Raw genomic sequence first — 71830 nt, 5'->3', positions numbered from 1 at the left:
CTCTTCTCGCTTTAGGGTCTTGAGGTCCTGATTGGTGAAAATACATTTCCATAACGTTGACGAGAAGACTCTGAAGCTTCGTATAACAAACTGGCATTTTAAGAAACAACAACACCACCAGGAACATGTTTATAAAGAGTTGTGGTGGTAGGGGACAGTTTCTTTGGTTTTGAAACATGTGGATGGGGGGTATACACCAAAGTCAGATTATGACAGACTAATGAAAAATCATATTTCCCTTTTATGTCAATACTTGTATTTCATATTAGTGTAGTTAATAAATTATGACCCTAAATTACATGTAATCTATAAATATTGGTGCTGGTGCACAAAACATGCTCTGAGCAGGTTCCCCTTTTTTGCTTTGATTTTCCCTCATTTGGGCTAATCCGCACCACCCCCACACCATCACAGTACCAAACATGGGGATTTAGACACTGCACAATCAAGAACCCTATCTGCCCTTCTCAAAAATCTACCTCTCATATGGGGCCATCCACCTTCCCTCACAGCTACAGACCTTTTGCTAGACCCTGCATGTTTTCACCGGAATTTCTTCAGCAACTGACCACGTGTCTTAGTTTCGTATTTGCACCCATCTATAGGCTAGGAATCATGGTGACACCTACATGTTGTATATCAACATTTTTACTAAGCACTCAGCTACATTTGACATGCATCCTAAAATTATTGTATACATGTTTACACATGTAATATCACTTCAAATACGGGGTAATTCCATTTTTTGAAAAAGAAACTGTCCCCTGCTACCTGTAAACCGCACACACAGAGAATTAAATGCATTGACTCTGCTTCGCCAATTACAACACGTTGAAATATAAATTTTATATGATGTTGTTAAAACAATGGTCACTATGATAATTTTGATCCCACACTAAACTAAAACCCTGTCCTTGGATCATGAAATTTACAATTTTGGTAAAGGACGCCTGTTCTTATTAAATATCTATAATCAGAATTTAGTATCAATAGCATTACCACCGCTGCGGTGGTCCAGAGGTAAAGTGTTCGCTCTGTATGCGGGCGGTCGGGGTTCGAATCCCGGCCGCGACAGACCTAGTTCGTTAAACAGGTAGTAACAGTTCCATCACCAAACTCTCGGCATAAGGTGTGAATGTCACGGGTCCTCGGAGATGGCCTTTAAAACGGATGTCCCGTGTCACAGTAAGTGTGGCACTCTAAAGAACCCTCACTGCTCAATGGACGTAAGCGCCGAGCATAGGCCTAAATTTGAAGCCCTTCACCGGTCTTGGTGACGTCTCCATATGAATTAAAAATTATTGAGAAGAACGTTAAACAAGATACAATCAATCAATAGCATTTAAGGCTATGTTATTCAAATATTTGACAAATGAACACTTTATACCCTGTTTAGCTCCCACCCATCTTCCCAGGGCAAGGGTTTCTGATCCGCTCTGCTCCGGTCTCTGGATCATTAAATGCTCTACATGACTATGCACTTTTTTTCTCTTACAGATGTGATGCAGGCCAATCCGAAAACATGAGTTATCTTTCCTTGATCCGGGACGTATTGCGCTTGCGTAACAGTAGTTTAAGACTTCCGGGTAGTATATTCGAGAAGCGTCATTATCAACAGTGCAGAAGGCTGTATAATTTTACAGTAATCACGCCAACAAATATTTTAACATTAATAAAAAAAAATCCCAATGCATATGCTTACTTCATACATGTGAAAATAACCAACTTTGCATGTAGAAATAATAGAAAATTAATGTTGTAAGTAGATGAGGACCCCCCCCCCCCCCCGCGATAGAATGTTATATCGTTAAAGTGAAGGGCCTGTCCCAAGACGCAGTTAGATTATTTTAACTAACCCCCCCCCCCCCCGCATTTTCCAGGATTGTACGTGTTTTAAGACTGAAATTAGTATATATCATACATTGCATACATTTCCTCAGAATCTTTAGCCCGTGTTTTAATACAGTCAGATTTATAATAAAATATCAGAAGTTACTTGTTCAATATCAAGAACATTTTTGGAGGGAAATGTGAAAACAGTTGTAATTGTAGTTTTCGGTATAAAGTGTTCAATTGTTAATACGCAACTAACTTACTGTTGTGTTCCAGTTAAATAGTGTATGGAATATTTTTAGAATACAACTGAAATGAAACAAATCAATAGTTTGATACATATATGTAAGTCACTTATAATAGAAAGGAACAAACAAACTGGACAAAAAAGAAAATTACACATAACCACATACACTAACAAATGCCACATGTCAAAGCACACCAATAATGCAGGATTATGAAACGCTTTACATCCATTTCATTACCTTACCAGAAATCATTTAAATACACACATAAACATGCATCTGTATGACTTGTACTACAAAATCCAGTGCATAATTATCTGTAAATAGCAATCAAACCATGAAAGTGGAATTATTTTTGTAATCAATAATGAAGTTATTTTCAATTCAAAATCAAGTTGAAGAGAATCTGAATCCAAGTCCGATAAATACATACCTATATAACTGAAAACAAAATTTAGGAAGTTATTTAGAAAAGATGTCCATCATACATATGCAATATTACTTTGAAACTGAATACTGCGTCATCAACAGATAGCTCATTTTTGGGAGTTGAACTATGTTCAATCTCCTTGGGTCATCACGCACTTTTCTGCGCAGTAATTTGTATTGATTTGTATAGTGGTCGTCAGCGGGGGTTCTGTGTCAGCTGATTTACTCCTAGGTAAATCAACATAAACTTTTATAAACATCCGCCATTAAATAATCCATGTAACTTTTCTGAATTGATCTAATTTTGATAATTGACATGTAAGTAAATGCAATGATATTGTATTCAAATCAATTTGAATACAGGATTTCGATCAAATTGATACTGATATACATAGAAAAATAAAAGATAAGGTTGAAAATTGTCGTTTGTAGCGCAGCGTCACCTATAAACATTGATAGGGAAACGAACGACAACTGCACACAAGACCTATTGACACCGTGGCGCGAAATATCGAATATGGTGCGAAACCCCAGAAAATTTACAAGAAATAACTCTACAACATTGCGTGTGTGTATATATTTGGTTTTTTTTTAATGTGATATAAAAAATGCTTGATGTTACATGTATATTGAATTAAAACACGTCATTCCCAGTCAACAACTTTCGATTGGGATCGGAATACGAAATAAAATTGCTTATATCCGGTTGCAAAGTGAAACTGCTTCATGCTTCAAGTTATTGAATTACGTAGTAATTGCACGTTACACATTAGAGAACTGTGTCTTTTAATAAAGAAAGTCACAAAATAGATACAAAATGAGTGTACCTTATTCATTACTGTTACCGAGCTTTCGTCGACGAAAATCTCGAAATGGCGTGTTTCGTGGCGCTGATGACGGTAAGGTCCACATTTTCTACGTGAGTAGTGTGATATTTGTTTATGAATTTTTTGTTCATACATGGTATGTCTCGGCTAGGAATAATGGAAACTTTCTCACCTATGTATGTAAAGACATATTAATCTCTATTTTTAAAAATGTAGAACACTTTTATCAAATGACAATGTTTGAAAACGCTTAGAGCCCCGATGTCAGAATTTCCTTTTCCAATCAATCCAAGACATCAATATGTCAAATTCATTATCCTTTTTTAATAGTATGTAGCATATTTTGTACCAGTTATCCATTTTGAATCCCCTATTACAATGAGATTTTGCTGCACTCTGTAATGTTTGAGTGGATGTCATGAGAGTGTGTCAAACAGAAATTTTAAGAGCATGGGATAAGGTGCTGCCATGTTTGACTTCACTATCAAAGTTTAACCCAGTTGCCACAATGTTGAATTTATGCTGCAAAAAGGATTGGAAATTGCTCTGGTCAAAAAAAATTGTTTATTTGTCTACAGATGAAAGAGACATGAGGATTCTCCCTCACAAACTGAAGAAAAAAAATAGTTATGGATTTTGTACATGTATAGTTTATTAATCACTATAGATTTCCAACATCACGAGTCTGATTCCGCTATATTCTTCCCATTCTGTCAGGTTCATTCACCCCCTGTTTGAGCTACAGTATAATATCCCAAATACCTTGGCAATAAATAACATTATTTGACTAGTGTTTCATTTTTAGCGGAGTTGCGATTAAGTCGAACTCGGCTTATGATCTGATGAAGTGCCTTTGGGCGGGCAGGCGGGCACGCATCAACATTTCATTTCCGCACCATAGCTCTTGAACGAATCATACGATCTCAATCAAACTTAGATGGATTGTCACCCTCAGTAAGACCAGGAAGCCTATCGATTCTGGGGTCACTAGGTCAAAGGTCAAGGTCACAGTGGCTATAAATAGACTGAAATTTGGAGAAAATTTTGTTTTCTGCACTATGATTTTTTAACAAATTATAGGATCTCAATTAAACTTAGATGGATTATCGCCCTTGATGAGACAAAGAAGCCTATTGATTTTGGTCAAGGGTTAAAGGTCAAGGTCACAAAGGATTTAAGTCGGCTGAAATTTATGTACGCAAAATTTTACCCCCTGCTTGATAATTCTTGCAAACTTTTCTGCCGGTTCCCTCTATGCCCATTCCTTGTGCAACTCGGCTTGTGCATTTCCGATGCCGGACAATTTTTAATTTTTTTGCATTTCATTTATTTTGAGTTATTATACAATTATTTACCATTCCATTGATCCTCTACAGGACTGTAGTATACTCAAGTGACAGTTTAGCATATTGGACTACCTTTTCAAGTAATGAATCCTTAGAATTAGCTACAACTAGGATTAAACTTGAATGTATATATACAGGGGGAAAACTTCTTCATAACTGCAAGGCATTGAAAACCATATTGATTTGAATGTTTGGGCCATAATATGTGGTCACATTTTTCATGAGAATATAAAGGGATGAAATTCTAGAAAACAACAACACGACTTCAGTTACTCGAGGAGGGTTGTGGCCCATGGGCCTTCCATTATCCATGTTTGCTGTTGTAACGCTTTGAAAAACAACAACAATTGATTTGTATTTAAAATCATGATAATATTCAGTCATTTATCCCCCTACCCTTCCAGTGCTATCTGTTCTAACTGAATTTCCACAATGTTCAACTCCCACGAGTACTTTAAGTACTTTGATTAACATGAAAGTTGGTGCAAGAGGATATACTAATTCAAATATGATGATGAATTAGACTAACATATAAGCATGGATTTACATTTAGCAATTGTAGTGATTGTTTGTTTTATTTTTAAATACGTAAATCTAAAAAAACAAAAACAAAAACCCAAGAGTTTGTACACAGGTACATTAAACGCTGTACTCATCAACATGTGTGTATTACACTTCTTGTGTAAAAGCTCATATTCATATTGCAAAGGAGACTCATCCGTTTGTCTGAATGAGACATAATACACATTGCTATTGTTTTAATTTTATAAAACAGTTCTTTATATGAAAATGCTAATAACCTTAGCAAAAAACCATAAGATTCGAAGCTTGTGTAGGAGTTCTAATTTGAAAAACAAAACGTAACAGAAGTGACTCGCAATAAATATGCAAAATTTACAACATGTAAATGTAGCTAAATGAGAATCCCAAACTAGGCACTGAAAAGTTACAAAAGTAATTTTCAAACGGTAATGTTCAAACCGCTGTTAGAAATAATGAAGAGGCATCTCACCAAAAAACTAAATGCATCTTTTTTATATGAAAAGATCGTTCAGCGAAAACAAAATGTGGGGACAGGGAACAACGACAGTACATCCATGCCTCTCCCCCTTCTTCATCATTTGTACGTTCGGAAATACATGTAGCATATGCATGTCATTGTCAATTGTTTGTTTGAAGTACAAAGAAATTGAAAACACGATTACTTTTCGTTGTATGTAGCGTGCTGTGGACTGCAAACCATTTCACATTCATGCTTGACACAATGGCAATGTTTATCTAACACTTGTTCTAAACATATGTATTTCAGTATACAGCCCTCGTAAAATTCCACGCGGTGTTTTGAATACTTGAAACCGGGGTATTGTCTTCCATAATATAATATAATATATTATTATATAGCTAATAAATAGTCTAATATACAATCTGCATAAAATCTAGAGAATGTTAGCGTTCAATATCCTGAGAATTTATTGAACGCTAACTTTGCATTGCGTAAATTGTATACTCCCGAAACATTCCGAGTATGAGCGTTCAATATTGACGTTACCGTAACGACGTAAACAAGCCGAAATGGCAGACGACGGTCCTCCGAATCTGACAGAGCCGGTATTTGATATTTACTTAAGCAAAATGTTTTACTGTACATAAATTATGATGTCCCCATTTACAAAAAATCAGTTTGCTTCATGCATTAATGACGGGTTAAATATTGAACAGTTAAGAAATGCATGCTGTTATTGCACACTGCCAATATTGATGAATTCTCGTCTATTTTGGAGTAGTTTGAGTGAAAGGGGATATAACTTAACAATTAAATACTTTAGCTATATAATAAAAGGCTTATTGAACTTATATAGGTGAATATTGGCATTCGTTGGCTGTCAAAATGCACTCGCAAGCTCGAGCATTTTCACAGCCAACTCGTGCCAATATTCACCAATATAAGTTCAATAACCCTATAATGTTGTACCTTTTATCTTTTCCTTGCCCCAAGACTATTATTTTTAGTCTCATTTTAAACTAAATCACGAAAACAAATTTGATTGTGTTGACGATGATTCTGAAGAATATCTTAGTCGTTTAGAAATAATAAAGTAAGCTTAGCCTAAGTTACACCGTTGCATCCTCTAAATTTCTTAATGACCGACTTACATATATGATCGGGGAAGGTGTAAACAGTTACGCAATATCATCCTTCTGAGACACCGATCTCTGTCCTTCGCTGTCAAAGCATAATCGTGCACAAATTCTTTCTCGTTCACAATGGACTCGGATCAGTTATTTTTTTTACTGTGTTGCACATATTTTTGCTGCGTCGGACAAAAATTTTACTGAGTCGGAACAGCAGCCAAAACACACGTGGAAACCCTTCCTGATTCGTGTATAGGTTAATGACGTGGCTTCTAATTATAGATTGCACCATGCAAATTGATTTTCCTGGCCTCTATGCGCCATGCGAAGGTAACAATGCAAAGGCACCCTAGCTAAAACGGTTTCATATACATATTCTTATTCAATTTTAGATTTTGAATCACTTTAATTATTACAGACGCAGAATGACCTGCATCTGTCTCACTTTCTCAAAGAATGAGGACAAAAATATCACTCTTTTTATACATAATTTATTCACTGTTCAACGAACTGTATTTCCGGGGGGGGGGGGGATGCAAGTGCAGATATGAATGTTATCCCCGTGCTAGATCGGTTGCAAAATTACGACTACTTTAAACACGACTTGACTACAGCAATGCATAAATTCGCCTATAGGTGGCGATAAACCGGAAACATGATGACGAAAGCAAAATCCAACTGGCGGCAATAAGCGCTTAAGCTACGCTTAGCGCTTAAAAAGAACTTCAATGTGTTCTTGTAACAGATTCAAACGCTCTACCGATCAAGCTAAAGGTGTCCATCCTTTACTCGATCTGTAGAGAGCAGTGCTGCACTGTCGTGTCACAGGTCCCAGGTTCGATCCTCAGCTGAGATATACGATACGTGACTGTTACATTCTCATGTTACTCCCCCCTGGAAACTCAACACGAGGACGTGCGCTGTATCCTTCTTTTCACATTTAGTTACACAAATATACATAGACATGTACATTTTAATATTAGAGTGCGGCAACATATCATCCCGCAGAATTCCAGTATAAACACGATCTCAACTTAAAACGAAGCTAAACCACGTGGTATGAATGGTCGGTCTCATTGACTTCACTTCCATCTCAACAGGTTGACTATATGTGTGTTTGAAATTTCGTACCACGAACCATCGCCTCCCAGTAGAGACTTGCCGATGGTTTAGTATACCTGGCATATAACGAAAGATTATGTGTTTTATGTAATGAAACAAAAATTGCAGATGAATATCATTTTGTATTAGAGTGCAGTGTTTTATCCAGTATAAGACAAGAATACCTACACAGATAATATAATGTACGAGACCAAATGTAATGGAATTTTATGAAATCATGTCAACGAATGTTAAAAACATGTGTATGTTTATTTTAAAGATATGCGAATTAGTCTGTTCTCCTTAATACATAACTTAATATTTGTGTACATATTTATGTATATATTTCACTTTGTTTATTAGCATACCTATATACATTCCTCTGACGTTGCTTGTATTGATACACAAGATTTCTGTATTGTACTTCATGTACCATTTCCATTGTGGTTTGAGCGAATAAAACGAATGAACTCGCTGGGCAATATGCCAGTCCGTCGGCTTTGAAGTACAAATCAATGAAAAGACGAGCATACCGAACAGTGATCAATTTCAAAACTCCTACAAAGAATAGAAAAATAAGAGTAAGTCTGAACATACTAGAGGTGGGATCAGGTGCCTAGGAGGAGTAAGCATCCCCATCGACCGGTCACACCCGCCGTGAGCCCTTTATCTCGATCGGGTAAACGGAATAATCTGTAGTCAAAATCAGCGTGTAAAGAGCGGTGTCGGTTGGTATGAAACATGTCAGACAGCATTTATCCAATGACAGGTTGTGTTGGTAAATTAGATTGTTATAACGACCATAGGATTCGCGAAATGCTGACTTTAAATGAGGAAAGGAACCTTCAGACCTCAACACCTAGATACACAAACCTCCAGACCTCGACACCTAGATACACAAACCTCCAGACCTCGACACCGATTATCACGATCTAGATACACGTGACGATGTGGGTCGTGTATCGGTATAAAAGGGGGCGTGTATCCGGAATTACACTGTATAGATGTACATGTAGGTTACGTTCAATATTTACAGCAATCCCGTCGTTTCTCGTCATTTTGGTTGAGAGTCCATGACTAGTTGTCAGAGTATGCGATCTGTTTCCACAGATTCTGTGTTTTGTGCTTATTGTTTTTTATTTGAACATTCTGATTTTTAAAAAAAAATCTTTCGCATCGGGTACACGGGGTAATTATTAAGTACATGTATCATATAATGCACTTGATGCTCAAATGAGCTTAAATCACCTTATTTACCAGAAATTTGCAACGCCCACTCCACCTCCTCCAATGGTAGGGGCCCAGGCGACCCCCTTCATCCCTTTTAAGCGCTTCACGCCTCAGTGTAACCTACTATTTTCTTAAATTGTCTAGACACATTAAAGCAGTGTTACATGTAGCTACACCCCCTGGTTCTATTGACATTTCTACACAAGATAAGATAAGATAAGCTTTATTTCAAGTCGGCATGTCATAACAACAAGGAAACATAAGCTCATGGGAACTTTTAAACCGACATATGACATATTTACAAACTAACAAGTAATGAGAAAGGACAATTAGATTACAACAGGAAGACGGTGTCAATCATAAGTCTACCATGCTTAAAGGTTTCATTTCCATATGAGGGTAGTCATTAAATAAAGTACTATTACTTAATAAGAAATGTAAGTTAGAACAATTTTACACGTCGATGGAAAAGATTGACTTGGATAAACTAAACTATAGCATGGTAGAAACACACCCACATATGGACTAATTAATTAAACTCAAAATTAACATGGAGACAAAGCAACAAAACATGCAGAGCAAACAAAATGCAGAATAAAACAGTCATGCACATGTTGCAACACTTAAACATCAATAGCAGACATCATACACAAGAACAATTAAGGCGTAAACAAATAAAGCAAAAGATGTAATAAGTACAAGTCAGGAATTGCTGCAGCAGTATGGATAGGACTTTGTATCTACAGGAACGTCATTTGCAGCCCTCATCGTTCCAGTGCGATTGTAAGAATTTTAAATTTTGATTAAAATGAATGATTAAAATTACTTGTGTCTCTAATATTTTGTGGGAAGCTATTCCACAGTACTGCTGCAGTATACCTGTAAGATTTCTTACCGTTCTGTGATGTTCTGACTGATGCTGGAGCTGTAAGATTTCTTACCGTACTGTGATGTTCTGACTGATGCTGGAGCTGTAAGATTTCTTACCGTACTGTGATGTTCTGACTGATGCTGGAGCTGTACGATTTCTTACCGTTCTGTGATGTTCTGACTGATGCTGCAGTATACCTGTAACATTTCTTACCGTTCTGCGGTGTTCTGACTGATGCTGGAGCTGTACGATTTCTTACCGTTCTGTGATGTTCTGACTGATGCTGTAGCATATCTGTGATGTTCTGACTGATGGAATCTGTAAAATATATTAGTGTATAACGAAAGTTTTATCTATTCTATGATCTTTATTAAATTATGTAAACATGGTGTTGCAATGCCATTAACTCCGGCAATTCTAAAAGTTTCTAATGCTATATTAATATAATAGTGCAGGTTTTTCTTATGTATAGTGATGATATTTTGGCTTTTTCTTAAAATTCTTCATATTACAAACATAATCTGAATACAGAAATCTCAATCTGAATACAGAAATGCCAATGCTCTTTGTAATTTTTCTATCTTTTAGATTGTGTTTGACTCTGTACAAAAATGCCATGACACTGGACAAAAGCTGAAATTTGACAATATAAACGAATCGATAGCCGGTGCTGCCGTTCTACATATATCTGAAATGTGTATTTATAAAGGAAGTCAATATCAATACCATAATTTCACTGTATCTTCACAGGATATATTGACGCGGATGGGGGAAAAAACTGGTTGCTTGTCATGAGTTTTCCTGCCAATTTAGCCGCTTGCATACGGTTAAAATGAAACCAGTCTATAATCAAGTTTTGCTATCTTTAACCACAGGCACCACCACCACCAAATGAAAAATAAATAAATATAGAGCCAAAAATTTATCATCTAATATATGTAATTTCCTCGTTGATCACCTTCATAAGTCGTTCTGCGTAGTCAATTTCCACTTTCTGCAAGCTTTTGAGATGACCACTTATAAGATTAATCATCTACCCAAGTCAGGGTTTCCGATCCGCTCCGGAGAAACCTTTGACTTGGGAAGATGAAGATTAATATTTATACATACACTGTATATTACATTATATGTGGTATATCACAAGCAGTCATCTCAAAAGCTTGCAGAAAGTAGAAATTGACTATGTAGAACGACTTATGAAGGTGATCAGCGGAGAAATAAAATATCTTAGATTTTTTTTATTTGGGGGGGGGGGGGGGTATGTACAAAAGCCTACCCACACTTCAGGTGCCTGTGTATTTAACAATTATAAGGCATAGTATCCAAAATCTGAGAGACCATACATACTTGTGATAAATATAATTTACACAGAGATCCAGTTATATATTATACATTTATATAATGTTGGTGTAGCATGCGCATGTTGTGTAGTAAGCTTTTAAAAATTCCCTTTAATTTTTCTTTTTGTTAACCGATGTTAATATATGCCATGTCTGAAGTCCATGTTTTTTGGGTGGAAATCATTAATTCATGTGTCTTAGAGCCTTCATATTCTATTAATACCGCTCTTTATTACTGAGTTATCATTAACAATCCGGCGTAGAAGCTATATCCTCCTTTTCATTTTATTGACAAAAATAACGGAAGTTGGACGATTCCATTCCTTCGGTTGGTAAGCTTCAGTTCGCAACCATCTAAAATACAAATAAAATACAAATCCCCCTAAAAGAACGAGAAAGTAAGAAATTACGAATTCCTTTATCTTGTTTTGAAAATTAAATGCATATGAAAATAGTTTGAACGGTACTTATGACGAACACATGACCTGGATTCCCTACAGTTCAGGTTCATCGGTCTCTATCCACCATATTGTAAACAGGTGCCCGGTGTGCTTGACAACGCCTGTTATGCCCATGTAACCAAACTCCTGGGGTTAAAGAAAAGGCGTGAAAACACAGAGATAACGAATCGGTCAAGATGAAGAGGTGTATATGTGAAATCTGTACGTGCGGGTAAGTAAAACTGCAAATGTATTTTTTTATTAAATGCAAAACTAACTACTTTTTCACATCATGTATGGTCTTGTTTAACAGGCGTACGTACTGACTTTAATTGATTAAATAATCAACACACTACTAATTATTTATTAATGTGAGACAAATGGTAATAATTACGATTGTTGTTTGACATTTGTACTTTGGGCCCACTGTGTATTTTGTTTTAGTGATGGACAGAGGTGTGTAAATTGCATGTTAGGTTACGCTGTGTATCTGCCCCGTATACAACACTCTATGCGTAACGCTATATATGCATGTAATGGCTAGTTAATGACCATATTACAAATTTTACAGCTTATTTTTACAACAGATACTGTTAAATATTCCACGGTCATTTTCTTAATTAAAACTTCTGTTAAGTATCCTAATTCAATCTTCCATCCATTTATTGAAATGAAAAAGTATATATATCATTCCTCAAAACAAGAATTGTAATCAAAGTGCTACAGATTATTTTTATTCTTTTTCTGGGATGGGGTGTAGGGTATTTTTCTTTCTTACCCCCTCTACTCTATGTAAAATATCTCGTACGACCAGAGAGTACATGTACTGACACATATATGTATCAGTAAAGCTGACCACAGGGGCTCGTCACGAATTGACCCTCTCTATTCTATATTTACACATATAGAATAGACGATGTCAAATTTTATTAAGACAAAACTTTCGTGACGAGCCCCTGTGAGCTGACTTCAAATCACACGATGCTGAACTAATTCAGACGAAATATTGGATCTTGGAGTAAATAGTTATATGGGTATTACTTTTGGTATGCAGTGGCATGAAGTTTTTACAGGCCATAAAAATACCCATGAAACGGTTAAAACAGTTTATATCACACATACTGCACACCAGTTTGAAAGTATTTCATTGATTGATATAGATTTATAAAGATCTTTCAGTTATTTTAATGCTAACTTAGATATTTTTTAAAGATATAAATTGAATTAATGATAAACTATAATAAAGTAAAAAGAGCTGTGATGTGTTGTAATGGGGGACAACTCTGTCAGTCTTCAGCAGTCAGCCTCAGAGTTCAGATTCATGTACCACATAAAACAAGCATCTTTGATTCCACTGTTAAAGAGTTTATCCTTGGAATCTTTATGAGATATGAAGAATATCTATACTGTGTCAATTCAGGTCTGAAGATCCTTTTAAATTTGCTTTCTACAAATGCATTGCATTTATATATAGTTTCTAAAGGCCTTCTTTCAAGATACATGTAGCTAGCAGTGGGGAGAAGGGGGTAGAGAGAAAGATGGAGAGAGTTAAAGGGAGGAGGGAAAGAAAAAAGGAGGCAGGAGAAGGAAAGAGAATAAAAGAGGGAGTTAGAGGGAAGGGAAGAGAGAATGAAGGAAAAAGGAGAGAGGAAAATAGGGAGGAGGAAGGGGAAGATAGAGGAAAGAGAGAAGTGAAGAGGGGTGGGAAAAGGAGAGAGGGAAATAAGGAGGATGAAGGGAAGAGGGAGGGAAGGGAAAAAGAAGGAAAGGAGGGAGGAGAAAAGGAGATTGGGTAGGAAAGAGAGAACAAAAGAATGAATGAGAGAGAGAGAGAGAAACCTATTTACAATAAATATATAGATCTATATATATACATTGTTTTCATCAAGGTAATCTCCCTTTAAGCTTGCTCAGTTACTGCCCATAGAAATAATATATTCTCATAGTGCATATATAATCAATTGCATGTCATGATATAATGCATGTTCAAGATATATGTATATACTCTTATGTTAGTGTACTGATGGTATAATGTGTGTTGTATTGCTATGTGTATATTGATGTGAACCTCTAATCGTACATGTATATGCTATATTTACAGTAACACATGCCTTTAAACCATATGGTTTTATGTTAATAAACTGAACTGAACCAAGTATATCTGATTGCCAAAAAAATTGCCACAAAGAATCTTTTTTCTGAGTTTTAAAAAAAACTGTTGTTAAGCAATTTTTGGTGGCTGCATGAAGAAAAATTCACAGAGTATTTAGCATATTATTTTGTTATTGATAACCTTGTGACAATCTGATCATTGCCCCTATAGAAACTCTTTGGTTTAAGTTTAAACTGAAATCTTAGTATAATATAATTCCTTAGCCACTGAATTCTTTATTAACTTAGTAAAACTTGAGTTCTGTTTGAATTTTTCAGTTTTTATGTTAACATGGGTTAATTCTATCAGGTAGACCTCAACTTCAAGCATCTCTTTGTTGAAGTCTGTATAAGCATTATTTATTACAACAAAGCATGCTACTTTTTCATGCCAATAAATACTGTCCTTAGCATAATGCAATTCAATCGGTAGAAAGGGATTATTTGTCAAAAGAGTGTAATCAAAGGTCTATATCTTCCTTGAGAAGTTTAAATGATCCCTGGTCTGCATTTTATTCGATTGAAAATTGTTCATTTCATTTTTGTTTACTTTATGTTGGCAATGGTGGTTCCTATGTCTGCTTTTGATTTGTCGTATTTATCCATATTAAATATTCTAATGTCACTGAGAAACTGCTGCTTACAGGATATATCTTACTGATCGGCCGTATCCACCCCGGTCACACTGCGTGATTACAAGGAGCATCATTAGTTCCTCAATTAAAAAAATTAAAAAAGCTCATGTTGTGTATTACAATATTTAAATAAAACATTAAAATGGAGAGGATTTAAATTTTCTGATTTAAAAGTGTCATGTACAAGCTTGAAAATGATTACAGCAATGTATTTATAGGGAGTCAAGTTTTTAAAACTGTACGAGCAGTTTATATAATTTTATATCATTTAAACTGGTCAGAGATTAGCTTGATTCCTTTTAGTGAATGATATTTTTAAAACTCTAATTTATTATTTACTTCATTTATGTTTCCGATATTTTTGCATTTTACCTTTGATATCTTTATAAATTAATAATAACTACTTCCTCAATGTGCTGCAGTTGTGAACACCTTAGGGCCTGAACTGCAAAGCTTGAAGCCAGCATACTTTTCAGGAAGCGCTACCTTGATGAAATATACGTTGGCATAAAGCATTGCTGTTCATACCCTCATGTATTTTCAAAAATCAAATTCATTTCTTAAATATCAACCTCGAAAAAATATGGATCTGTTCTTTACAACCCTTCACAATTTTGAGAGTATCTTTAAAACTAGTAATTACTTCAAACTAACTTTTATTTGTTTGCAACAAATTTTATGAGGTTTTAAATGAGAATCTCGTCATCACGAATATTTCTTGCTGCAAAACAATCAATGTCTCCCTTATTTGTTTAAGATTATATCGGTCATGAAATTTTCTTGCCACAAATCAGATTATCACTGGTAAATCGCAAAATCTCATCATTAATTAAAATTGGTTAACAGTATAACTTGCATATGCCCAAGTAAATTACTAGTTTCTACATGCAGATAAAGGTAGATTCATTTGAATTTAAGGTACACAACACTGAATTTTTCGTTTTTAATTAAGAAGCTTGCTCCCACTAAATTGAACAAAGCCCTCTTGGGTACATCTGGTTTCTCTGTTTTTGGTTTCAAAACTAATAACAGCAACAGTAGACCTGATAATAGCTTATCAAAAAGGACATTGATAAAAAAAACCAAGTTCCAAGATATTCATGTGGTACGTACAATATTAAATACAAGCCATATTCAGATAATTCACTTGGGCTCCATTCAACCTTAATTTGTATGTACAGACTGCATTAATTATATGCACAGATTAATTAATGTGATAAAATATCACCAGTTATTCTTTGGACATTATATAACTGTATGCAATTGTCAATGAATCTTCAGTGACCCTAGGATTATTGTAATAAAATCTTGTGTGTATTCTCTCAACACAGTGACTGGTTTTAAATTCCTCATTAAATCAGTGCCAAAAAATTAGGGTCAGATGAAGATTAAATTATCTGGATCATACAGGAGAATTAACATATTCAATTAAATGTTAGGGTATAGCTCATAACCTAATTTTCAGGAAAGTTTATTGATGGGTGCATGATTGTAAACTCACACTCTTCAATATCTATACTAGATTGTTTTCTTTTTTACTTTGAAACAGTTGACCATAAAACTGTGAAATTTGATCTATAGGTCTCAGAATTTACTGGAATAAAGTGAAACTGAGATCAAAGTTAAACTTGTGTCAGCAGTTTTATGACACCCCCCCCCCCCACCTCCCAGAGCCAGGTGTTGTAATCCACACACCCATGAACTTCATGAATGTCAACTTTCTTAAGTTTTTTTCTTACTCTGGGCTCTTCCTCAGACATCAATGTTCAATCATGATTCATTCAAAATTTAGATATTTACTTTGAATTTGATACCACAGTTCCCAACACTGTATAGATACATATCACTTATCCATTTAGATGTTACATGTAAATTGAAAATCTTATTGTAAACAACAGTCAAGTGTTTTAAAATTGTTACCGTAGTTCAAATATTCAAACAATTAAGTTCCTTGTTAGGCTAATTAAAATTGATTGATAGATTATCATCCCCGCCCGCCCCTCAAAAAAGGGCCCACCCTGATGTTTTTTCTCTCGCAAAAATTACGATTTCAAACAAACTTGCTTCCCAGTGACATGAGTGAATGATTAAAGTCACAGAATGTTAATTTTATATCTTCTACCAAGGATTCTTTTAATGTTACCTTTGTGTGATGCCTTTTGTCATTAATTTTTTTCTCGGGAAATAAACATTAAAAAATAAAATCCTCCCACCCACCCCATTTTTTGATAGTCTATTAATTAAGTTGAATTGGCCTTAACTTTAAAAATGTAAAGACTAAAAAGTTGATATTGGATTGTGATCTCTCAATTTATTGATTATACCACCATCACCTTTTGAATGTTCTTGTTTTGACTTTGACCTCTGGAACTGAAATGATATGCATAAATTGTTATTCTATTAATAGGCGTCACAGGTGCCCCCATCGTCCCACAAATGTCATTAACAAGGGATCCCATCCATGTGTCCTCACAGAATACAACAACGAGTACAAACAACATCCACTTCAGATGAGGGAGGCTTTCAAGCCCTCGGCCGAGGCCCTCCGAGGAGGACAATTTGAGGACAAAACCACTCAGAGGTAATGTCAATCAATTTCTAGCATCCAATCCTAGGCTTAATATCAGATGACTGACAGGGGTTCACAAACCAGGTCAATTTGAAGGTGGTGCTTATTTCCTCCGGGGCCTTTAAGATGCTTCCATACAAGTTCTGCAACTCCATCAACAGTGGGGATCATGTCAAATAATTTTTAAATACTCTATTCTAAGAGAAAGAGAAAATAAACAAAGTGGCTGTTTTGTCTAAATAATTTTCTTCACTGCGACAGAATATAATTTTTTAATTTTCAGATATGTTAGCTTTAAGAATTCGGTATATTTGCCGAAATATTCTGATCACTTGTACAAATATGACTATATAATATATGTTTATCCAAAAAATCACTTTTACCAGTATGGTCAAATTTTCTTTATAAATATGGAAATACAATTATGTTATTTGTGCAAGAATTAGAATTGCATACAAAAATCCAAATAAAAAGAACTTAACAGGCTTATAGCGAAGTGCTGGGGATGAACAGTTTTGATTCATTATAGACGTAATTCATTATATCCAATAAGATTATAATATATATGTTTTAAAACTACAGGAAATGAAAATCAATTCGCTGTAAGCGTGAATTCATTATAAGTTTGTTTGCTATAACCGTGTTTTACTGTAGTCAGGTTATGATTCAGGATTTAATGACAATTAATTATTCAAGATTGATGGTTTGAGCATTTAAAATACATGCAGTATCTGTTTCTCTGTCTTTGATTCCAATCCAAGACATTTGTTCAATGAAGTCCATACAATCACATTCAAATTTCATATCAAATTACATGTTTTCCAATTCTGAGTTTAAATTGATTTATTCTCTTTTTAAAAAAAAAACCATAATATTTTACAACTATACATATAATAAATCAATAATGCAGAGATTATTAAGAAGAATAACAGACAAAATTATTGATTATAGAAGTAAAGATATGGGTGGGTTTTTTTCAAGGCTGTGATTATCATTAAACAGATGAGTTTCTGTAGTAGATGTATACAGACATAAAATGATTCCAGCAAATTATTTTGTTATAATATATTTAAAAGATAAAAAAAAAATTGTAAAATTAGAGAAAAGTATAAAAGACAGATGATAGTAATACCTAGTAAACTGTCAGTAAATTTCAGTATTTTTATTATTCCTTAGACCTGTTTCACAGAATAAAATCTCAATTTTTTTTTAATGATCTGTGTGACAAGAAATAATCAAGGTGTGAATTATCTAACATCTCAATCAAGATGGATGTGATATTGAACATCAATAATTCATTTGTATCTATGACAATCTGTTAGGACTTCTATGACAACAGGAATCAAAGTGCATCAACAAATCATTCTCTATGCAAGTAAACATACAGGTGATTCCCAGGTGTCAATTATAGTTATTGATGTAGGAGGCCCTTAGGAGGAGATATATATTGTATGTTATAGAGTTTATTGGGATTTCTTTAAGATATTTCATTATATAGACAGAATTTATAAACTTCACAAGTGAATGAAAATATTTCCTTTTCGACAAAAAAAGGGAAGAAATATATTAATGATGCCATCAACTGCATGCTCCAACTGTGAAACATTTTACGTTATTGACAAAACTGAAAAGATCCATAAATGATCAGATAAAATCATTTGGTGATAATAAAAGTAAAAAATAAAAGTCAGCTCATTTATGAAATGAATTAGTTTCCTTTAAAAACATTTCTCTGTAAAAGCATTTATCTGTATCGCAACTGGTACATCACTAGGTAATTTAAATATAACTTGATTTAAATTTAAAAAAAAAAAAAGAAACTCATATACATGGACACGTTGTTGTAAAATGCAGTATATGAAAGGGACTTTACAAATTTCATCAATGAAGAAATATCAAATTTTTCTATTCCTGTGTACAACAGTCTTGGCCAGATTCACACCTCTACCACATTTATGATCCACCATCAATTATTCAGAATGTAAGTGAAGATCCGTGATTGGCCCTCTCTTTGACCATCCATCCATTTCATACCAATTAACCACCGACATCACCACATTACTTTAGCAAAATCAACAGCCCTGCTAGCCATCAGATAACACATCTCCCGGAAATTTAAAAGTGAGCACTGTCATTCGAAGAAGATACAGAGAAATGGAGAGTTCGGAAGGAGCGAATCAAAGCAGTGATAATTCAGCTCGTGGGGGAGATGGGGATTTCAGACCCAAAGAGGCGCCCAGTGGACAAGAAGCTGGGGGAATTCAGTCTGTGAAAAAAGAACCTACTATTCAGAGTTTCAAGAACAAAGATGCAGCTGATGGCAAATCTATAATGTCTATGAAAATTGATGATGAAACTGCTCCAAAGGCGTCCCCACGGAAAGAGAGAGTAAATAATGGAGAACTAGAAGTTAATAAAAGAAATCATAAAAAGTCAGACCCGAAACAGAAACAAGTCTCCCCAAGGAATCCAAAAGACGTGACAAAGGAGAAAGACAGAGATGCGAATGCCCAGTGGATGTCAGAATGGGAACAGAGAGGAAGTTCCCAAGGAGGTGGAAAAGTGGGGAATACCCAAAGGGATGCTAACAAATATTGGGAGGGAACTCTAGCTAAACGGCTGGACAATGGTGACACTCGGATGTACGTAGCGCCTCCACGGGCAGGTAGCATCCCACAAAGATCACGGTCTATTGACGGGCTTCATCAGATCAAAAGAAAACCAAGTCACAAACTTGGAGAAAGCAAGCAGAAGGAGGCATCGGAGAGAAAAATTGGTGATTTTTACGATAAATATGTTGAGAAAATGTCAGTTAAGAATCTCACTAAAAAAGAGGTTTCACAGGGGGTGATTGGCGACTTCTACTCGCCCAGGAATACAGATGACTTCGTTACGAAGCTTGAAAACGAAAGTAAAAGCAGACGACAAAGTAGACAAAGTACCGGAAACAAGAGGTCAAGACTCAATTCCAGAGAAGAAGTTCACATAAATGATGAGACCAATGGCCAGTATTGGCTTGTGATGGATCTGGAGACAAACAAGGGGTTCAAGGTGAAGAAAGCATCTTCTCCTCAGTCTGCCATGAAACCCGACCATTCGTTGAGCATATCTAGTGCTGGAAGCCACAAGTCTTCTATACCGGATGAAGAACGCTGGGAGATGGCGGTGTCTGAAAAGTCCGTCATGCCTCAGTCAAAATGGCCTTGGGATAAATCGGCAGACCCTAGAACTCGTGGAAAAAACCATGACGACCTTTTCAGAAAGGACAAAGAAAATTTCACGAAACTGGGATCACGTAGCACAAAAACAAAAGCTCCCTGGGAAACTCCGGACTTGCAGGAGTCGACATTGTCAACCAAGAAAGATCCGGATGATATCTTTAGAAAAGATCCTGTATTGAAAGAGAAAAGCTTTCAGTTAGAGGAGAATAGTCCTTTAAAAGTTTTAGCTCCTTGGGAAACTCCTCACGGGAAAACTTCGAATGATTTTGATGTATTGTTTGGAAAACCAGCCTATGGAAAGAGCCGGGTTCCACAGGTCAGTCCTAGTAAATCTTTCGATGGCGGTATTCAGCCGGACGTCTTACCAGCCCGTCACAGAAGCAAAGCCGATGAATATCATCGTGGGCTTCATGGCGGAAATTCAATGCAATAAGTCCAGGATCTGACGAAACCAGACGTGTACATAGTGAACATTTTAAACTGTTGGACTTTGTGATATTAGCTGTTGTACAAGCTGTCTAATGACCAAACTGTACATTACACCTTTTGTTTCTATTGGAGTTTTCCATTTTGTGTTGTATTCATGACTCCTGTTGTTCGTATTTCCACGCTTAAAAGCAGACAAAATGTTAAATAAATCGTAAAAGAATATTAAAAAGGAACCCCGGACACAAAAAACTGTTATAAACAAGACACTAAATTAATTCTGTGCGAGATGACTAGTATGGAAATAACTTTAACATTACAAATAAAATGATTCAAACTCTTACAAATGTAGAATTATGGATGTCAAAGCAAAGTCATCTGTAACACATAATAAGCGTATGGCACCAGCGGTCGCAAAGAAAATTCACCACATACTAATTTGGAAAACTAAGACACTTTCGTTTTCACCACCATTTGAGAAAAAAGACCGTTCTATATTACATGGTCAGTCTTTCTTCTCGCAGTCCATTATTTTGTATCCGGGTGTGGATATTCGGTATACAGTGTATAAACAGTTACTTGTATCATAGCTTTGTTATTCATAGCAGGCCGCGCCATACATCTTCAATCAGGATTCTGGGAATATTCTTATTAATTACAGACAGGACTACATTAAACACCCACTAGAGCGACCCTTTGTTCGAGTACCAGAGCAATATAAGCGACCCCAGGGAGAGATGGAAGGAATGACGTCATACAAGAAGGAATATACAGGTATATATTATCATAAATGTAAGATTTCAGCGAAGAAGAAATCATGAACATGTACATCAACCCATCTGAATTTTACATAGAAGATTGTAATATATATTTCTCAGAATATAATATTCTATAATGTTGAAAAATGCTCTACTACAGTTCCTATGTATTCAGATGATATAGTATCAAGGTAAATATAACCTGAAACTATTGAAAATCAAAATGGCGTAAAGTCGCCCGACTCCTTAATATACAATGTTGGATGGTGTGATGCTAAACTTATTCTACAAAAGATTTTTAAATGTCCGTTATTTCTATTAATCACAAAATGTTTATTGTGAAAACATAATATAAAAACATGTAAAAATCAATCGACGATTTACTTTAAATTATCAATATCCCTCAGTGTCAGTGAAAAAAAAGCATGGCGTAGATAATGTCGAATCGGAAATGATTGATCTAGAGATTGAGCCATGATAGATTTAATTTTCAATTAATATACACAGGCGCGTATTATCATTGTACCCCGGCGTAGTCTCGATCTGTGATCTTTAAAATATTCATCCTGAATGCAATATCTCTGCTCTGCGAACCTGCTATGTCAATATCAACAACAAATCTAGCATCATGTTGCTAAGCGAGGTAACGGGACAATAAAATTTCTCAATCGATACTGTAGAACTCGAGTTGTAGATCAGTTTACACTAAGAGATCATTCCGTGGCATCTTATCTTAAAACCCTTCGATATCTCAGTAATAAATTTTCAAATAAACATTGTTAAGTTAATTTGTGTTAAAAACTACAGCGCCAAACATTCCACTAGATCTTGAAACAGGTCTAGAGTCTAACTCCAGCGTTCACCTGGTCTGATTACATCCCTGTGACCCCACTCTCACGTGGGTACTGTGAAGCACACCTGGAAACCAAATCGGGTGTGTATTCTTTGCGCACGTGCTTTGACTTTTTCTGCGACGCTTTACGCCAGCATACCTCAGTGCGTTACGCCAGCAGACCTCAGTGCTTCACGCCAGCATACCTCAGTGCGTTACGCCAGCATACCTCCGTGCGTTACGCCAGCATACCTCCGTGCGTTAGCGCTTCATGAAAAGGTCAGCTGGCGTGAAACGTTAAAAGTCTGCTGGCGTGAAACGTTAAAAGTCTGCTGGCGTGAAACGTTGTTGTTCATACCCTCAGGTATTTTCCAGAAAGGAAATTCATTTTTTTATATTAACATTTTACTTTCATATATGTCTGAATTTCCAACCAACCAGTAGAACTATCTTTATCAAGATTCATACGCACATTGTTCACATTCATCATTTCAATTGGTAAAGATATCGATTGTATGATTGATTGTATATTGTTTAACATCCCACTCGAAAATTTTTCACTCATACGGAAACTTCACCATTGCTGGTGAAGGGCTGCAAAATCGGCGCTTGCAGCCTTTGAGCAGTGAGGGTCTTTATCGTGCTACACCTGTTGTGACACGGGACCTCGGTTTTTGCGGTCTCATCTGAAGAACCGCCCCATTTAGTCGCCTCTTACGACAAGCAAGGGGTACTGAGGACCCGGATCCCCACGGGACGTAAAGATATCGAAGACTGTATATATTTAGTAGTAATTGTGTATTAACGATGAGGCTGTGCACGTGCACGCAACATAAACACAAATAAACTTCTTGCGATTTTCTATTCATGTATCTGCATTAGATATCACTGCCGACTGTGATCTTTTGAATAAACTTTTCTGGTGTTTTAAGACAGATTATATAGCTATTAGCAGCCAAACGTATTTAACTGTTAAGAAAATCAATCGCGTGGTGTTAAATGCGATTTAGTAAGTTAAATCACGTAAAGCATTGTTGATACTTTAAATCAACATAGGGGTCTTTGTTTGTAGTGATCGTCATGGTTCAGTGGAAAACAAGACAGACCTGAATTTCTCTTTGAATCGACTTATTTATAGCATTCTTTTAACCCCTTGGCTGTGGCAGATTAAAAAAGAATTCCTGCAATGATTTGTTTTCTTTGCCTGTAAATATTTAATGACCCCTTAATTGGCATTGATGATGACGGTATGTCTGAAATGTTTACACGCGGGAATCAACGCGGTGTTTGTAGTTAATCATAGCGAAAAAACCACTTTGAAACTTATTGAAATATAATAGAAAATAGGCAAATAATTTAGAAATATTAAAGTTTCTCTACAGTTTGATTTATTTCAAGAACAGAAGATATACTTCTATATGTACATGTACTAACATTATAAGACAGTAGAAAGGGTTGCCGTGAGTTTGTTTGAAGGGCGAGGTATGCTGTACAAAATTGATATTTCAAAATTTTAAAGAACTGGAGGTTAACGCAGTTTTAATAAATCTACTGTGTGTTAATTTTGTAGAAGAGTGTACACATTAATAGCAACATAATAGGAACATGTCAACATTATTTATTTATATATTGTGCACATTTTAGAATTATTTTGATATGTTTATATAGTTTCTAGTTCCAGATAGAAGAGTGATTATGTTTTCTTAGTTTAGCTGGATTGGTTTACACTATATGCTGAGGTTTCGTTTATGATTATATAGAATATATCTGTTAATTCAAATAATGTAAACTGTACCGTTTTTCCTTCAGTGACGTAATATGACGTGCGATTCAGTCTCTCTTTGATACGCATTTCAGAAAAGCACCAGGAGCCGACACGGATGATAAAACACGATGGGCAGCGCCAGACCCAGGGCAGATTTGAGGGGGAGCCCACCTACAAGTGTGAGTAGCCTCAATGTAGGATAGAGACATGTAGTGTGCTGTGAAAAATAGGTTGGTTAAAACACACCGAAACATTCAGTAAAACTTTAGCGCTTTCACATCAAATCTTCGGAAGCTTCTGAAGATTTGAAATGAAAACGCTAAAGTTTTACCCAAAATTTTCGTGTTTCTTTCTTGTATATTACATACTTATAATAATAATTAATAGAAATAATGATTAATACAATTATCGCAAAGCCAATTGAGTATACTTGACTAGTGTCATTACTTCTTCTGGAGTATGAATTTAACATATAAATGAAAAGTGTATACTTGTATATAAATGAATATTCGTTATGCTTATGAGGAAGTCAAGAAATTAATCGAGTATAGTCAGTCAGCTTTGTGATATTTTTATTATACTATATATATATATATATATATATATATATATATATATTTATATACATGTATATTAACATGCGTTTAATTATAAAATATTCAAAATCTACAGAATGATATAGGGTAAAAACAAAACATAAGGGTGGTATATTTTTGTGAAGGAATTGATCATGCACGTTGAAAACCCTGTGTGCGTTCAGGAAAACAGGCCTGGCTGTTCCGTGTTTGTACCTTCCTGATTCACAAGCATGGAACTTGTAGGAAATCTAAGTAATACGGACCTCATTCAAATGTAACATTTGAATCTATTGTGGCTGTACAGATTTTTTCATTATGTATTTGTGCTACAATACAAAACTGGTTTCAAAAAGCGATTATAATACACAATGTTTAATTTTATACAGCCGTTCTGTGCTACAGCAGGATAGATAATGTTTAGAATTAATCTTGCCATTTTGTTTTCAGCTGACTACAGGAAATGGGATATGTCAGGTCGTGTAGGTCCGTACGTCTCCCAGGACGCATGGCAACCACCTACCAATAGGTTCGAGGGCGAAAGCACAATGCAACACGATTTCATCAAGTACGACGCTCAAAGGCGTGGCATGATCAAACCGCCACAGGCCGCTCAGATGTCCGACTCCCCCTTCAATGACAAGACTGGTTACCGCGACGCTTACATCAAACACCCTCTGGAGCCAAAGTACGTTCATCCCAAAGAGCTTTACAAGGGCCCTGCAGCACCTTTCGAGGACCTGACCACGTTCAAACGAGATTATAAGGGCAACCCTGGAGAGATTACTAGAAGCTTCAAACCCGATAACCAAGCTTTCTCGTCCGGGAAGCCGCTAGAGGACACCACCACCAATAGAAATGACTATCGAAAATGGCCGATGGAGCGCCCATTTGTACATGCGCATGAGCAGTACAAAAAACCGGATGGAAGTATGGAAATGACCACCACACACAACGCCACCTACCGTGAGTTGCCGATAGACAGAGTGGTAGCCCATCGTCCTTCGTCTGCCAATAAAGCGCGCAATGCGCCATTCGAGGGAAGTACTAGTTATGCAAACGATTACAAGAAATGGGAGATGAGTAAAAACAAACCCATGATGCGAGATGAATATCATCCAAATATGGCGCCATTTGAGGGTCTCTCCACTCAGAAGGCTCATTTCGTTCCTCATGAATTACAACCAAATAAAAGCTTTAGACCCGACAACACAGCATTCCAGAGCGGGTCTAAATTTGAAGGTGGTACTATGTACCGCTCGGACTATACCCCTAAACATGTGGATATTTGCCCTGTCGTAGGAATAGAAAAGGGTCAGGCGCAATACCAGTTCGTAACCACTGACCAGCGTGGTCACAAGATGTACCAGCCAGTTTTCGAGAGTGTCCAGTCGCTGACAAATGGAATGCAGTCCCCGAACCGGATGCAGATGACTGCTGCATAATTTGTGAACAATCTAGAACCGTATTTCATTTGTTTCATGTACAGTCTGTGATATTATGGTTTAATGGTCACGTTCTGATGACCGGCTTTGATTGGGGTCGGGGACAAAAACTAGATTTCGATTGTATTTTCACTGTAGTGCCTTTTTCTGTTTGGTTTCTAAAAGGCAGAAAAATAGAATCTTGAAGACAAAAATGCCGCGACCCTGTAGTGCTATAGAACTAACAAAAAGTCATCACATTTCCGAGAAAGATAGGCCTTTTCATTAAACATTAGTGACGCAATATATTAAGTATCAGCTTCTAGTTTTTTCTCCTTCAATATTACTCCATGCGCTACTCTTAAAGTCATTATATACCTCTATTTTTGTAGATCTAATTTAGGTCGCCGTTTTTGGTGTCCAGATGATAATATGTATTCACGTTTCGTAGTATTTTGTGTTTGTTAAACAACAATACAGAATATGTTGCCAAAATAAAATTGTCTGCCGATTTCATGTCGCACAGTTGCTAACAGTTTGCAGTACTGAGCACATGAATTTTATCTGTGTTGGAAATTTATGACGTCATGTACGGTCCATAGACTCAACGGTATCTGTGCAGCATAAATTCACGAATAATCGTTGTTGTTTCGTTATAGGTAATAATAATTTTGTGATTAGTAAGGTATATGATATTAATGGATGCGTTATTCCTCTTGCTTTTTTTTCAACCTGCCGCTTCAAATGTCACGAAATTTATTCTTTTCCCAGCAATAAAAAAAAAATCCTCATATTTCATATACTCCAAGTAATTAATATCCTTTGTAATTTGAAACACAAGATTTCACAATGTTGTTACATTTTGCATTATATACATGTATATATAATCGCTGTACTTTTTCTTTTTATTTTATTACATAGAAAAATAGAATGCGATAATATTAAAAGAGATTTAATGTTATGAATTGCTGGTTGTTATTTTTTTTTTATAGAAAAAAGGGTTTGCATTTTAAGTAATGTTGAACTGTTGGCAAGGCTTAGTGTAAGTGGATGAAAATAAAACAACTTTGGGACCCGGGAGACGTTTTGAGGAGGAGTTATTGCGAGAAGTGATTTTAAGAGCACTGGTGGTGATTAACGACAATTTAAAAATTAATCCGTGTTTGAAAGAATGCTTTCCACGATTCCATATACATGTACTTTAAAATTTAACTCAACATCCAAGTTTTAGAGAAGTTTTAAATAAACAGATTTACACAATGGATTCAGATCAAACGTAATTTATTTTTAGTGCATACAAATATACTGGCTATACTAGAATTATCCAGAACAAGTTACCTTCACTTACCGGGTGACCCAACATTTTGTTTAATAAAAACAGAATATTATTTCATACTCTCAATCCAATACATCTACCTTTTAATTTATCGAACTTGAAGCACAGAGTAGATATTGTAATAAAATGCGAGTTCGTTGTATACATATCTGATAAAAACGCGGGCATGTCTGGGAGAGTCGGCGATTTAATCGGATTTCAGTCTCCTAAAATACGATACTAATCACTAAACTTTACAGCAGCTCATTTTGTATATCATGGCATGAATGTAAAATTCATGATGTAACATGTGTTGGTCATATCGTAATATCAAATCTATGTTAGTCACTGTTTTGGTACTCGGGAAGAATCCTCTCTATTTATCATTCATTTTATTCGATCAAACCACAATGGAAATGGTACATGAAGTATAATACAGAAATTTCATGTATCAGTACAAGTAACGTCAGAGGAATGTATATAGGTATGCAAATAAACAAAGTGAAATATATAAATATGTACAAACTACAGTACTGACGGAACAATACGGTACTCGGGAAGACTTCATTCTCTCTCTCTCTCTCTCTCTCTTTCTCTCTCTCTTTCTCTCTCTCTCTCTCTGACAGAATAATACATACAGTAAGAGATGGGATAATAATACAGGATCTTCGTATTATCTTTCATATGTATCTATCAGGTTCCCATTTCCGTCATTTTGTTAAGAAGCGTGAAAAGCTGATTTCTCCATTTCCTGCCGTGCTTAGGTCCTATTGAAGCCGTGTGTAACATTGACTGCATAGAGCTAGATCTAATAAAAGTTATCTCTGCAATTAGTTTAAGGAACAAATCCGACGCTCTGATATGTGGAATTTCAAAATAGAAATAAAACTTGGGAAGTTTTTTGATAATTTTTATGCGAGAAAAAATATTTTAGAAATTGAACCTTGAAGGTATCACTGCACACGAATGGAATGGGCGACGAATACCGAGACTCCGCTCGGCAATGGAGGGTGTACTCTCTTGTGTTACTGATCTTCCTGACTGCTGTCATCGTTGGGTTCGCTGTGTTGATCGTGTATTATGAAATTATCCGTGTACCGGAAGGCGCCGGACGTTGTCGTCGAATAAAGCTTAAGGAACAACTTCTACAAGGCGATCCGGGTCGAGCGCTTTTTCAAGATCTGACAGAAAGCGAGCTATCCGCCCTGGAAAAATATTTGTATTCCAACAAAGCGTTTAACCTGAAAACTACCAAAAAATTCGCACCGAATTCGAGTTATTTGTATAACGTGGAGCTGTTACTACCTAATAAATCATCAGCGTTACTTTACCTGGACCCCGTTAACGAGTCGCCAAGAGAAGCCCGTGTCGTGTTGTTCCGCGGCGACTTGACTCCTGCGGTGGTGGAGGAATATGCCGTGGGTCCGCTGAACAGTTTAGAATATCATAGACTTCTAAAGTCAGTGCCTTACATTTACAGACCGGTATCGACCATTGAGACCCGCGCGGTCCGGAAACTGCTGAGACGAGTTGACGTCACACTTAAGTATGTTTTAGAGGAGAGTTTTGAGGCTAGCTTCTTTGATTGTGATCCACAATGTCTGATTATGGATTACTACACCCCTGTGTCTTCCGCTGTGTCCGGGAAAAACGTGCGCTTGATGTGGTACTGGACGCATTACAAGGTCCAACAACCCATGCTCAACCCTGTTGACTTTTTCATCTTGTTCAATTTTGACGGACCAGACCCTACACGGTACCACGTAGAACGGCTGTGGTATTCAGGACAGGAGTATAACTCTCCCGAGGATATTCTTGAAGCATACATATCAGGAAATTTGGTAAAATCCTCGATCCCATTCCCGGTGGATCCACACAATTCAGTCTCTAACGATGAAGCAATACCAACATTGAGACGTAGTCCAAAAGTGGTGGAACCAGATGGACAGAGATACTCAGTGAATCAGGGAAGGATTCAGTATATGGAGTGGGACTTCCACTTTCGGATGTCGACGTCCATCGGACCACAACTGCTGGATATCAGACATAGGAACAAACGAATTCTGTACGAGCTTAGTCTTCAAGAAATAGCAGCGTTTTCATCCGGGTATCACCCATGGTTACGTTACTCGAACATGGTTTACAGTAGTTTATTTGGGAGGTATGTTAGGCCACTGATACCCGCTGTGGACTGTCCCCAACACGCCACTTTTATCCCAATCAAAATGTCCCGAGAGGGCGTGGTGTCTACAGTTACTATTCCTAGCGCCTTCTGTGTGTTCGAACAGGATTCTGGTTCCCCACTTCGTGTACATACCTCAAATAATTTTTACTCAGGATTATCTGATATTTCATTAACACTGAGATCTATCATATCTATACTTGGTAACGAGTTCATCATTGATTTTGTTTTTCGTTTAAACGGAGTGTTACAGACCAGAGCTACAATTGCAGGTTTTCCAATGGGAACATTCTATGCGCGTCAGGAATCGCGTTATGGATTTCGATTACGAGAAAATTTCATAGCACCAGTGCGACAGTTTTCATTTCATTTCAAGGTAGATTTAGACATACATGGCACTAGAAATCGTTTCCAAACTCTCGATATACAAACTCAGGATGTAAACACGGGTGACTGGTCTGTAAATGGAGACACAGTTTTTCAACAGTTAAAAATACGGACTGATCTCAAAATGACTGAACAAGAAGGAGCAATTAAAAACATTTCAGGAAAATACTTTTTATTCCATAATGACAAAATTAAAACTAAATACAACGACCCTCGTGCTTATCGATTACAACTGATAGGGGACGCACCTGGCCAATTATTGTCCCCGGGAACCGGAAATGAAGCAGCGGTTTCTTGGGCTCGTTATTGTTTGGCGGTAACAAAGTGTAAACATACGGAAACTAGCAGTAGTTCTATTTACTCCATGTGGGATTCACAGGAACCAGTGGTCAACTTTCAAAATTCTATTGATGATAATGAAAACATTATTGATGAAGTGAGTAAACATTTACTACTAGTTTTCCCCTTTGACATCTCAAATAGTACTTAGTGATAGTCATTTCAAATAGTACTTAGTGATAGTCATTTCTTCATGAATGCAATGCAGTTGTAAACAATGAGCGTATGAATCATGACAAATATAGTACATTTATATGTGGAAATTCTGACAAAAAATATCAATCTCTACCCAGAGTTATCGTTCCTTACACTCAGTTACAAGTGAAAGCAAGGAACGACAACTCTGGGTAGAGATTGAAAAAAATATAGTAGAATGCAAGTATAAATATATAAAAAATAAATTTCATTTTGACCATAGTTTAAAGCCTCGTGTATTTTCAAAAATGAAATTCATATATTTGATTATAGTATATGCATAAATCTAAGTATAATTTTTTCGAGCTTTTAGTTTTGAGAATATACCTCAACTTTGAGTGCTTATATTAGGTTATAGTGTATCCCGTTCCAAACATGGTTGTACTAAATTTGTAGTACACACATGGTAAAATTCTTTTTCATCTCTCCGCTTAACAGGATGTGGTTGCCTGGGTGACACTGAAGACCTACATGCTTCCATCGATGGAATCACTTCCAGTTTTCCAGACCACAGGAAATGTGCAGTCTTTTATTCTGTCACCTTTTAATTATTACAAAGAAGATCCTTCCGGTACATCGAGAGATGCATTGGATATAGAAAATGATCCAGGTCCAACGACGCACCTTTTAAAACAGAATTCAACAGAGTATATCAATATCAGAAACCATGGTATTACAAAATCGTTTAAGTGTTCTACCGAATACCATGTTACAGATGAAAATATGCTGACTGAAAATTAACTACATTTTTGAAAATGATGAGAAACATTGAATTCTGACGGTAGCCATTGTTTATTTTCTTTTTTGCATCCATTTATACAAAAGTAACTGCATCTTCTTGTACAATTGTCACAACTAGCAACAGAAAATTGTTTGTGTGCACGTAGTTACAGCGTATTTGTAAATAACCAAACTCGATTGAAAAGGTTTTTCAAAGGCATAATCAATGTATTTTTGTTGTTAGGCGTAATCAATGTATTTTTGGTGTTTATTTTTCAGAACGGAAGTGTTGTTTATTTTCAGATTGATCAGATTTACAATACACTCGTCAAAACTTCCAATTGGCTCAGAAATTTTCAATACGCTTGGTCAAAATTTTAATTGCCTCAGAACTTATGTAAGAAAAAACGCTTTTGGGGCTTTTATAGATTTCAAACAAGTCTCTGACTTGTATTGTAAAATGGTATGTGAAGTAAACTTTCAAAGTGCAGCATCAGTACGTGACAAGTGTTTGAAGTACTGGTATATTAAAGATTACTTTTTCTTTTGTAATATCGGAGTCCGCCAGGGAGAAAATTTATCTCCATTTTCATTTTCTCTGTACATGTTAATGATTTTGAAAATTTTCTTGCTGATAATATAGTTGATTTACAAAGCTTTACTACAGCAATAGAAAATGAATTGTGCACGTATTTGAAACTTTTAATACTTTTGAATGCTGATAATACTGTATAGTTTTAGCAGAAACTATCGATGATCAGCAGAATGCTTTGAATGTGTATCACGATTGTACGAAGTGGAAACTGAAAGTTGATGGCAAAATTAAAATATTGATCCCCCCAGCGTTCTATGTATATAAGAACGGTTTTTATTGCAATAATATGAGCTTAGAAAATGTTAAAGAGTTTAAAGATATTGGTATTATTTTTTCCCCTAGATCAGGATCCTTTTCAGCTCACCTAAGGCAAAGGCTCAGATGAGCTTTTCTGATCGAAATTTGTCCAGCGTCTGTTGTCGTTAACTTTTCACATTTTCATCTTCTTTTCCAGAACGATTTAGCCAATTTCATTCAAACGTGGTACGTATCATCCCTGAGTAGGGGAGATTCAAGTTTATTTAAGGTAATTCCACTCCTCTAGAATTATAGGTTCAATCTTATATTTGAGTGTTGATTCTTCAAATAATATGTCTTAGTAACAAATAAAAATGATAAAAGAAGTATGTTGTGGTATTAATATTTTTTTTTTATCAATTAGCACACATACATTGTATATAATGTAGTGACGTGTTATTTTAACCAAGCCGTCACAATGGGAATAAACACAGGCTAAGCCCGTTTTGGGCCCGAACTCTGTGATAGTAACCCAGTTCGGGCTTAACCCCTGTGGTATCACATAATTCTTTTGAAAATCACAACAGTTGAACAACAGGATTGCCAAGTTGACATTGGTGAGCGATGTTGTCCACGGGTCACTTGCTTAAAGCTAGCAACATTTATGTCACGAAGCTTAGATTTTTAAAAGCAAAACACGGAGTTTACAGTCAGAAAAATTAGGGAAATTAACCTTCCTTTGAATATCATTTAGATTTTTTCGATAAAATGATTGTTCCGATGTTATTAAATGCTGTGATATGATTTATTTATTCCAAATTAGGTATATAAATAAATCATCATATTATATCGTTGTAAAACATGGGGATTTGAAACCCTTGATATTGTTTAAGGTGTTCATTTAGAATTTTAGTACCCACATTTTATGGTATATGGTATATCAGACGTGGTGTCGCCTTCACTAGATGTCGTGGTGTTCGCGAGAATGGTATCATATTGGTGTATACATATGATTTATTAGCCCCGAAATAAAAGTTCGGGCATTTCCTATCCATATTTAGTCACTTACTCTGAGGCAGGACATGGTATGAGCCCGCGGCCCTGCTGTATGTGTAGCTGGTCATTTACATTGAGTGTCTATTGTTCGGAATGATCAGTGTTTTGTATACATGTAACAATTTTTATAAGAAATGGATTGCTGTTTCTGTTAAACAAATTTCTGCAAAAGTGGCATGTTGAAATTGATACCTCATCCTAAGGTGTGATGTATAAGCTTTTTAAATCGAACTTTGAATATCAAAGTACTTAAAAGTATATTGCCACTTAAACTCGTGGAGAATACTTTAAAATTCCGTACTTCAAATCAACGTCTACAAGTCGAGCTGGAAAGATGGGCAGGTATACCATTGAATGAAAGGTGGTGAACTCATTGTAACACAGGAGATATTTAAGGCAGAGGTCGGGTGTAGTGGACTTTCTCACATACAGAAGAACTATAATGTTAACAAACACTATTTTGCAAGACCAAATGTGCTTAAATTTTCCGACCTCATGTCAAAACTTGAGTCACTTTAAAAATGTGAATGATATATGATTTATATAGCAAGCTGTCTTACTGTTAAAAAGCGCGAGATATCTCTTGTTTTACTTCAAACATATATTTCTTTAACGACGAGACATACTTTTTATGGTAAAGAGATATATCTCTTAAAAGCTAGAGAGGTGCATGTATCTGTTAAAGGGGCATTAGCTGTGAAAGTGATGGTAACCATTTTTCTCTCTCAAAATCTCTCAATGGCCTCGGATTATATATTATATGTAATGACGAATAAAAACATTCATTTTGTAGAAAAACAAGACAAACCTAATAAATCTACGTTAGAAAGACAATAATTATTTTAAATACTGGTATTATTACTGTCAGATATATTAAAAAATGAATAATCTATTGTACTTGAATACATTATGAGTATTGCAGGGGGATCAAATGTGCCTGATGATACACAATGTTACATGAAGTTGTACTTCAGCAAAATACATTTTGAATCACCATATTTAAATGCTTTACTGACTAGTAGTATTATGTCAAGTTTAACGTGGGTTTTGTATTTAGATTCCCCGGTCTCTGACCCTTTGGGCGATTTTGGCGGGCTTTCGCTTTAGGGAGAAAACCGTGTGCATTCGACCAGAATTATAATAATCAAGAGAGATGTCTCTTTTATATACTTAGAGAGATGTCTCTATTTGTTTGTAAAATATCAGCTTTAAACGCCCATAGAGATGTCTCTTGTTTTTAAAGATTGCAATTTGTTTTTAATAAATCTACAGAAATATCTGTTTAACTTGAAATATATCTCCATATGTGAAAAAGATACCTCAATGCAAAAGAGCTATCTCGCTAAGCGGGAGAGGCATCTCATTAAATTAGAGGTATGTACTATTTTCCGGATAAATAGTAAAACGGTTTGCCATAGATTTAGTCTTTAGTCCCCCCCCCCTTACTTTCACATCCTGAGCTTATATACATGTATATGTCATGTGTCTCTGACCATAAATACATGTAGTGCCCTCATGTATCGTGTGTTATAATTGGTCTTAGGAAAATAAATGATCTTGAACTTGAGACATTTTCAATGCGCCAAAACTTCTAATTAGCTCAGGCATTTTCAATACACTCGCCCCAAATTCTGAATTGGCTCGGGCATTTTGAAAAACGCTTGCCCAAACCTCTAATCGACTTAGACATTTTCAACAGGCTCGCCCAAGCTACGAGGGCGAGTCAATAAGCATTTCCGATTGACCGAGACGGTCACGATTTTCATGCCTTGTTTCAATACATGTTTTACACCTGGATACAAAATTCGCGCGTATCGAATCATTCTTTAATAAGATATTGAATGTCAAACATGGTTAGCGATGCAAAGGCATGCTTTTCATCTAAAGTTGAATACCGTGCTATAATTCGGTACTTGTATTTAAAAGGTAAAACAGACAAGGAAATACACGTGAAGTTAGCCGAAGTTTATGGGTCTTCTGCACCATCTTATGCTCAGGTTAAATTCTGTGTAAGGGAATTCAAACGCGGAAGAACGTCTTTAGAAGATGAAGCCAGGTCTGGATGCCACCGACGAAGAAATGTGTAAGAAAGTTCGGGATCTGGTTAGCTGCAATAATGTAGCCCTATCCAATTTTTTTTTTATTCTGACGTTTTCGGGATAGGGCTACAATTCCATAGGATCTCCGTAATGGTGCAAAATAATTTTATGAATAACCGATAATAAACTCTGTGTATTAGTCCCAAATGTTGTTTACACCAAAAGGAGTACCAACTTTGTGCTCAGGCATGTCTAATAAAGGTGTTTTTCATTAAATATAATGTACAGCGCAAAATTCTTCATCTGCTCCGCCATGCTTGTTATCGCGAGATCTCGTAGGTGGATCTAATGAAAAGCCTAAACATTGACAATCAGCGCGAAAATGTAGTTACTCGAGCCACTTCGACAAAGAAAGGAAAATCATATTGTTGCAGAAAGAATTTACACTCTGCTGTTCGGTTTTTAACTTGATATTAAATTCAAACCTTTTCAATACCGACGAAATAGCTTTCGCCTCCATACTTGTCCATTGATGTAAATACTACCTTATATGGCATATGCAAATGACTTGACAACCGGAAGTTGAAACTTCAGTACATCAAACATGGCGCACAAATATGAATCGAGAAATTGGAATTTATCGAAATTGTTGAAAACGGTAGAATAGAGCCTCACAAATCTAAAGTTGCAGGTTGTAAATTTATATATTGACTAAGAAACATAGAATATCATTTTATTTACGTAAAGAAAGTCAGGAAATGTTTAGAATGAGCGCAAATGTTGCGGGAGTGAATCACTCCCGCATTTGCACCATTACGGAGATCCTAAGGAGTTGTAGCCCTCTCCCAAAAAAAAAAAAAAAAAAAAAAATCAGAGAGGGCTACATTATTGCAGCTAGGATCTGGTATACTCTAACAGGCGAATTCAGGTGAAAGAAATAGCGCAGGCATTTCACATGGTAGCGTTTGAACAATCTTACATGATCGTTTAGGTATGTGCAAGCTAATAGCCCGTTGGGTCCCCAAATCCCTTAGCGATGAGCAAATGACAACCAGAGTATCAGTATGCAGCGCCTTGTTGAAGCGTTTTAGGTCAAAAGATGATTTTCTATTGCGTCTGGTGACTGTAGATGAGACTTGGGTTCTATGAGCCAGAGAAGAAAGCTCAGAGTCGTCAGCGGGTAGGGCCTGGGTCCCCAAGGCCAAAGAAGTTCAAGATGCAACTGCATCTGCTGGCAAGGTTATGATCACAGTATTTTGGGACGCAAAAGGCGTTATGATGTTGGACTTTTTACCCCAGAGAAGTATGCAAACATGGTAGACCAGTTGAGAACCGCCATCCGTGAAAAACGCCGAGGTAATCTCTCTAAATGTGTTTTACTGCAGCAAAACAACGCGAGAGTCCACACTTGCAAAGTTGCAATGGATGCTGTAGAGCGAAACAGGTATGGATTAATACCACATCCTGCCTATTCGCATGACCTAGCTCTTAGCGACTTCTTCCTATTCCCAAACTTGAAAAAGGATATCCTTGGACGTCATTTCCGATCTGACGAAGAAGTCATGACGGCAGTTGAGGAGTGGGTCAATGGAAAGGACCCTGACTTTTTCAGTTTTGGGCTGGTGGCACTTGAACACCGTTGGTCTTACTGCATCACACTAGAGGGCAATTACATCGAAAAAGAAGAGGTGGATCTCAACCGGAAATAAGTTAAGCTGGTTACTTATTGACTCGCCCTCGTACTTTTGTTAACGACCACTACTACAACCCCTCCAAATACGGCAGATAGCTTGTTGTTACTTTTCGTAGAAATAAAACTTAAATGTTAACATGCGGCCCATAATGGCTTCTTTGAATGAATGAACGATTGTTGTCTACAATGGTTTCATTACCATCGTAAGAAACAACACCGTAATCCAAAGTCTATTGGGGTGAGAAAACACTGGTCCCCTAACTGTACAAGTCAAGCTACGGGGTGAGAAAACACTGGTCCCCTAACTGTACAAGTCAAGCTACGGGGTGCGTTTTTTCGGATTTCATTTGTATTTGGAGGTACATGTAACTATCGGAATTCTGGATTCTCTTAAGAGAAAATATTCCTTTTTAAAAATCCTATAGGATTATTCAAATTTCCCATAGGACTTTGTCAAGAAATTTATTTTTCCTATAGATTCAGTTGGCTTCACTGGTGACCATCCCTCGAGAATTAAAGAAATGGCTGGGTCAGATTGCTACCTGTATTTGGGACTTGGCAGAGGACATGTTTAATACTCTATTCAAGCAATAGTCTACAAAATTAAGAATCTACTTTAATGTCTGAGAAAGAAGAGATGGCATGGGCACACAATTCATTGACAACGGTTAACTCTAGACAGCTCTCTCACGCGAGGTGAAGTTAGATAACTCAGTTACCGAAGTTTTGGAATAGATTGCATGTTAAACAAAACTGATTAATACTCTTTGATTTGACAATATACCATTTGTTAAACCCATAGTGTGCGTTGAGTGACAGTTACTTTAATATCGGCGAAATTCGGTTTGGTGCGATATGTTGACCGTCGGGTCCAATCCAAATATCACAGCTGTGCTGAATCTTACCGAAATTAGAACTACTCTAATTATCGGGTCTATTTATTTATAGGATCTATTTAAAGATTGTGTTAGTGCACCAAATGGACTCAAACCTTGAGGGGAAAAAAATTTGAAATCTCCCAACGATGAATTTTTATGTGTTTGAAAAATTTGCGTTCTTTCGCCTTTATTCAATAGACAGATATATTAATCACATGCCTATTTTAACATTTTATTCTTCAAACAATGTCTTTATTATAATGCACTTACATGTAAAACTTCCATACTGAATTAGTATATTTACATGTTTCATTGATATTTCATGAAACATTTATAATTTTTTAAAACAACACAAGCGTTCTCCCATTATCAATTTCTTTTATCGCTTCGGCGCAGTTCTTGTTTAGATTTACTATCATATTATGAAATACTGATCGTTTGTTTTTAAATTTCGTTGAATATTTCATTTCGACAGATCGTCGAAAACACCTGTGTCTATTGCATGTTTAAATGTCATTGTTTGAAAATACCTGAGGGTATAAACTGCGACGCTGAATGCCTGCATACTTCATGAAGTGCTGAATATGCCAACGGAAAGCGTTGCAGCTCATATACTCAGGTATTGAATGTGAATACATGTGAATATAAAAAGACGCACAGGTTCCACAGCATATGCTCGTTCGTAAACGGTATTCTCAAACTCTTGTTCCCTATATTTTTTGTTCCAAATTTTAAGGCCAATTTGCACGCTCTGCTTTTGCAGGTGTTATTAAGGTTTCCACTCAGCTTTGCAGACAGATACAGTTTCTGCCTTATCATGCCTGTTCTCCCGTAGGGTTCAAGTTAGAATAGGTCCTCAGTACCCCTTGCTTGTCGTAAGAGGCGGCTAAATGGGTCCTTCGGATGAGACCTTAAAAACCGAGGTCCTGTGTCACAGGAAGTGTGGCACAATAAAGATCCCTCCCTCTTCAAAGGCCGTTAGCTCCGAGCATAGGCCTAAATTTTGCAGCCCTTCACCAGTAATGGTGACGCCTCCATATGAGTGAAAATTCTCGAGCTGGACGTTAAATGATATACAACCAACCAGTGTTTCCCTCCATCAATCAAATAAACACATTTAAACCACGAATGTAGATTATAATTATCATTAAGGCTGCTGCTATAGGCATTATTTAAGAAATAGAAGAAAGCGAAAGACATGCTGGATGAGACAATGATTTCCTCATAAACAAAAACACGGAACGCATCATGCTTTTATGAAGGACTTGACTTAAAGTAACAGGGATTTTGAGAGAATGAAACGGGAGGATTTCACCGAGTTGCTAGATATGTTGTCACCTCTACCGGGTTGCAAAAAAGACATCATTATGAGAAAATCACTTTCTCCTGCTGAAAGACTTTCTTTAACTCAGCGAAACTTTGTAACAAGAAATCATAACTAAAAACAACGAATTACTATTACTTATTCCAAGAATGAATAGATTTGATGTTGGGACATTTTTCGTTATTTTCATGCATTCCAGTATCAACATTGTCTGTAGAGTCTGAAACCTGTGCTGTTATATACAGAAGCTTAAAAGATGACAATATTAGTTAGTCGGTGTGATTTGCTAACGTCACTAAACCTCCCCCCCCCCCCCCCATAAAAAAAACCCAAAAAACCAAGGAATATCTACCGTCTCAAACTTCAAAGAGGTTCTGCCAGCAAGTCACATGCTTCACCTCCATGTTGATGATTCTGGTAACGCTTCGTAGCTGAGTAGCAGTGGCGACAGGCGAGTCTCCAGCGCTTTCAAATAATGGAACCGGTGACTAAGGGATCTCCAACAGAAAAAAACCTGGTTCTCCAAGTTTGGGGTTGGTATGAAGCTAATCGTCTGACGCCGTAAGAAAAAAAGGATTACGGTAACCCAATATGTCACTAGATCACAGGAGCTTGCATTGTCACCACTTGTGAGAAAAGATTACATCAGTGGATCAAAGCAGACAGAAAGTCCAAAGGGTTGACGTCCATCTGCACACCAAAAAGAAACAGGTCCACAGGCTGCTGGAACGTAAGAACCATTACCAGACTGGGAAAGCAGCGTGCAGATCAGGAAATGGATAGGTATAATAAAGACATACTAGGTTTAGGTGAAGTAAGATGGCCAACATTGGGAAGTTTCAGACCAGAGTGTAGCAAACATGTATTATATTCTGGAAGAACAGATGTATGAAAGGCGAAGATAACGAGCAGTGATCAATCTCATAACTCCTATAAACAATACAAAATAGAAAGTTGGGCAAGCACGGACCCTTGGATATACCAGAGGTGGGATCAGGTGCCAAGGAGGAGTAAGCATTCCTTGTCGACCGGTCACACCCGCCGTGAGCCCTATATCCTGTCCAGGTAAACGGAGTCATCCGTAGTCAAAATCAGTGTGCCAAGAACGGTCTAACAATCAGTATGAAACACGCCAGACAGCATTTGACCCAATGATAGGTTGTATCAAATGACGAACAATATGTATATTAGTATCTCAATAAATGGTCATCTCTAAAGCTTACAGAAGGTTGAAACTGACTATTCAGGACGACTTATGAGGGTGATAGGTGGGGAAATAACATATTTTGGATAAATTATTGGTTATGTATAAAAATAACTTCTTTCTAGAAAGGGGGGGGGGGTATGTACATAAGATATATACAAGCTATCCACACTCCTGGTGCCTGTGCCTGACCCGGCCACCTTCCACCACCCTATATTAATGCAGCGTAGTGGAAAATTGGTCAGGTATGCGCCAGACCAGCTAGAAAAAAAATTAGCGTGCTAGGGAAACGGAGGTCCCGTATCGCGCCAAGCATTGACACATTAAAAGACTTTTACTGCTATGACCCTGAGCGCTGTAAATTTGTGGTGGCGTCTCAATGTGAATAAAAAAATCCTCGAAGGGATGTAAAACAAAGAAATAAACAAACATTTAATATCCAATTTTATCCGGTGTTTAATAATTTGCCTTTCCTGTATTTACTCCATACAACTATATCCGGTTTTAGTAGTAAACAAAGTTGGGCTTGAGAAACAGTACGATGCCCTGACAAATGAAACATAGGTAAACATAGGTAAGAAATCTGGAAAGAATCGCATTTTTTAGACTACATTTTCAGTATCTTATTTCATTTATTGGTTTTTAGCTATTTAAAGTAGACCTTAAAATCTGTAAACTGGTAAATGCCGTAATATCACGTAGATCATTTGTGATCATGTACATCAATATTTTGAAATTGAAATCTTTCAAATTTACCTTATTTAGTTAAAAAAAAAAAATGGAAAAAAAAGGATTTAGTAGAAAGTAACCTGAAGAAAATTAAAACTCCTGAACCACATCATCAGCAGTCGACACGTTAACTTACTGACAGGTGTCTGAGTTACACTTACAGGTGGGAAAATGTGATAAAAGTACAGCGTATTGTACATCAAATATCTAGTATACTAAAAGTGAAGAATGGCAATTATTTTACTGAGCAAAGCTCGGACGGGCCGAAGGCCCGTCCACGAAGCAAGGCTCTAAAGGTAACACGTACACGTAAAATAAAAATGAGAAAATTTGCAAATGAATACAGATAATCTCTATATATACGTTCACTGAAAATTTTGTGATCCATATGGGCGCCGCCATTATGCTTTGTTCATTAGTTGCTTCTACAGTTATTCGTGTTTTAATTTTGAATGCCAAAAATACAAGACTAACATGCAATTTGTAATTCAAACTCCCAGTTTGTTAAAAATGAATGGTATGATTATTATTGTTACAGTCTTTAGCCAATCATCAAACAGTAATACGACTAAATAGATGAACGAGTTCATGAGTTTCTTTAAATAAAAATATACGATATATTTACGCTTACTTTTTACCACTGTGAATTTATTGCTTTGTTTTAACTGTCTTTTAAATTGCAAACGGGGTGTATTGTTGTTTATAATTGTTTGATTTGAAAGAGAAAAATGTTGAGGCTAAATGTAACGTCACAATGCATGATTTACGTCGGCTGGCGTTATATTCCCCACTTTAAATGAATAGGCGGATCCTGTAGAACTGTTATCCTCGTATATCCCCCTTTAATATTTAGATGTTCTTAAAATTGGGCATTTAGTGCAAGGAAAATTTCATAAATAATATATATTTTGAAATGAATTATTGTTTATAATTGTTTGGTTTGAAAGACGAAGAAAAAAGTCGAGGCTACATCTGACGTCACTATGCACGGTTTACGTCGGCTGGTGCTATATTCTCCGCGTTAAAGGAATAGGCGGATCCTGTAATTATCCTCATAGATATCCCCCTTTGATACTGGGCGTTTAGTGCAAGGGGAATTTCATAATAATACATATTTTAAATTTTTAAATGAATTGTAATTTACCATACTGAACGGAATTATGACTATCACTTGAGACACGCCAATGACCATATCATGCTTCACTCAGTCCAACGGTCACACCGTATATAAATTACATTTAATATTTTAAACAGTTTTCTGTGATCAACAGCCTTAAAAACATATTACCAAGATTACTAATTTCTTTGATGTTGAATTTGTTGACTTAAACATGGTATAAACTTGGATTTAAACAGTAAGGGTTTGTACCAATAATTATTTATTTAGCAGTTTTGTGTACAGTTCTTTATTAAATAACTGGACATACCAAAATAGAATGATACTCATCTTTGATATATTACAAATAATTTTTACAATAGTCATGGTGTATTATTTTTAGTGTCTACCTGTCTCAATGAGCAATTATTGGGCTTATCAGTGTTTTCCATTCATTTCATTTGAACAGGCCCATTTAGAATTGTAACAGGCCGGGGGGGGGGGGGGGGGGGGGGTATGGGGGGGGATTCCCCCCATGAAATTTTGGAAAATTAGATGCAAAATCCTGCATTCTGAGGCATTTCAGGGGGCAAAATGACCCTTGTTCATATGCCACTTTTCAACCTACATTTTTAAATATATACCAAAGGGTTGAACATTTTTACCTCAGACAAGTTAGTCACAGTGGTGTTAAATACACACCTTTCCGATGTTTTGACTGGAAGAAATCATGTAATGTATTCGTTTGACGCTTCATTATTTTTCACTGCCATGTGCTTCTCACACACAAGGTGAGAGTTTAAAATATCGTCCAATCAAAATCGCCGTTTCAAAAAGCTCTCGATAAAAACATAAACAAGGAAGAAATATGAAAGATATTTATAGCCAACCAATTGCTACCGCATACATTCTTTGCAAAGATCGATCGTGTAAATCAACATCACTGAAATTGACAACATTTTTTGATTTTTTTAATATTTGAAACGGCCAGAAAATCGTTTGAAACGGTCAATTTGGCCGGCGGCCGGTTCTTAGGGAAAACACTGGCTTATACTGTTGTTAATATTTAAAAAGCAATTTTTGTACAATCTTGAGATTTTGCAATCAAAATTGTAAACATACATGTTCAACTAAATACTTGAAGTTGTAAGCAATATACTTGCATTTATGTTGCATATTACTTACTGATTTCTTTGCCAATCTGCTAAATAATTGGATGACAATTTATGTTACAAACTATAAATGTTTAGCTCATGCCAAATATAACAAAGCTCAAACTATTCATTGATAATTGTTCTTTGATCAAAGTCTGGTCCCAGTTTTAGCTCTTGTACTTAAGTGTCATTATCATTATTGACATTTCATTAATTGGTAACTACAAATATATAAAGCAGTATACATGTTTGTACTTTATTCTTTTTAGATACATTTTTTAAGTCTTTATATGAAAGAAATTCTTAAAGCATGACACATCACTACTATATGACCCCCCTTCCTTCCAAGGTTTGAGTTTATGATTATAATCATTTTATATTGTGCTGATCATTTACGAAGATATCATAGATATGGATGGTGATGATACTAGCCCGACAACAAACTCGAGATTTTCTTTCTCGCGGACCAGTAGCACTGGTTCCATTCCAGCAGGGTGTTTCTCTTCAGCCTCCTCAGCCCAGGGATCAGGTTTGTTCTTTTGTAGATAATTATAATTGTGTTAGACCAAGAAATTAGCTCTTCTTGGATGTATATATATATATATATATATATATATATGTGTGTGCATGCATACCCATCACTAATCTGCATCTGTCGTAGATATTAGTAGTTTTTTTTAATTACAGGATTATTAAACTCTAAATCATGTACTAGCATTGAGAATGATAGATGATCATCAAAATGTTTGAAAGTAGTTTAATTTTGTGACATAAGTTTCAGAATAATTTACCGAAGAAAAATTGCTTCTTTAATATGAATTGGAATACTACGGTTTGATAATTTTTTCAACAGTGTTGATCTTTCCAAAATTCACCTCTTGAAAATTTTCAGAAAGGGGAAGGAAGGGGCCTATACTACATTCTATCATTTAGTGTTTTACAATGTCATTGGATTAATATTTTGCAAAAATACGCAGACGCCTTCCATATTTTGGATATGCACTAGCAGTTTAAGAGTAGATTCATTGATTTTTAGCTCAAGTGAGCTTTTCTGATTGCCTGTTGTCCATCGTTTGTCTGTAAACTTTTTACATTTTCGACTTCTTCTCCAGAACCACTGGGCCAATTATATCAAACTTGGCCAATAGGATTCTTGGTTTGTTCAAATAAAGGGCCATGTCCCATTCAAAGGGGAGATAATCGCAAAAATGCAAAAATAGGGTGGGGTCATTAAAAAATCTTCTCAAGAACCACTGGGCCAGAAGTGTTGAATTTTACATGAAGGCTTCCTGACAAAGCACAGATTCAAATTTCTTAAGTTCAGATCCCCCGGGGATAGGATGGGGCCACAATAGGGGATCAAAGTTTTGCATACAAATATATAGGGAAAATCTTAAAAAATCTTCTTCTCAACAACCACTGAGCCAGAAAAATGGAGATTTACATGAAAGCTTCCTGACATAGTGTAGATTCAAGTTTATAAAACTCATGACCCCTGGGGCTAGGATGGGGCCACAATAGGGGATCAAAGTTTTACATACTAATAAAAGGGTAAAAATCTTCTTCTTAAAAAAGAACCATTGGGCCAAAGAAGTTTACATTTGCACAAAAGCTTCCTGAAATAGTGCAGATTCAAGTTTGTAAAAAAAATCATGGTCCCTGGGGGTAAGATGCCCCATCTCGTGGCCCCTGGGGTAGGTTGGGGCCACAATAGTGATAAAGTTTTACATGCAAATGTATAGGGAAAATCTTTAAATATGAGCCAAGGTTACTCAGGTGAGCAATGTGGCCATGTGCCTGTTGTGGAAAACTACTTTTTTCTTGCTTTATCAGCAAAATTTGTACCTTGTTATTCCATGAATAATCAGATGCATATATACATGTAATTTTATAATGACTTTTCTTAATTTTAATTTCAAATTGTGCATGCTTTGTAGTGAAGTGCATAAATTTTGAACTGAGTTGTGCCTTGTTGATTTATCAGATGATGAGGACAGTGACAGCAAACCTACAATGAGTTACAAAGACCGGCGTAGAGAGGCACACACCCAGGCGGAGCAGAAAAGGAGAGATGCCATCAAGGTCAACACTCTAAGAATGTAGCTAATACTGTAAATGGGGAAATGATTGCGGTGGTTTTAATTTCGCTATGTTCACAGTCGGGGATTTTTCCGCGAAACTAAAACAACCTCAATCATTTTGCAAGATTGACACAATACGTTTGAGCAGTATATAATTTTGTTTGTCATAAAATTTGAATTCGGCAAAAAGAAAACCATCGCAATCAGACCAATATGAAAAACCGCTAACTTTTAGCACCGCGAAATTAAAACCACTTACAGTATTGCATGTTAATAATATATTATGAAGTACAGTCGCAACTCTTAATTTCACAATTTCAATTTTCAATCCATTATAATCAATAGCAGTTGAATTTGTAAACCATTAATGCAATGACTTTTATTATTAAGCATTGCAACTGGAATACATGAAAATATTTTACCATGTAACAAAATTGTATCATTGACTGTGTTATCATAGAAAGAAAAAGCAGATACTCATTATGTCAGCTTTGACAGACTCTATGTCTAGTACTAAGGCTAAATGAAGAAATCCATTTGTTTACTGTTACATGCAAAGAAAATGATAAGGTCAATAGGTAGGAATGTTTGTTTTATGTCCCCGTAATCAGAGAAAATGTTAAAGGACACGACGCATGTTTCTAAACTTTTTCATTTTTTCAGCAAAATTAACTCTTTTTATGCCTAAAACTACTTTAAATGTGTTTTAAATGAAATATTTTGTGTAGTTTTCGAGTTTGAAAGCGATGAAATTCAAATCTTGCGATATGCATATTTTCTTTCGCTAGTTTACACGCCATTTTGTGTGACGTCATATGCGCCCTCGGGTTTGAAAACATCTATTAGCCATTTCATAAACAGATTAGATTTAATCGACAAAAAACCAATTGTCACGTTAACGGCTTGTAAATAATAATGCATTAAGATGTTTTGTGCCGTGCTCGGGTGTACTAGTTGTCGGTAGAAAGGATTTAGACTGAGTATTTTTCAATTTTTCGAAGGAAGGTACGAGAAAAAAGACGTGGATAATTTTTTTGATGGAGCAAGAACTTTACCTTAAAAAACACACCCAGTCACCTTTTCAAACATCTCTTGGACAGAGACCCTGATAAACTGCGAGAAAATGGATATATCGAAGCTATAAGCACTGGTAGGCCTATAGCATACATTCTGTTTTGCTCTTCAAATTCAATACACACTCGGATCAACTGACCTTCACCTTGTAACAACATATATCAACGATGCAATGTAACTTCTACCAACTGGTAGATTTACAACAACAAAAAATAAAGATACAAAATAATTGAACTTTTAATTATACAAATAATAGAATATTGTATTTCCTAACTTTAAATTGAATTATAAAATTATTTCTTTATTGAACTTGTAGCATCTTGAGTGCGTCAGTAGGCTATAACGCCGTGCTCCCACTTCGTACTTCCTAAAGACGTGCAGATCACAATTCAAAAATAGTAATAAGATTGCTTTATCAAAATAAAATAATGTGATTACCACTTTAAATTTGAATATTTTTATTGATTTGTGTGTGTGTTGTCTTTTTCTTTCTTTCCGAAATGCACGCGTGACAATAGCTTGGCATAGGGCCTAGTTGTCAACAATTTAACGTATCATAATTTGTCTAATCCAAAAATAAATAATGATTGCACTGTTTATTTTAGAAAAACAGCGCCAATTACAGATGTATAAAGGAATAACATCCCCAAACAGTTTGTAGACAGCGGCCCATATAAACATTATTTACTCACAATTTTGCCAATTTCATACACGCTTTACTCGCTATATTTGGGTATTTACATCGTTATTGTGTGCACTGATGGCGAACACATATAAAACTCAGACAATTTATCAACATCGATTTAAATGTTGCCCATGGTAAATTAATTAGGCCCCTAAAAGTTGAGTTTTTAATAATATCTCGCAGTACTTTCACAATCCGAAGGGCGCATGTGACGTCACTGTACCACGTGACTACCTACCTAATTAACTTGACTTTTTTGAAATCGGGGCTAAGATTGAAGTCTGTATTATGGTTAAATATCGCAAAATTTCGGCGAACGAACTATTAAAATTAATTACTATAAGCATAAAGAAGACAAAATGCATGTAATATTGTATACTTTGAAAACATGAGATGTGTCCTTTAAGGTCAGTAGGCAGGAATGTTTGTTTTATGTCCCTGTAATCAGGGAAAATGATAAGGTCAATAGGCAGGAATGTTTGTTTTATGTCCCTGTAATCAGAGAAAATGATAAGGTCAATAGGCAGGAATGTTTGTTTTATGTCCCTATAATCAGAGAAAATGATAAGGTCAATAGGCAGGAATATTTGTTTTTATGTTCCCGTAATCAGGGAAAATGATAAGGTCAATAGGCAGGAATATTTGTTTTTATGTCCCCATAATCAGGGAAAATGATAAGATCAATAGGCAAGAATGTTTGTTTTATGTCCCTGTAATCAGGGAAAATGTTAAGGTCAATAGGCAGGAATGTTTGTTTTTATGTCCCTGTAATCAGAGAAAATGATAAGGTCAATAGGCAGGAATGTTTGTTTTATGTCCCTGTAATCAGGGAAAATGTTAAGGTCAATAGGCAGGAATGTTTGTTTTTATGTCCCCATAATCAGGGAAAATGATAAGATCAGTAGGCAGGAATGTTTGTTTTATGTCCCTGTAATCAGGGGAAATGATAAGGTCAATAGGCAGGAATGTTTGTTTTATGTCCCTGTAATCAGGGAAAATGTTAAGGTCAATAGGCAGGAATGTTTGTTTTATGTCCCTGTAATCAGGGGAAATGATAAGGTCAATAGGCAGGAATGTTTGTTTTATGTCCCTGTAATCAGGGAAAATGATAAGGTCAATAGGCAGGAATGTTTGTTTTATGTCCCTATAATCAGAGAAAATGATAAGGTCAATAGGCAGGAATGTTTGTTTTATGTCCCTGTAATCAGGGAAAATGATAAGATCAATAGACAGGAATGTTTGTTTTATGTCCCTGTAATCAGAGAAAATGATAAGGTCAATAGGCAGGAATGTTTGTTTTATGTCCCTGTAATCAGAGAAAATGATAAGGTCAATAGGCAGGAATGTTTGTTTTATGTCCCTATAATCAGGGAAAATGATTAGGTCAATAGGCAGGAATGTTTGTTTTATGTCCCTGTAATCAGGGAAAATGTTAAGATCAATAGACAGGAATGTTTGTTTTATGTCCCTGTAATCAGGGAAAATGATAAGATCAATAGGCAGGAATGTTTGTTTTATGTCCCTGTAATCAGGGGAAATGATAAGGTCAATAGGCAGGAATGATTGTTTTATGTCCCTGTAATCAGGGAAAATGATAAGATCAATAGGCAGGAATGTTTGTTTTATGTCCCTGTAATCAGGGGAAATGATAAGGTCAATAGGCAGGAATGTTTGTTTTTATGTCCCCATAATCAGGGAAAATGATAAGGTCAATAGGCAGGAATGTTTGTTTTATGTCCCTGTAATCAGAGAAAATAAGGTCAATAGGCAGGAATGTTTGTTTTATGTCCCTGTAATCAGGGAAAATGATAAGGTCAATAGGCAGGAATGTTTGTTTTATGTCCCTGTAATCAGGGGAAATGATAAGGTCAATAGGCAGGAATGTTTGTTTTATGCCCCTGTAATCAGGGGAAATGATAAGGTCAATAGGCAGGAATGTTTGTTTTATGTCCCTGTAATCAGAGAAAATAAGGTCAATAGGCAGGAATGTTTGTTTTATGTCCCTGTAATCAGGGGAAATGATAAGGTCAATAGGCAGGAATGTTTGTTTTATGTCCCTGTAATCAGAGAAAATGATAAGGTCAATAGGCAGGAATGTTTGTTTTATGTCCCTGTAATCAGGGAAAATGTTAAGATCAATAGGCAGGAATGTTTGTTTTATGTCCCTGTAATCAGAGAAAATGATAAGGTCAATAGGCAGGAATGTTTGTTTTATGTCCCTGTAATCAGGGGAAATGATAAGGTCAATAGGCAGGAATGTTTGTTTTATGTCCCTGTAATCAGGGAAAATGTTAAGGTCAATAGGCAGGAATGTTTGTTTTATGTCCCTGTAATCAGGGAAAATGATAAGGTCAATAGGCAGGAATGTTTGTTTTTATGTCCCTGTAATCAGAGAAAATGATAAGGTCAATAGGCAGGAATGTTTGTTTTATGTCCCTGTAATCAGAGAAAATGATAAGGTCAATAGGCAGGAATGTTTGTTTTATGTCCCTGTAATCAGAGAAAATGATAAGATCAATAGGCAGGAATATTTGTTTTATGTCCCCATAATCAGAGAAAATGTTAAGGTCAATAGGCAGGAATGTTTGTTTTATGTCCCTGTAATCAGGGAAAATGATAAGATCAATAGGCAGGAATGTTTGTTTTATGTCCCTGTAATCAGGGGAAATGATAAGGTCAATAGGCAGGAATGTTTGTTTTATGTCCCTGTAATCAAGGGAAATGATAAGGTCAATAGGCAGGAATGTTTGTTTTATGTCCCTGTAATCAGAGAAAATAAGGTCAATAGGCAGGAATGTTTGTTTTATGTCCCTGTAATCAGGGGAAATGATAAGGTCAATAGGCAGGAATGTTTGTTTTATGTCCCTGTAATCAGGGAAAATGATAAGATCAGTAGGCAGGAATGTTTGTTTTATGTTCCTGTAATCAGGGAAAATGATAAGGTCAATAGGCAGGAATGTTTGTTTTTATGTCCCAGTAATCAGAGAAAATGATAAGATCAGTAGGCAGGAATGTTTGTTTTATGTCCCTGTAATCAGGGAAAATGATAAGATCAGTAGGCAGGAATGTTTGTTTTATGTCCCTGTAATCAGGGGAAATGATAAGGTCAATAGGCAGGAATGTTTGTTTTATGTCCCTGTAATCAGGGGAAATGATAAGGTCAATAGGCAGGAATGTTTGTTTTATGTCCCTGTAATCAGGGAAAATGATAAGGTCAATAGGCAGGAATGTTTGTTTTTATGTCCCTGTAATCAGAGAAAATGATAAGATCAATAGGCAGGAATGTTTGTTTTATGTCCCTGTAATCAGAGAAAATGATAAGGTCAATAGGCAGGAATATTTGTTTTATGTCCCCATAATCAGAGAAAATGATAAGGTCAATAGGCAGGAATGTTTGCTTTTATGCCCCTGTAATCAGGGGAATGTTAAGGTCAATAGGCAGGAATGTTTGTTTTTATGCCCCTGTAATCAGAGAAAATGATAAGGTCAATAGGCAGGAATGTTTGTTTTTATGCCCCTGTAATCAGGGAAAATGATAAGATCAATAGGCAGGAATGTTTGTTTTATGTCCACGTAATCAGAGAAAATGTTGAGGTCAATAGGCAGGAATGTTTGTTTTATGTCCCTGTAATCAGGAAAAATGATAAGGTCAATAGGCAGGAATGTTTGTTTTATGTCCCTGTAATCAGGGAAAATGATAAGATCAATAGGCAGGAATGTTTGTTTTATGTCCCTGTAATCAGGGGAAATGATAAGGTCAATAGGCAGGAATGTTTGTTTTATATCCCCGTAATCAGAGAAAATGATAAGGTCAATAGGCAGGAATGTTTGTTTTATGTCAATAAAGGCATATAGTGTCTGCAAAAACTTTAACCTTTGGAATAACTTATAAATGGATGGTGATAGGGCTTTCATATTTCACATGTGCATTCCTTGTGACAAGACCTCTCTCTTGGTACCAACATTTCTGACCTTGTGACATTGGAGTTTGACCTACTTTTGAAAAACCAACCAACCCATAACTTTGAATGCTTAGTGATAGGGCTTTCATATTTCACATACATGTATGTATCCTTTTAGATACCCGAATTTTTTTGCTGCCAAATGGGGGCATCAGTGTTTTACAAGCACATCTTGTTTTCATTATTTTTTTATACCTCCGAGATCGAAGATCGGAGGGTATATTATTTTTGTCCTGTCTGTCATTCTGTAATTCTGTCATTCTGTCTGAAACTTTAACCTTGCTAATAACTTTTGAACAATTAATTGATAGAGCTTTGATATTTCACATGCGTATTCCTTGTGACAAGACCTTTCCGTGGGTACCAACATTTTTGACCCCGTGACCTTGGAGTTTGACCTACTTTTTGAAAACTGTAACCTTGCTAATAACTTTTGAACAATAAGTGATAGAGCTTTGATATTTCACATGAGTATTCTTTGTGACAAGACCTTTCATTGGGTACCAACATTTTTGACCCCGTGACCTTGACCTTGGAGTTTGACCTACTTTTTGAAAACTGTAACCTTGCTAATAACTTTTGAACAGTAAGTGATAGAGCTTTGATATTTCACATGAGTATTCCTTGTTACAAGACCTTTCCGTTGGTATTAAACCTTTTGACCTTGACATTTAACCTACTTTTAATTTTTTATACATTGGTCTTAACTTCTAAATGGTAAATATTAGAGCTTTCATATTGTACATGAGCATTTCTGTTGACAAGATCTTTCTACTGGTACCAAGATATTTGCCCTTGTGACCTTGGCCATCTTTGGAATTGGCCATTATCGGGGGCATTTGTGTTTCACAAACACATCTTATTTCACCTTGTCATGATGGAATTGCAGCTGATACATTTACAATTGGGTGACAAAAGAAAAACATTTTTTCATCGTTGCAAACCATAGCTGAAATGTATGTTCCTCTCCCTTTTGTGAAAAGTGAGAAGAGCGTACATTTCAGTCATGGCTTGCAATGATGACATTTTTTGTGAAACCAAAGTGACATTTGTTGTGTTTATTTCTGAACATTAAGACAAACATAAAAGATTTCATGAAGCACAAATTAATGGTGTTGTTGCCAATCTAATTAAAATTAGATCCTATGATCTTCTCATCTGCTATCGCTTGTTAAAATTGAATCCTATGATCAGCTGATCTGCTATCACTACACATATCTACGTGTAGCGATAGTAGATGAGCCGATCACAGGATCTAATTTTAATTAGATTAGTGTTGTTGCCCACTTTTCACTGCACTTGATGCAATAAATTATTGGAAATGTAATGAATATAAAACAAGAAAGGTCTTTTGATAATGCTGAAAAATAAACAGAATGCAATATGATTTGTTTCTTTTTGAGTAGCCTTTGATATGTGATAATTTCAGAAAGGCTATGATGAACTGCAGTACATTGTTCCCACCTGTCAGCAGACAGAACAGATTGGAGGCGCAAAGCTGAGCAAGGCCACGGTTCTCCAACGCTGTAAGTAAATGTGACTATCGTATAAGCAGAATTTTTAGTGAGGATTTCATTTTAGCATCATTAGCGAAAGTGATGAGATTGCAAAATTGAATATCATTAACAATTTATTACATATCAGTGGTAATAATTATCTTTCCTGGAATTATTATAGGATTAAACATTCTTTTTGAAGAATTTATCGATGTGTAAAGTCCGGACATTTTACTCACAAACTGAATAAAAGTGCAAGGCACTTTTATGTTAAGTTTGTGAGTAAAATGTCCGGAGTTTACACATTGATAAATTCTTCAAAAAGAATGTTTGATTCTTATAATTCCAATTCGTTCACTTTATTAACAATTGCAAAAATTTGAATAGTTTCCCTGCACTATGTTATTTGTTTTCAGGCGTGTATGAATACATCGCGTTTTCGGATTTATTGATGTGTAAACTCTTGTTCAGCTTTATTTTTGTCCAATCATAACAATTGTAATAAATGATATTGGAATTATAAAGTCGTTAAAATAGTTCTCACTAAATACGCAAGTAAATACTGCCAACACTGTAAATAATGTGACTATACGTAAGTAAATACTGCCAATGCTGTAAATAATGTGACTATACATAAGTAAATACTGCCAATGCTGTAAATAATGTGACTATACATAAGTAAATACTGCCAATGCTGTAAATAATGTGACTATACATAAGTAAATACTGCCAACACTGTAAATAATGTGACTATACGTAAGTAAATACTGCCAATGCTGTAAATAATGTGACTATATGTAAGTAAATACTGCCAATGCTGTAAATAATGTGACTATACGTAAGTAAATACTGCCAATGCTGTAAATAATGTGACTATATGTAAGTAAATACTGCCAACACTGTAAATAATGTGACTATACGTAAGTAAATACTGCCAATGCTGTAAATAATGTAACTGTATGTAAGTAAATACTGTCAATGCTGTAAATAATGTGACTATACGTAAGTAAATACTGCCAATGCTGTAAATAATGTGACTATACATAAGTATATACTGTCAATGCTGAAAATAATGTGACTATACGTAAGTAAATACTGCTAACACAGTAACATGACTATATGTGGTGTGTGTAAGCACTGCGAAATCGCATCTTGTCTTCTTTAATCCCAAATTTACAGTATTTGATTATACAATCCTTGTTGATATTCTGATTACGCAGAGCTGTTTTATTCCAGCCATTGATTACATCCAGTTTCTAATCACACAGAGCTGTTTTATTCCAGCCATTGATTACATCCAGTTTCTAATCACACAGATCTGTTTTATTCCAGCCATTGATTACATCCAGTTTCTAATCACACAGAAGAAAAAACAAGAAGATGAGTTGGATTCCCTAAGGAAAGAGGTCATGGCACTCAAGATCATGAAGGCGTATGTACATGTATTCTTAATTATATAAACTCTCGACTATACATAAAGGTATACATATCATTATATAGTCTGTACATTAAGGTGTAGATGTCTATATATAGACCTTACATGAAGGTGTACATATCTATATATAGACTACGTGAAGGTGTACATATCTATATATAGACTACGTGAAGGTGTACATATCTATATATAGACTACGTGAAGGTGTACATATCTATATATAGACTACGTGAAGGTGTACATATCTATATATAGACTACGTGAAGGTGTACATATCTATATATAGACTACGTGAAGGTGTACATATCTATATATAGACTATGTGAAGGTGTACATATCTGATTCTGTCATTTCACAGTCAGTATCTTCACAGTCCTCCAATTCTGATTCTTCTAGTTCTTCAGAATCACTCTCATCCTAATAAAGGTAAAAACAAGGGTTATTCACTAGCTCAGTCACAGATTCTGAACGTCTGAGGCAGTCACTTGTAGTTTTTACTTTGGCGCAAAGTGTTTACATCATTTATTATTTTCGTGTCCTTTTACAGAATCAATTCTATAATTATCAGGGCCAGACACGAACTTACAATTTGCAGTGTTTTCCTTTCTGCACCAGATGCAAAATATGAGACCATCATTGTATTCAAATCAGGGCCGGTTCTCCTGCCAAGCACGCTAAAATTTTCTTTGTGGCTTTGTTTCCTCACACTTCTTAGCAGCAACTTTCTCTGTTAGAACGGGTTGTTTCATTGATTTCCTACCAGGAATTGCACATTCTTTATATTTTAGTAGGATCATAATCCCCGCCGGAAATATAATACTGGCGTACAGGGCATGCGTGTCGATAATACTTTGTAGCCCGATCCCGGTTTTACTAAACACGGACATGTTTATTTGGAAATACTGACGTAGTTTAACATGTTTAATACCAGAAATACTATAAACAAAATGAAAACACAATACCAGACATTTGGTCAGAAACTATACAAACTTCAACCGGACCAATTCATTTTTTACCGGAAATGTCCGACGGTCCGACGTATTTCGCATTCTCTGCATTTATCTGTATGTAAGAAGTGATACAAACTTTGTTAGTACACATTTATCTCTCTGTTAGAAGTGATACAAACTTTGTTAGTACACATTTATCTGTATGTTAGAAGTGATACAAACTTTGTTAGTACACATTTATCTCTCAGTTAGAAGTGATACAAACTTTGTTAGTACACATTTATCTCTCAGTTAGAAGTGATACAAACTTTGTTAGTACACATTTATCTCTCTGTTAGAAGTGATACAAACTTTGTTAGTACACATTTATCTCTCAGTTAGAAGTGATACAAACTTTGTTAGTACACATTTATCTCTCAGTTAGAAGTGATACAAACTTTGTTAGTACATATTTATCTGTATGTTAGAAGTGATACAAACTTTGTTAGTACACATTTATCTCTCAGTTAGAAGTGATACAAACTTTGTTAGTACATATTTATCTCTCTGTTAGAAGTGATACAAACTTTGTTAGTACATATTTATCTCTCTGTTAGAAGTGATACAAACATTGTTAGTACACATTTATCTCTCTGTTAGAAGTGATACAAACTTTTTTCAGGAATTACGAGCACATTGTGAAGACCCATCAGAACACACCTATTCATGGACAAAATCTGGTGTCCGATGAGAAGAAATTTCAAGTGGTAAGTCTGTCGTGTAGAAAGGTAAATTTTAATGTTTAAAACTGGAATGATTCTGAAATGGGAGATACATACATTACAAGGACAGACAAATTATGTGTGATACGGTTCGACTTTTGCGATTTGTCACTGATGAATTTGATATTGTTTGTTTTTAGTTCCCTACTGACAAAGTCGAAGGGGACTAGGTTTGCGCTCCGTCTGTCCTGCAAATCAGTTTTCCGAACTTTTTTTTTAATGTGCTTGCAGATATTTATTTGATATTTGGTACATTGCTTTGCCATAACAAGTTACAGATCAAATTTGAATTTCGTCTCAGTCCGTTGAATTTTCACTAAGTTATGGCCCTTGGACTTAGAAAAATAGCATGAATTATTAGTTTTCCGGACTTTTTTAGCTCACCTGAGCTGAAAGCTCAAGTGAACTTTTCTGATCACCCGTATTCCGGCGTCCGTCCATCTGTAAACTTTTCACATTTTCAACTTCTTCTCAACAACCACTGGGCCAATTTCAACCAAAGTTGGCACAAAACATCCTTAGGTAAAGGGAATTCTAAATTGTTAAAATAAAGGGCCAGGCCACCTTCCAAGGGGAGATAATCGAGAAAAGGTAAAAATAGGGTAGGGTCATTAAAAAATCTTCTTCTCAAGAACCACTGGGCCAGAAAAGATGAAATTTATAGATAAGCTTTATTAGGTAGTGCAGATTCTAAATTGTAAAAATCCTGGCCCCCGGGGGTCGGATGGGGCCACAAGTGGGGATCAAAGTTTTACATACAAATATATAGGGAAAATCTTTAAAAATCTTCTTCTCAAGAACAACTGAGCCAGAAAAGCTGAGATTTATATGAAAGCTTCCTTATATAATGCAGATTTTAAATTGTTAAAGTCATGGCCCCTGGGGGTCGGATGGGGCCACAATAGGGGATCAAAGTTTTACATACAAATATATAGGGAAAATCTTTAAAAATCTTCTTCTCAAGAACCACTGAGCCAGAAAAGCTGAGATTTATATGAAAGCTTCCTTATATAATACAGATTCTAAATTGTTAAAATCCTGGCCCCCTGGGGTAGGATGGGGCCACAATAGGGGATCAAAGTTTTACATACAAATATATAATGAAAATCTTTAAAAATCTTCTTCTCAAGAACCACTGAGCCAGAAAAACTGAGATTTATATGAAAGCGTGCTTATATAATGCAGATTCTAAATTGTTAAAATCCTGGCCCCCGGGGGTCGGATGGGGCCACAATAGGGGGTCAAAGTTTTACATACAAATATATAGGAAAAATCTTCTTCCCAAGAACCACTGAGCCAGAAAAGCAGAGATTTATATGAAAGCTTCCTGATATAGTACAGATTCTAAATTGTTAAAATCCTGGCCCCCGGGGATCGGATGGGGCCACAATAGGGGGTCAAAGTTTTTTTTTTTGTTGTTTGTTTTTTTTTTTTCTTTTTGTTTTTTTTTTTATATATATAGTGCAGATTCAAGTTTGTTAAAATCATGGACCCCGGGGATTGGATGGGGCCTCAAGGGGGGCATCAAAGTTTTACATACAAATTTATAGGAAAAATCTTTTAAAATCTTCTTCTCAAGAACCACTGAGCCAGAAAAGCTGAGGTTTATATGAAAGCTTCCTGATATAGTGCAGATTCAGGTTTGTTAAAATCATGCCCCCCTGGGGTAGGATGGGGCCACCATAGGGGATCAAAGTTTTACATACAAATATATAGGGAAAATCTTTAAAAATCTTCTTCTCAAGAAACATTGGGCCAAAGAAGTTCACATTTACATGAAAGCTTTCTGACATAGTGTAGATTCAAGTTTGCAAAAACCATGGCCTCCAGGGGTAGGTTTGGGGCCATAATAGGGACTACGGTTTTACATGCAAATAGATATGGAAAATCTGATGATATGGACCAAGGTGACTCAGGTGAGCGATGTGGCCCATGGGCCTCTTGTTTGACTTGCTTGCAGATATTCATTTGATATTTGGTACATTGCTTTGCCATAACAAGTTACAGATCAAGTTCGAATTTTGTCCCAGTCCGTTGATTTTTCACTTAGTTATGGCTTTTGGACTTAGAAAATAGCATGAATTATCAGTTTTCTGAACTTTTTTTGGTTGTGCTTGCAGACATTCATTTGATATTTGGTACATTGCTTTGCCATAACAAGTTACAGCTCGAGTTCGAATTTCGTCTTGGTCCGTTGATTTTTCATTAAGTTATGGCCCTTGGACTTAGAAAAATAGCATGAGTTGTTAGATTACATCCAAATTTCTTATCTCTGTAGATAAGAGTACTACACTCATTAAAACTTCAAGCATAGTAATACAACAATATAGCTAAATTATTCATGATCACCTACATGTCACAGTTTATTGACTTGGTTAAAGACCTAATTAAAACTAATTATAAATTTCTCTTTTTTGTCCTGGTCTAGTCTCTACTCGAATAATAGTTGATTTCCTATCCTGGTTCCCGAATTTTCCCTTTTATCATAACCTACAGAATGAACTTTGAATTATGTTGTGGTACAGTAATTTTTGCAACCGGTAGGGGACTATGTATTGCCATGCAATACTCTCAGAATGCTTGTTTTTGTTGTGCTTGCAAATATTCTTTTGATATTTGGTACATCACTTTGCCATAACAAGTTACAGATCAAGTTCGAATTTCATCTTGGTCCGTTGAATTTTCACTAAGTGATGGCCCTTGGACTTCGAAATTAGCGTGAATTATCAGTGATTAGATTTCAAGGTGTGTGGACGTGTTTTTGGAGGCTCCTGATTTTGGGGGATTTTATAAGTGTAAGGTCAAATTATCTTGCGACATACGTTTTGTGTATGTTAGCTCTTTATAATTGAGGCGATTATAGATACAAATGGGGAAATCTCATCGTGAGAATCAGGATAAAAAACGCAAAAGAGAAAGTCAAAGTCTTAGCAGTTCGGACAATAGTGACAGTAGTACCTTGGCTGTGAGTAGTGTTCTCAGTGAAGTGAACGACGTGCTCTATGGAAATTCAACATTGGTAAATGCTGGTTTTTGTTGGTTTCTTTTTTATGTAAACTTGTCTTATAACTCTCTTCATGTATGTCCATCCTCTAATATTCACTCCACTTTTCATACTGTATACATCTTTTTTGTTTATACTTTGTAATTGAATATGTATTATGCTGATGAGCCGTAAGGCTTAAAGCCAATAAACAATACAATACAATCAGTTTTCCGGACTTTTTTGGTTGTGCTTGCAGATATTCATTTGATATTTGATACATTGCTTTGCCTTAACAACTTACAGATCAAGTTCAAATTTCCTCTCGGTCTGTTGATTTTTTTTTTTACTAAATTATGGCCCTTGGACTTAAAAAGATAACATGAATTATCAGTTTTCTGGACTTTTTTAAATATGCTTGCAGATATTCATTTGATATTCAGTACATCATGATGATTGCTTTGCCATAACAAGTTACAGATCAATTTGAAGTTTTCCTGGACTAGTCTTTGTACCTGAATAGTAGTTGATTTCCAACCATTAATATTCCTATCTCCAGGTTTCCCAATCTTCCCTTTTACCATAACCTTGGTCTCATAATGAACTTCCAAATATTGTTGCGGTCCAATAATTTTTGCCTCCGGTAGGGGACTATGTATTGCTATGCAATACTCTCACAATGCTTGTTTTACTATACTCTGTATCTGGTAAACAAAGGCTTCACAAGAAAGGCTGCTTTTGGAAATCTTTCAATCTGATTAAATTTAGTTCCTCAATCCACTCCTCTTCTTTCTTTATTGTCGCTACATGAAAAAAAAAGAGGAGCAGATCAAGGAGCCGATTTTAATCAGATTGGAAATCTTTGAGATTTAATTTTTCCACCAAACATCATATTTTATTTGACCATTCGTTTTAGAAGGAGAATGTTTTTCACAGTTTCAGACCATCATGGATAACCTGTTTCAGTCCTTTAATGCCAATATTTCGGTGTCCAATTTTGCGGAGCTGTCAGGGAGTGTCTTTAATTGGCTAGAGGAGTACTGCAAACCACAGGTAACTTTTCAAGGGACCGTTTGCCGATAAAGCCTCATTATTTTCCTCTCATCGGAGAATGGATAACATTTCTTAATAAACGTGAATTCGTTTTAAGATTGTTCGTTATAAGAGTGTTTTTCTGTATCAGTAATGATAGTACATATACTTATATTGTGATAGTACATATACTTATATTGTGATGGTACATATACTTATATTGTGATGGTACATATACTTATATTGTGATGGTACATATACTTATATTGTGATGGTACATATACTTATATTGTGATGGTACATATACTTATATTGTGATAGTACATATACTTATATTGTGATAGTACATATACTTATATTGTGATAGTACATATACTTATATTGTGATGGTACATAATTATACTTATATTGTGATAGTACATATACTTATATTGTGATAGTACATAATTATACTTATATTGTGATGGTACATATTTATATTATGATGGTACATATACTTATATTGTGATAGTACATAATTATACTTATATTGTGATGGTACATATACTTATATTGTGATAGTACATAATTATACTTATATTGTGATGGTACATATACTTATATTGTGATGGTACATATACTTATATTGTGATAGTACATATTTATATTGTGATAGTACATATACTTATATTGTGATGGTACATATACTTATATTGTGATAGTACATATACTTATATTGTGATAGTACATATACTTATATTGTGATAGTACATAATTATACTTATATTGTGATGGTACATATACTTATATTGTGATGGTACATAATTATACTTATATTGTGATAGTACATATACTTATATTGTGATAGTACATATACTTATATTGTGATGGTACATATACTTATATTGTGATAGTACATAATTATACTTATATTGTGATAGTACATAATTATACTTATATTGTGATAGTACATAATTATACTTATATTGTGATGGTACATATACTTATATTGTGATAGTACATAATTATACTTATATTGTGATAGTACATAATTATACTTATATTGTGATGGTACATATACTTATATTGTGATGGTACATAATTATACTTATATTGTGATAGTACATATACTTATATTGTGATAGTACATATACTTATATTGTGATGGTACATATACTTATATTGTGATAGTACATATACTTATATTGTGATGGTACATATACTTATATTGTGATAGTACATAATTATACTTATATTGTGATAGTACATATACTTATATTGTGATGGTACATATACTTATATTGTGATGGTACATATACTTATATTGTAATAGTACATATACTTATATTGTGATAGTACATAATTATACTTATATTGTGATGGTACATATACTTATATTGTGATGGTACATATACTTATATTGTGATAGTACATATACTTATATTGTGATGGTACATATACTTATATTGTGATGGTACATATACTTATATTGTGATAGTACATATACTTATATTATGATAGTACATATTTATATTATGATGGTACATATACTTATATTGTGATAGTACATATACTTATATTGTGATGGTACATATACTTATATTGTGATAGTACATATACTTATATTGTGATAGTACATAATTATACTTATATTGTGATGGTACATATTTATATTATGATGGTACATATACTTATATTGTGATAGTACATATACTTATATTGTGATGGTACATATACTTATATTGTGATAGTACATAATTATACTTATATTGTGATGGTACATATACTTATATTGTGATGGTACATATACTTATATTGTGATAGTACATAATTATACTTATATTGTGATAGTACATATACTTATATTGTGATGGTACATATACTTATATTGTGATGGTACATATACTTATATTGTGATAGTACATATACTTATATTGTGATAGTACATATACTTATATTGTGATAGTACATAATTATACTTATATTGTGATGGTACATATACTTATATTGTGATGGTACATATACTTATGTTGTGATGGTACATAATTATACTTATATTGTGATAGTACATATACTTATATTGTGATAGTACATATACTTATATTGTGATGGTACATATACTTATATTGTGATAGTACATAATTATACTTATATTGTGATAGTACATAATTATACTTATATTGTGATAGTACATAATTATACTTATATTGTGATAGTACATATACTTATATTGTGATAGTACATAATTATACTTATATTGTGATAGTACATAATTATACTTATATTGTGATGGTACATATACTTATATTGTGATGGTACATAATTATACTTATATTGTGATAGTACATATACTTATATTGTGATAGTACATATACTTATATTGTGATGGTACATATACTTATATTGTGATAGTACATATACTTATATTGTGATGGTACATATACTTATATTGTGATAGTACATAATTATACTTATATTGTGATAGTACATATACTTATATTGTGATGGTACATATACTTATATTGTGATGGTACATATACTTATATTGTAATAGTACATATACTTATATTGTGATAGTACATAATTATACTTATATTGTGATGGTACATATACTTATATTGTGATGGTACATATACTTATATTGTGATAGTACATATACTTATATTGTGATGGTACATATACTTATATTGTGATGGTACATATACTTATATTGTGATAGTACATATACTTATATTATGATAGTACATATTTATATTATGATGGTACATATACTTATATTGTGATAGTACATATACTTATATTGTGATGGTACATATACTTATATTGTGATAGTACATATACTTATATTGTGATAGTACATAATTATACTTATATTGTGATGGTACATATTTATATTATGATGGTACATATACTTATATTGTGATAGTACATATACTTATATTGTGATAGTACATAATTATACTTATATTGTGATGGTACATATTTATATTGTGATGGTACATATACTTATATTGTGATAGTACATATACTTATATTGTGATGGTACATATACTTATATTGTGATGGTACATATACTTATATTGTGATGGTACATATACTTATATTGTAATAGTACATATACTTATATTGTGATAGTACATAATTATACTTATATTGTGATGGTACATATACTTATATTGTGATAGTACATATACTTATATTATGATAGTACATATACTTATATTGTGATAGTACATAATTATACTTATATTGTGATGGTACATATACTTATATTGTGATAGTACATATACTTATATTGTGATAGTACATATACTTATATTGTGATGGTACATATACTTATATTGTGATAGTACATATACTTATATTGTGATGGTACATATACTTATATTGTGATAGTACATAATTATACTTATATTATGATGGTACATATACTTATATTGTGATAGTACATAATTATACTTATATTGTGATGGTACATATTTATATTATGATGGTACATATACTTATATTGTGATAGTACATATACTTATATTGTGATAGTACATATACTTATATTGTGATAGTACATATACTTATATTGTGATGGTACATATACTTATATTGTGATAGTACATATACTTATATTGTGATAGTACATATACTTATATTGTGATGGTACATATACTTATATTGTGATAGTACATAATTATACTTATATTATGATGGTACATATACTTATATTATGATGGTACATATACTTATATTGTGATGGTACATATACTTATATTGTGATAGTACATATACTTATATTGTGATGGTACATATACTTATATTGTGATTAGTACATAATTATACTTATATTGTGATGGTACATATTTATATTATGATGGTACATATACTTATATTGTGATAGTACATATACTTATATTGTGATGGTACATATACTTATATTGTGATAGTACATATACTTATATTATGATAGTACATATACTTATATTGTGATAGTACATATACTTATATTGTACATGTTTATTCTTTTTGCAGACATTGCGTGATGTTACCCTTGGAATTCTTCAACAAATTAACAATCTGTGAACTTTAAAAGTCGTGCCTGAAATGTCATTGAATTGCATCACATTCAATATGACCTCACTTTTACACTTGAAAGCACATTAAGAAGCACAAAAGATTTGGACAATTAGCAAGGAACTTCTGAAAAGAGGAAATTATTTCACATCCCTTAAATACGGGTTTATGTGTGTAGTTTTGTTTTCCCTATAATGTTTAATCAAAGTGAAAAAATGTAATGCATTTACAGAGTCAGATGTTATTCTGTTACATGTTTGTACTGCATACGCCCTGACAGGGCGATGAACATTGAAATTCATTCATTTCTATTGGGCAGTGGAAGAATAAAATCAAAATATGATCCAGGTGATTGTCAAATGCTGGTTCAGAAATCAAATAGTTTTACTCACTGATTATAAAGTCAATATGTAATAATCCAAGGAACATGCATTTTTAAAGATTTTAGAATGATAGTACATGCATAAGTTTTTTGATTTCCTATAGTGAAATGGTTGTCTGGTTTTTGTACATTTTAATAAGATATTAGAGATTTGTTACCGTGTATCAAATAAAGTTATAAAATGTACTGGTATTTTAAGTTGTTTTTTATAGATTTAAATTCATTAGTCAATATGTGTTTTTGTTATGTCTCCCCTCTTCCATTGGGGAGACATATCGTTTTTGTATTTTCTGTCCTTGCGAACGACACAACAATAATGGAGCAGATCAAAGATCTGATTTTAATCGTGTCCGTCTGTCACAAAATCTTGTGTATGCATCTCCTCCTATTTGACTTATCTAATAGACATGAAACTTTGTACAATATTTCAATGCCATTTGCAGATGTGCATATTGTAGAGACAGGAGGATCCAATTGTTATCCTTAAAGTTATAGTGAATCTGAGGGGTGGAGGGTGTAAAATAGTTTGTGAATACCTCTCCTATGTGGCTTATTGCAGTTCATAATGTCCATGTTCCTCCATACAATGCAGTACATTCAAAGGAGGAGGTTTCGTTTGGAGCAATTCCAATTTTGGGAGACCTTTGTGTTTTTATAAAAACAATCTCTAGTGTTAATTATATAATGATGACATTTTCTTTGTGATTGTAATCATCTCGTCTGGAAACAGAACAGGTCCTGTGAGCGAGCTGACCTCCATCTTTGTAAAATTTTACATGCTCATATATCTCTTGGCTACCATCCAACTTGCATGTATTATACTTAGAGGGTGATGACTTTCCATCAGTTTGTTCTAATAAACCATTTAGTAGCAGAGAGAGATTTTGAGGAAGAATTCATCAAAATGATGGAGAATTTATCAGATTTTAGTGAAAACATTCTGTTTTAAACCAAGGTCGTTCCAGACATGAAGCATTAACATTTAACTTACGTGATATATTTTGTGCTTGGAAGAGACTGGAAGAAAGGTGTTCTAACATTGAATCTGTTTCTGTGTGCTTAAACTTTTTAGCCGAGTTGTGTAGCAAATCTCGGCTTTTAAATTGGTGAAGGATGGGCGTCCAGTCGGGCGGCGGGTGGGTGTTCAGCGTCCACAATTAGCTTGTCCGGTCTCTAACTTTCATACTTTTTGGTGCATCTTTGTGAGACTTACTTAACATGATCACATTCAAAAGAGGAAGGTTCCTATTTATTTTGAGGTCAAAAGATCAAATGTCAAGGTCACTGTCACTAAATGCCATAGATTTAAGCTTGTCTGGTCTCTAACTTTCATACTACTAGGGGCATCTTTGTGAAACTTACATAACATGAGCACATCCAAAAGAGGAAGGTTCCTATTTATTTTGAGGTTGTAATAATCTTAATCGTTTCGGCATTTCGCATTTTACAGGTACTCCATTATTATGAAGCACCAAATTAGGGCCTAACATAAACTCAAATAATTGAAGATATCTTCAATTATTTGAAGATATCATCATTTCAATTTTTGCACTCTTTAATTGAATTGATGCGCGCATTAAATCAATTATTGCTCTCATCAAATGAATTAATGCGCGCTTCAATTTAATTATTGCTCTCATCAATTGAATTAATGCGCGCATCAATTGAATTAATGAGAGCAATAATTGATTTAATGCACGCATTAATTCAATTATTGCTCTCTTCAATTCAATTGATGCGCGCATCAATTGAATTAATGAGAGCAATAATAGATTTGATGCGCGCATTAATTCAATTATTGCTCTTTACAATTCAGTTGATGAGAGTATCAATTTCATAGAAATATTCACTGGTATTATACTGATGATAGTAACGATCAGGTGTTATTGTATCTTTTATACGGCTCATATGAACAGAAAATTCGTCGTTGAAAAAACAGCGAGGATAATAGTAACGAAATTTTTTACGTTATTATCATCATTCATTTCCGTTACTATCATCCTCGCTGTTTTTTTTTCAACGACGAATTTTTTGTTCATATGAGCCGTATAAAAGATAAAATAACACCTGATCGTAATTGTTGCTAGTGTATGATATTTTTTACCTACATATCATTCGCAAATAAACAATACAAATAGATATAAGTAAACGTGGTCTTTCCGGAATTTCCTTCCGCCATCTTGGGATGATAGTAACGATCGTTACTATCATCAGTTTAATACCAGTGAATATTGCTCGCAATAATTAATATAGAGCTCGGTATAAATAATGTGATGATCTCTTTATTTCAGTTGAAGATATCTTTTATTATGTTCAATGCTTTTGTATAAGGAATTAATGCGCTCATCAATTATATTAAAGAGAGCAACAATTCAGTTAAAGAGATCATTAGTTCAATTGTGGATATGTTGAATTGAAGATATCTTTAATTATATATAGTTGCTCTCTCTCTATAAAAATTATTGTTCTCTTCAAATGAATTAAAGATATTAATTCAATTGAAGAGAGCAATAATTAAATTAATGCGCGCATTAAATCAATTATTGCTCTCATGAAATGAATTATTGTGCGCATCAATTCAATTATTGCTCTCATCAATTGATTTAATGCGCGCATTGTATAAATTATTGCTCTCTTCAATTGAATTGTGGCGCGCATCAATTCAATTGTTGGTATTATTAATTCATTTAAAGATATCATTAATTCAATTAAAGCGTGCATCCATTTAGCTGAAGAATCAATGCTATCATCAATTCAATTAATGCGCGCAATAATTCAGAATTGAAGATATCAGTAATTACTTGAAGAGATCTTTAACTGAATTGTTGTGCGCATCAATTGAATTGATGGTATCTTCAAATAATTGAAGATGTCTTCAATTATTTGACTGAGTTTATGTTGATTTGGCGCTCCATACATTTTAAGGCTTAATTTCAATGGATGAAATTTTATACCCCCTTAATAAAAGCTGTTGTTAGCTAAGCAACACCGCATGTATTAATCAATTATAAATACGTATTCTACTTTGCATTCAATAAAACTTGAATAGCATACATGCCAAAAATTCTGAAATATGCGTGTGTAAAATATAGGCTAGGCGTGTTACAACGTTAGTACACTGTATATAGTTTTTTACTTTAAGGTTACTTACAAATGCATAAACGTCAGTCTTCTTTCATTGTACTAATCATGGGTTCCTGTTACACACACACACACACCGGTACCATGGCATCATTTATTAACTAAATTAAGATGATGTGCTGACGTCATAATGCATAATGGTATATTTAGAATGAGAAAGAGGACAATGAAGAGGTATAACAGCTTGAAAACAAATACATTCCATATTAGAACACCATAAACATACATTATATGCGTTAGCAAAGTACAAAAAAAATCCTTTAAAATCATGTTCCTATCTTCATAGTCTATCTTATACATCCAAAAACCCTAAGAATTCGATCCCTCCATGTTCTCCGCGGCCTCACCACACAGGGTTCTTCCACAGGAGAAAGTCCCGTGGTGCAGAGGAAACTACAATGTAAATGCCTTGGTTTCGCGGGCTTGGTCTTCTCTTCTTTGCTCTTGGTGGCATTCTGGTTATCTGGTGCAAGTTTAAAGGTTTCTATACTCAACAGAAACAGTTTTCGGGGAATAAACTTGTGCATTTTCCCCGTTTCTAATGCAATAAGCTCCCCAGGTTTGCCCAGTCCACATTTGACTGGCTTGGCTTTCTGTTTTAACTCTCGTAATTTAACAGGTTTCTGTAGACATGTGTTTTCCTGGCTCGCATCTGAAGTGTTCACAATTTTTGTTTCTTCCATAACACTGTCGTCATCTAGTTTTATATCTTGGCGAACCATTGCACGTGCCTTTTCGATGATACTCAGGATGTACATTGCAACATCCTCTGTTTTTATGTCAAGTTCTTCGCCACTGATTTTAAGAACTGAATGTGTGATTTTTCCGCTCTCAATGGTTGTCTTGTCTTCCGACTTTTCCTCCAGCATTGCCTTTTTAGCTTCCATTCTTGTCTCAAAAACATTTCTCTTCCTTTCCTTCGGTTCATGTAACTGCATGAAATAGTCATCATCAGCCCATGACGGCAGGAATGAAGACACATTTGCATTAACAGCCTTTAAAACTTCAATTTTCGAGATTGTGTCCTTAACCTGTTCATAAGGTACAAAGTCATTTTTCATATTTTGCATTATATCGCCTCCAAGCAAGCGCACAGTATGTTTATGTTTGGTCGCAAGGGTGAGTGTGTTACGTCGTACTTGTACGATCTTGTACTGCTTTCAGAAAACCAAAATGGACTACAAAACAAATTAAATTTACTTGAAAAATATTGCAATGATTGGTGCTTAGAAATTAATACGAATAAGACAAAAGTAGTCATTTTTAATAAAAGCGGACACCTAATTAAAGAAAATTTTGTGTTCGGTAACATATGTATTGAATGTACTAACAAATATAAATATCTAGGAGTAATATTATCCTCCTGTGGTTCATTCAAGGAAGCAAAATCTGATCTATACAATAAAGCTCTTAAGGCCTCATTCAAACTTTATAAAGACGTCAAATCTATCGATCCACCAATTAAAACATTTTTGCATCTTTTTGACCATATGGTAAAACCCATCGCCTTATATGACTGCGAGATATGGGGAACACTTTCAACACACATGCTGGAAAAAGACAGAGATTTATATGATATCTTTAAAAATTGGGAGGTAGAAAACCTGAATATTAAGTTTTGTAAACATCTACTGGGTGCCGGTAAAAGAAGTACTAATATTGCAATAATCTCTGAATTGGGTAGATATCCTATGTTCTGCTCTATAATCCAAAGTATTTTACTATATTGGCATAGACTTGAGAATCGCCCAGAATCATCCCTGTTATACAGTGCTTATACAGAGAATATCAATCTGAATTCATATAATATAAATTGTTGGCACAAAAACGTTAATTATTTTAAGGAAAAAATGGGCATTTTGGTACCCAATTGTAAAAATCTCAAATTCTCATTTTTCAAAAAACAAATGAAGAATCAGGTACGGAAACAATTTTTACTTTACTGGTCAAAACGACGTGAAGAGGGTCAGAAATCAGGAAAACTCACAACATATTTTTCGTATAAAGAAAATTTTACTATGGAAAGTTATATATTTTTAGAATCCCTAGAATTAAGAAAAACTCTATGTAGATTTCGAATTAGTGCACATGACCTTCGAATTGAAAGAGGAAGATATGAATTTACAAAAACCAATTCTGGCCAGAAGATTTCTTTAGAAAGAAACAAAAGAATATGTGAATTATGTAACCTTAATTGTGTTGAAGATGAATTTCATTTCCTTACTGATTGCCCATTCTATGTTGAAGAGAGAAATATATTTTTTAATGGTATATACAAGCTCAACAAAATTTTTATCTATCTAACAAATAAGGACAAATTTACTTGGTTGATGATTAATGAAGACAAACCAGTAATTGTCAAATTGAGTGAATATTTAGTGCAAACTTTCAGAAAAAGAAGTAATGCTTTAAAACTGCAAAAATCATTATAGTTTATTATTCATATATTGGTATAATACTGATACTGTCCATCTACTTGTATATATACATGATTAGCAATTCATATATGTATGTACTTGTTTCCCCAACATGCTGCATCCACACACAGTTTGCAGTCTCTGTAACCTGTAGTTAATGTTGTAAACTTTCTTTCTTTTTTGAATTTCCTTCTTTATAAAATGTCTTACTGTTATGCCCTCTGGGCCCAAAATTGGAATAAACTTTTCTCACATAATCACCAGTGTGAGATCGACTTTACCCATGTGAGACAGCCATGTGAGATTTTTCTGTCTCACACTGCTGCGACGTCATTTGATTGTGACGTCATATATTTTCTATGATTTACGTTACACGGTGAAGATTTACATTACACAGTGAAGTAAAAATATTTTGCATTGTTATCTTTAAATTTTAATGTAGTATAGCTTTCTGGTGGACAACCTTGGGTTTTTTAGTTTACACTTACAGTGTAAACCATTTTCGGGTATGCTCTTTCTGCCTATCTAATTAGTTTTTGCATCGAAGTTCAAATGAGGATTTTGATAATCTAAAAATTTTTGAAAGCTGCTAATTTTATGCACTAAACTGTAGTTAAAATGTGAGAAAAATAATCCTTCATTATTTACTCGTGTGGGATAAGGAAATTCCACCTCTGGAACAAGATTCGCTGTCTAGGACTCGGCAAAGCCTCGTCCAAGACTGCGAATCTTGTCCCCTCGGTGGAATTTCCCTATCCCACACTCGTACTAATGAAGGATTCTATTAATCTTATCTTATCTTATCTATCTTATCATTATGACGTGCTGTATATTGTGACGTAATAAATTGGTGACGTTTAAGAAATCTGATATTCTCCGAAAGAAGAGCATACACTTTCACTCTTTTCTTGCCCTGTTTTTCACTCACAAGGCACATGCTTAGTGTTATATGTATTTACAGTAAATGATTAATGTCAACCATTCTAATTTTTCATTTCATGAAAATGAATTCTTGAAATAAATTAATGATCATTGGGATAAAAAAAAAATCCACACTAAATACTACAGCAGCATCTCTTATCGTATGAACTCTCATCTCAGGTTAGCTAAAAAAAAAAAAAAAAAAGAAAACGAGGGTGAAGGCTTTGTTCACAAAAGCCCCATAGTTATTGATAAATTTTCTTAAGATATAAAGTATAGGAGTTATGAGATTCATCACGGTTAACGCTATTTGGTACCGCTTGCAGGGCGGCGACCACGAGTTACCTGCCCCTATACAATGAGTTAATTGCCCCTGTATTTCATCTGTTAAGTTGTACTTAAAATAGGCTAACTCTTGCGCAAAAAAAGATAGAAAATATCAAATATGGGAAAGCGGGACGATAGACCAAACATATCTACGAAGAGACCGTTGGTGCCGGAAATATCTCTGTCTTTAGTAGTGTCCGCGAGGTATATTAATTTATAAAACATGAGATATTAGTACCATATTGCCCGGGAATCAAAAGATTTTTGCAAGATCGGTAAGTATATTCAATATAGGCTAAACAAGCACAAGGCCAGGGCACGTGGTAAGTCATTCCGCAGCGCAGGAATGACCAAAACTAACCTACTACGGTACCATTTACAGAAATTACCAAAAAAATGACAAAAATTACCGAGAGAGGAGCTAAAATGACCTCAGTAATACATGACATCTACTATCATATTCACATTAAAAATTTTGGTCCCTCCTTTGACGACTTCAATAATTTTTAATTTCGGTCATATCTTTGGTATTTTCTGTGAACGTTTGTAATTTCGGACATTATATGTAACAATCCTACTATTCATTCCACAATGAAGGCCAGTGGGCCTAGATTTTTAATTTGATACACGTATAAACTTAACACTGCGCAAGTTACGTCACGGAATGCAGTATAGGGGAGGAGAAAATATTTGGCTGGACCAGGAGTCGAACCTAGGATCCCTGCATTACTAGTCAGGTGCTCTAACCACTGAGCTATCCAGGTCGATATCCACGGTCCGTGTAGCCCTAACTACTAAATTCCTCCCTTTAATTTGTCTTTGCCGTCGAAGACACACAACCCAGA

The 71830-nt window shown here is 35.0% G+C and overlaps 3 protein-coding genes across 7 annotated transcripts; all 3 read left to right on the top strand.

Moving 5' to 3' along the window:
• The first annotated feature begins 11855 nt into the window (after positions 1-11855).
• Positions 11856-27112, top strand: LOC125650665 (stabilizer of axonemal microtubules 2-like). The gene is made up of 5 exons (XM_048879126.2): positions 11856-12027; positions 16989-17162; positions 21459-21571; positions 24245-24331; positions 25178-27112. Exons 1-5 carry the CDS (start codon positions 11993-11995, stop codon positions 26170-26172), a joined length of 1404 nt encoding a protein of 467 aa, XP_048735083.1. The 5' UTR covers positions 11856-11992; the 3' UTR covers positions 26173-27112.
• Positions 27113-28437: 1325 nt separating this feature from the next.
• LOC130055107 (putative amine oxidase [copper-containing]) lies at positions 28438-32504 on the top strand. The gene is made up of 2 exons (XM_056166600.1): positions 28438-30471; positions 31008-32504. Exons 1-2 carry the CDS (start codon positions 28438-28440, stop codon positions 31308-31310), a joined length of 2337 nt encoding a protein of 778 aa, XP_056022575.1. The 3' UTR covers positions 31311-32504.
• An 8276-nt stretch (positions 32505-40780) lies between these two features.
• On the top strand, positions 40781-64365 carry LOC130055108 (max-like protein X). Of its 5 annotated transcripts, none has more exons than XM_056166601.1 (8): positions 40781-40889; positions 43695-43823; positions 45279-45376; positions 52526-52622; positions 53829-54024; positions 55639-55723; positions 59658-59774; positions 63756-64365. In XM_056166601.1, the coding sequence occupies exons 2-8, from the start codon at positions 43706-43708 to the stop codon at positions 63804-63806; spliced, it is 762 nt and encodes a 253-aa protein (XP_056022576.1). In that variant the 5' UTR covers positions 40781-40889; positions 43695-43705; the 3' UTR covers positions 63807-64365. The 5 variants fall into 5 exon arrangements, with proteins under 5 accessions (XP_056022576.1, XP_056022578.1, XP_056022577.1 ...); XM_056166603.1 differs by having other exon boundaries at positions 40782-40889; positions 53925-54024; XM_056166602.1 differs by having other exon boundaries at positions 40785-40889; positions 43704-43823; positions 53925-54024.
• Positions 64366-71830: the final 7465 nt, after the last annotated feature.

Source organism: Ostrea edulis, chromosome 5 (assembly GCF_947568905.1).
Source record: "Ostrea edulis chromosome 5, xbOstEdul1.1, whole genome shotgun sequence".
Lineage (NCBI taxonomy): Eukaryota > Metazoa > Mollusca > Bivalvia > Ostreida > Ostreidae > Ostrea > Ostrea edulis.
This window is presented reverse-complemented; position numbering and strand designations above follow the sequence as displayed.

Bases quoted from the DNA above. Each gene is read 5' to 3' on its own strand.
- LOC125650665 (XM_048879126.2), top strand. From the start codon at position 11,993: ATGAAGAGGTGTATATGTGAAATCTGTACGTGCGG. The intron at 17,163-21,458 runs GTAATGTCAATC...TATTAATTACAG, and splicing joins GAGGACAAAACCACTCAGAG to ACAGGACTACATTAAACACC. The intron at 24,332-25,177 runs GTGAGTAGCCTC...TTTTGTTTTCAG, and splicing joins GGGGGAGCCCACCTACAAGT to CTGACTACAGGAAATGGGAT.
- LOC130055107 (XM_056166600.1), top strand. From the start codon at position 28,438: ATGGGCGACGAATACCGAGACTCCGCTCGGCAATGGAGGGTGTACTCT. The intron at 30,472-31,007 runs GTGAGTAAACAT...TCCGCTTAACAG, and splicing joins ATGAAAACATTATTGATGAA to GATGTGGTTGCCTGGGTGAC.
- LOC130055108 (XM_056166601.1), top strand. From the start codon at position 43,706: ATGGATGGTGATGATACTAGCCCGACAACAAACTCGAGATTTTCTTTC. The intron at 43,824-45,278 runs GTTTGTTCTTTT...TTGATTTATCAG, and splicing joins CTCCTCAGCCCAGGGATCAG to ATGATGAGGACAGTGACAGC. The intron at 54,025-55,638 runs GTATGTACATGT...AACTTTTTTCAG, and splicing joins GCACTCAAGATCATGAAGGC to GAATTACGAGCACATTGTGA.